The sequence below is a fragment of the Salvia hispanica genome, chromosome 5 (genome assembly GCF_029641045.1).
Source record: "Salvia hispanica isolate PSC_SH4W2 chromosome 5, Shi_PSC_v1, whole genome shotgun sequence".
In the NCBI taxonomy this organism is placed as follows: Eukaryota; Viridiplantae; Streptophyta; class Magnoliopsida; order Lamiales; family Lamiaceae; genus Salvia; species Salvia hispanica.
The window spans coordinates 38,273,450-38,329,586 of NC_142696.1; the positions used below are offsets into that span (position 1 = coordinate 38,273,450).

A 56,137-nucleotide genomic window follows, 5' to 3' on the forward strand; every position below is an offset into this window, starting at 1 on the left:
ATCGTACTGAGAAATATTGCTACTAGTGTATGGTATCAATGATTGGTCTCCTTACCTCGCTGAATCAAAAATATTTTTCTATACCATCTGCATAATGGTATCATACACATGTAAATATGTTATGTAGTCTCTTGATTTTACGACATGTGGCCGTTGCCTTGGGTAAAATGGTGGCTCAAAATGAATATTTCTCATAATTAGTAGTACTAGTGTGTGTATCAATGTCCAACCAGTCTTAAACTTTAAACGTCAAACCAAATCGTTATAAGACAATTTAGAGTTCATTATTATGAACTACTTCCTCCGTCCAACTTAAGATGACACGTTTTCCTTTTTAGTTTGTTCCAACTAAGATGACACATTTCTTTTTTTGGTAATTTTCTCTCTCCAATTAATACACCTAACCACTTTTTCTCACTCCTATTTAAATATTCATCTTTCTTCCTTTCTCTATTTTAATACTTACATCCATTTTTTTCTCTCCAATTAAATACACTAATCAATAACTCCTAAAATCCCGTGCCGACTAAGAAATGTGTCATCTTAGCCGGGACGAAGGGAGTAATAACAAACTTATAATGACTTCAGATTTTTAAATTATGTTAAATGATGTTATTGTTTTTAAATATTTGAATTTTCCTATAATGAACTACAAATAAAGTTATAACAACCCTAAATCCTATACATACTCATGTTGGATACAGTTTTTCGACTATATATCATTTGGTCGTGTATTGGGGTTCGTAGTCAAAAGTGGATAAAGATTATGTCACTCGTCCACAAAGAAAAAGTTCTACAGTGATTTATGGGTTGGGGGCCTATATAAGGTGGATAATTGGATTCCTTCGCTTGTTTCAATTGAGTGGAATTTTGGGAACATCTACTTGGAGAAAATTTAGTCATGTTTTTAAAGTGATAAAGAAAGCAAAGTAAATGAATGAATTAAATTTGTTAGTAGTGCGAGTTCCGGGTCGATTACTTCAACATCCATGAATCTTCTCGAATCCGCTATACAAATGAAATGAATATTAACACGTTTATGTATCATATTCGTTGATGGGAGGTAAGAAAGACATTTCAAGATGATTATCTATATCATGTTTTAATTAATTAAAAAATATTTTCTTGTAGTACAAATTTAATAAGCTTAGTTGTAAGTCCATATAATTAATCGTTGACATGATAAGCATGCAACCTCGCCTAACTAGTACTACCTCCCTAGTTGAGAATAAATACTATCGCTAGGGTTAGGTAAATGGTTTATTCAATTATTCTACTTTTTACTCTCCTTCAATCACTGAATGTGATGAAGGGAATCGTCTAGAGATAGATCTTTAAAAAGAATTTACTGGAAATCAAAGAAACACAAAAGCTTTAAGTTTGAGTTGCGTTCAAAATAGAGAATCAAAGATTTGAGAAAGAAGTCTATAACAAAGGCTAAAAATTGAAGAATACAAAGAAAAGAAAAGTTTGATAATTAACAATCTCCTCTCCTCATTACACACAAATTATAGCAAATTAACAGAATTCACAATAGAAGAAGAAATAACACTAACAACAAACATCTCAAATCAAACAAGAATTCCTTTCTCTTCTTCTCTCTTTCCCTTAGTTGGTCGGATTGCTCCTGAACGACCCCAACGCCTTCACCGCGCCGGCCCTCAACACAAACTGGTGGTAGATCGCCGCCGCCAGCGCTCCCACAAACGGTCCCACCCAGAAAATCCACTGCAACTTCAAAAATTAGCTAAAAACCCTAAACATTTACACCACAAATAATCAACTACTTACGTGGTCATCCCACGACTTCTTGTGCCCGTAGATCACGGCGGCGCCGAAGCTCCTCGCCGGGTTGATTCCAGTTCCGGTGATGGGGATGGTCGCCAAATGCACCATGAACACAGCAAATCCGATTGGAAGCGGAGCCAAAACCTAGAAGTTAGAAAAAGCCCTAAAATTAATTTGAAATTTCACGGCACAAAAATAAAACCAAAACAGTGACGTACCGGGATGTGAGAGTCACGCGCGTTTCTCTTGGGGTCAGTGGCGGAGAAGACGGTGTAAACGAGCACGAAGGTGCCAATGATCTCAGCCCCGAGCGCTGTGCCGGTGTTGTACCCGTCCGCGACGGTGTTGGCGCCGCCGCCGAGGCGGTTGTACGGCCCCTTCATGAACGCCTTCACCAGCCCCACGCCGCAGATTGCGCCCAGGCACTGCGACACGATGTACGAAACAGCCCTAATTAGCGACACCTTCCTCGCCAGGAACAGCCCGAACGTCACCGCAGGGTTAATGTGACCACCTGAAACCAGCAGGTGAGCAAAAACAAAATTGGGGGGAAAATTAGGGGTTTTTTTGGCGAAATGCGAAATAAAACCTGAGATTCCGGCGGTGCAGTAGACGAGGATGAAGATCATGCCGCCGAAGGCCCAGGCGATGCCGAGGAGGCCGACGCCGTCGCATTGGTCGGCGGCGTTGAGCTTCTTGTGGCCGATGACGGTGGCGACGGTGACGTAGAGGAAGAGGAGGGTGGCGATGAACTCGGCGATGAGAGCTCTGTAGAAGGACCAGAGCTTGAGCTCTTCAGCGCCGATGAAGGCGGCAGGAGGGGGGTCCACGTAGTCCTTGCCGTGGGAAGCGGCTTCTTCGCTAACTTCTTTCGTCATATCTCAGCTCTCTCACTCTCTCTCTAGTTTGTTTTTTGTTTGTGCGGCTCAGCTGAGTGTGGTGGTGATGGCATTTAAGGGTGGGAGAAGAAGAGACTTGATCATTAACGGATAAGGTAAGGGTATTTTAGGTATACCATTTTCGGACCTGTCTTTTTTTATTATTACTATAATTACTATTAATTAATATAACTCCCTCTTTCCTCAACTATCTCGTATTATCATTCTTTTTTAATAATTTCTTTTTACATTTTTATATCTCACACTAAATATATTTATCTATACACGAATGGGAAAATATTCATCTTAGGAATAATAGTAGTAGTTATTCAAATTATGATCAATTTTACAAAAATTACAAAGTACTAGTACTTAGTTTAAAACTTTGTTAATTATTCCATATCATATGTGTATGTTAGAATGAATTTGATTAGGTTATTATACTACACATGTACGAGACAATTGATTAAAATTGAAATTTTAATACTTCCTCCATTTCTGAAAATTTGTTACTTATTTTCTTTTTTGTTTGGTATTTTCACTTTTACCATTTTAAAATTGAAATTTTAATACTTCCTCCATTTTTGAAAATTTGTTACTTATTTTCTTTTTTGTCTATCCTAAAAATTTGGTATCTTTCATTTTTACCATTTTTGGTAGTGGACCAAACATTCCTCTAACTCATTCACAACCACATTTTATTATAAAACTAATATATAAAAGTAGGACTAAAATGCCATCAACTTTTTCATCTCACTTTCTATTACAATTATTTAAATCCGTACCGGATTAAATGGTGACGAATTATAAGGGAAGAGAGAGTACTATTATGTTTTCAAGAATAATACTAAAACTTATGAGAATTTTATCATAATTTAAATCGATATTATGACTTAATCTTACTATTATATATCCATGCATACAAAAATATATCATGTTAACTAACATCGCTTTCAGGGACTTTTTTATCCTAAAACTTCTAATTAATTAGTACTATATCATTATTTTCTAATTTTTGTCATCAACTACCCATGCAATCACATGAACTTTGTGATATTCTAGTAAATGGATTCTTGAATAACCAAAATCATACACTCATAACCAAAATCTATCTTTAATTGACCCACGAATAATTTTTAAAAATGCAACACTATTTCGATTGATTCTTGAATTCATGTATACCTTTTTGAAGGATTGAATTCATACATTTTTTACCAAGTGAAATAATTGAGAGAATCAATGAAATAATGATGTGGATTTCCAACTAATTGTCACCTAAGCAAAACGAGCCTGATTCCGATAGCCATGACTTTATTATGAACTCGGTTAAATTTTAGAGCTTAATTTGTTAATATGTTTAACTTAAAATATAGATATAAAATAGTTACATCTAGTATCAGTGCTATTAATTCTTAAATAATACTATCAAACTGCTGGATCGATTTTGCTCGTAGTAATATAAAAAAGATTATAAACGTGCAAGAAAAAAAGTCAACCAAATATTATATCATAAATAATTTACAAAGTAGTACTCCTATTACACTCCATGAAACTAATTATGTATACTATACTATTTATTTATTGCGGACTTTGATAAAAACCGAACGTTGTGACATTTGAATGATGATTTTTAATCACATGAGCTTATTAATCAAGTCCACACCTAACCCGCCTAAATATAAACTAATGTATAAGATAATAAAATAAAACTTGATTAATTTCTTTCTGAACTAAATTAAAGTGTGTTGATTAAATTCTAAACTATACTAATGAAAAGAAGCACTCCCTTGGGGAAACTTCCAGTGGACAAGAGAGTTCCATAGTGTATCTATAAATAGTAAAATTTCACGTCCTGCTGATTAATAAAAAATATCGAAATTCATAAACGTTATCATATAGTAGTTGCATTTATTAAAGCTATGTAATTATACAAATATGGAATGGAGATTGAATTGGTTGGGATTTTGGAGAAGAACTCGTGAATAAACATGTCTGGAATTACAACTTGTCGTCCACAAATTATAAAATTCTAAATAGCAGAGAGTGAGAGAAGATGGGTGTGTAATTGTGTATGTATGTGAGAGAGATAGGAGAGAGGGGGGGTGGGGCCCATAGCAACAGCGAGACCATGTGAGGGCTAATCATCTGTGTCTGTGGTGTGCTGTAGTGCTGTGGGCTTTACTGCTGTGGGTCCCACCTCCTCCCAACGGTCCAACGTCTTTATCCGTTCGCCCCTCACAACTTTGGCCCTTGCTATATCACCCTTCCCAATAAATTAATTTTGTTTTTTCGATTTTAAAATGAGATTATCTCCTCATACTTAATATTACTCCAGAATATTGCCCAACTCTTATTGTCGTTTCACGTTTAGTACTCCTACCTCCTACCTGTTTTGTTAATTGAATATTTCATCTTTCAAAAATAAATTTTTTAAATCTCAAGAATATATATAAATCAAATAAAAAAGTTAAAAATAATAATTCAAATACTATTAGTGCGGAACATATCATTTCAAAATAGAAAACGTCTAATTTTTAAAAACGAATTAAATGAAAACTATAATAATTAACAGAGAAATGGTAGTAATGAAAAAAAATATGATCGTTCACGTCAAGCTCCCTTTGCCTTTGACTATTTTCATTTCGGTCCCTCGTTGAAAACTATGAACTTTTAATTTAGAAAATATTTGATTAATATTTATAATTTATATAATTACTATAATTTAACTAAATATTACTAATAAATTGAATTCGCAATCTATTAATATTATTTTCACTACTTTTTACATGTCCTCTTATTTTAACAATTCTGTATTAAAATGTATGACTAATCAAAAGTTATCTTACTTTTAATTTTGTATTAAAATACTTGTTATGTCAAAAGTTCATATTTATAGAGACTTGAAAGGAATATTAATCATGAAAAATCTATGTATCTGTTGGTGAGAAAATTTTTTGTCATCTACAAATACATACCAAGTTGAAGAGTATATAGATGAAGATCATGACAAAAACTGCAGGTAGACCATTAAGGAATGAAAATAAAGGGTCCGTATATTTCATTGAGTTTAAAGTGTTTCTTTTACATACAAAAATAATTAGCCGATTTATTATATCAGAATTTACAAACAAAATACAATTATCTAGTTTTACATTTACCTGTATTCTGTTACAGCAGAACAAATATGAGCAGCTTAACTGTAAAAAAATATCCGGTGTCACCTTAGAGCATTCCCAATGGAGGTGGCGAATTCTCGGCGATAAATCGCCGGTTATCGCCGAATTATCGCCGGCCATTGTGGCGAAGTCGGCGATAATTCGGCGATAATGTTGCCGTTGCTTCGCCGAGTGGCGTTCTAACGCCGGATTATCGCCGAGCGATCGCCGGCCACTGTGGCGACGCTCGGCGATAATCGGCGATAATTAAGGGAGTTTTTAGGGAGAAATTAGGGAGAAATAAGGGAGAAATAAGGGAGAAACCAATGTAGCACTTGGCTAAAAACTGGGGATAAATTTTGGTGCTGATGTGGCGCTGATGTGGCAGGAGTTAGGGAGAAATAAGGGAGTTTTTAGGGAACTCCATTGGGAGTGCTCTTATCCAAGTGGATGAGATATTTTAACAGCGCAAACTTTTTTACTTTTTCTCAGTTGAAGTGATTGTTTACACGACTTATAGCCATATATCTGTGACTTGTTACCAAGCGCACAGAATATATATGGTGTCAACATTGGATACTATTACTACCACTATTACAAAATTAAAAAAAGTTAATCAAATATTATCACAAATTAATAGGTTTATGTTTAAATGCTAGTAGAAACTTTGACACAATTAAGCTATGATAATTTCATGTCAAGTTTGTGTACTAATACTATTATTATTTTAAGTGAGTATTACTAGTATTTTAATTCTTGATTCATTTGAGTTTTAGTTTTCAAATTTGAAGAACTTGGCATTTGTATAGCTAATATGTCGTGTGATTAGAATTTTGTTGAATTAAGTTTGTCGTGTCAATAATATATTCGTGTTGTGTTTATTGAATTTTAGTTTGAGCTATTATTAGGTAGTATCGTTGTTATATTGTTGACACAACAATAACGAATAGAAATGATTTGTACAGCCTAGTACTCCCTCCGTTCCATAGTAATGAAGGCAAAACTTTTCGGCACGAAGATTAAGAAAAATTGTGTCATGTGAGTTAAGTAAAGAGAAAATAAAGTGGAATGGTAGAGAGATGAACATAGAAAAAAGTAAGAGAGGGTAAAGTAGGTGTGGAAAAATATGTTGACTTTTACTAAAAAGGGAAATGACTCTATTACTATGGAACGGACGGAAATGGAAAAACGCCCCTATTACTATGGAATGGAGGGAGTACTCCATATAAAAGAGTCATTATTCGAATTGAAATTTGCAATATTCGCATATTAAAGAGTCATTATTCGAATTGAAATTTGCAATATTCGCATTTAGTAGCATTTTTTAATACACAAATGATAGATGATAGATCATTCTTTGGTGTTCTGGATCAAGATATATACTCTTTGGTCCTATATGGACAAATTTCATAACGTGTGGATAAATTAAGGCTTTTCTCGATGTAAGTTATGAAATAATGATTCATGGTTATTCTATAATCTTCTTTGAAAATTATTGAATACCAAATGAATAGGGGCTATTACCTAAGTAAAGTAGGTAATAATATGCTTGTATTTTAACCAAAGGTAAGTGAATTCTTCAAGCATGGGCCATAATTAATTACTCCATACTAGCTAATCATTCCTGATCAAAGACTACTACTACATTCTTCAAGCAAGAGCTAATAATTAATGCTCGCTAATTATCAAATTAAAAAATATTAACATACTATTATCAAACATGAGAAATTTCAAATACTTTAATGCATAATATTTAATTTATGTAGAATCTCCATTTTTAATTAAATGAGCGTGGTGGGTGGAACAGAAACCAACATTCGATTATATTAATAATTACTATCATGGAGCTTGTCATGAATATATTTAAATCTTATACTACTACTAGTAGTTTATATTTTTAGGTGGAATAGGAGTCAAATTTGCTGTCACTCCGATCATTTGGCATTACTCCAATCCAACAGTAATTTAATTTTTATAAATTATAAGTACAATACTGAATGATTGATGCTGCCCCATATAAAAACAACACATTGTCACCACCTTTATGCATAATAAACATTTTCAACTATATACTTTTTCTAGTTTCATTCCATGTGCCTCCTAGGCTGTAATATTGTATTTCTGTTTACTTTTTTTTATTTCTTTTGATAAGCAACAGTGAAGTCGTTTTGCATAGGTAAGATGTATCCAAATTGTAAACTGCGTCTCTTTTGTATTTTGTAGAGTAATAAAATAATTTTGTTGTGTTTGCCATTTTCTTTTTTAAAATTTTTATCACTCCTTCGGTCCCACTTTAAGTATGCGATGTCTACACATTATTAAATATAGAAACATCCATATACTTTACCATTTTTCTTATTTTATTTCCATCACTTTACTCATAAAACAATAGAGAATGGAGTACTACTTAAAATTTCATGCTAAATTAGAAATATTTATTCTTATACTTATCATAAAATGGGATGGAGCAGTAAGCCAGTAATTTTTACTAGCCGACCATAGTCAAAAGAATCATACTTTGGGAAGAGAAGACAGTTGAATTTGAGTGGCTCGAGAAATGTACTAGTACTAATTAATCTTGATTCTTCTATGATTTGGGTGTATTTGGCATTGATTTAGGTGGTAACTATTATAAATAATTAGGTGTGCTTAACTTTTTCAGAAGATGACATGTGTTAACCAGGACCACACCACACGTATTAATTCCTAACTTATATTTTACGTTGTGTAATTTATTTATTTACTATTATGTCTCTTGTCATTTTGCGTTAAGTTATTGTCTTATTGATTCGAATTATACACCTAAATACTTGGATAACTAATTATTTAATGATTCTTGTTGTTATTGCATCATAATTATACTAATGTTTATGGTCAAGAACTACATCACCTACTTGAGAAAAGGCCATGAGCTTTTTGATGAAATCACAAGTGGCTAATCTAAAATGTTCGTAGTATATCCTTAGACCAAAATAAATTGATTTTTTTATTTGATAGTAATAAAAAATCATATATATTGTACACATAATTAGTCCCAAGTCCTCATAGGCATTCGAGTCTTGGGCCTATCATACTCTGGCCCATTAGGTTATTCGACCAATCTGGAATCTTTTATGCTTTTTGTTGTATTTAATTTATCTGTACAAAATTTGTGAGGTTGAGATTGAATGAAATTTTGAAAAGTATCACGTGGAAAACAGCTGCCTAGCACTATCATATTTGAGAGAAAAACATAAAATTGATTTGGACCACTTTTTTATTTTTATTTTTATTTTTATAAGAAAAGGTGAAAAACAAAAAGGAAATCCACATCAAAATTATTAATTTTCTCTCTTATAGTATAAGGTGCAGCCAAACGGGCCGCCTCGTATTTTGTATTAATCTGTGTTGTACATACTCTTCCCTATATTCGCTTCTATAGATAAATGTGGCCAAAGTTGTTACTGTCAGATTTGAATCCAATCGATCCATAATTTCATAATAATCTAACCTAAATCGATTGATGTTATCTTAACAAATTCATCTAAATTTGATTCTAATTATATTTGAAAATTGGAATAGAGATTAGTATGACCACTTTATTGTTGTCATAAAATAGATTATGTTAAGAAAAATTTGGATTGAAATGGATACCACAGAGTAGCTGCCACGTCACACCTTTATGGAAGGGACCCACCAAAATAACTAGAGTGTTCCAGAGTTTTCGCTTCTTTAGAGACGTAACGGTCTTATTTGTTTCCGTTAATTTATGGCCGTTAACCGGGCGCCAATCTTAATAACCTAATCACATGTTTTAGAATTTTGTCTTTTAAATTCTATCCATAACTATTACTCCTACTCCATACTCTAGTAGTCCACTGCTTTTGTCCTATTAAAAATTAAATATTCACTAAACTGAAATATTTTTTAAATAAAAATAATAATATTTTTATTTTTTCACCTCTCGTATTTTATTCCTTCTTCATTAACTTACAAAACAACACTATATAAAATTTCGCGATGAAAAACATATTTCATTTCTAATGGACCCGAGAGAGTATTAGGGATGATACTCCCTTTTAGAGCATCCACAATACCGGCTAGCCGATTCGCGTCGCTAGCCGGTCAGCTAGCCGAACTATTGGAATCGGCCAGCACCGAATCGGCGAAAAAATCGGCGTGGGCTAGCCGATTTGAGGGCGCTGGCCGCCATTGTGGCGTGCCGATCGGCCAACGCTAATTTTCGTTTTTTTTAAAATTTTTTTGAAAACCTATATACACGCGATTTTAGTTTCATTTTCATTTGCACCACTTGTTTTAACGAGTTTTCTCTTTCTCTAAATTTCTGTACAAGAGCAACATCGAGCGATGAGTAACGCGGGTGGTAGCAGTGGTGGTAGTGGTGGGGATGCTGAAGAGTATGAACGGCAGATGAACGAGGCTATGGAGGCCTACATGAACCGCAGCTAGAGCGGTACATGCGAAGGGTCGAACAGCAGGTGGTACCTCGCCCTCCACCGGTTGTCCACCGCCGTGCAGTGATTGATCGACGTAGCTGCACATCAGCGGCTATATGACGACTACTTCGCTCTGGACCTGCGGTTTCCAGCAAACATGTTCAGGCGGCGTTTTAGAATGCGCATGGAGTTGTTTATGCGCATCGTTGGGGCATTAGAGCGTCAATATCTGTGTTTCCGCTTCAGGCACGATGCGGCTGGCAGACCCGGCCACACCCCTATTCAAAAGTGCACGGCGGCAATCAGGCAGTTGGCCTACGGAGGCGCGACAGACATGTGGGATGAGTACCTCCACATCGGTGAGACGACTTCTCTGGATTGTCTGAAGTTTTTCTATCAGGGCGTGATTCAAATTTTCGGTGAGCAGTACCTTCGAAGCCCTACCCCCCAATATTGTCAGGATCTGATGCAGATGCACGGGGAGCAGCATGGGTTCCCCGGGATGTTAGGCAGCATAGATTGTATGCATTGAGAGTGGAAGAACTGTCCAACTGCCTGGAAAGGGGCCTACACGACCGGCTACAAGGGAAAGAATCCCACGATGATCCTCAAGGCCGTAGCTGATTACCGGCTGTGGATCTGACATGCGTATTTTGGGGTAGCCGGGTCGAACAATGACCTCAACGTCCTCAACTCGTCGCCCCTCTTCAACGAGAAGTGTCAGGGCATCGGTCCAGCCGTCTCATTTGTGGCCAACGGCAACCGGCATGAATGGGCTACTACTTGGCGGATGAGATATACCCTAGGTGGCCTGTCTTTGTGAAGACGATCAGGCACGCGGCGGATGACAAGAAGGCCTACTTTGCGGAACGGCAGGAGTCGACGCGCAAGGACGTGGAACGCGCATTTGGTGTGCTTCAGTCTCGATGGACGACAATTAAGGGTCCAACACGTTTATGGGATGTCAAATGCGTTGCTGATATAATGTACGCCTGCATTATCATGCACAACATGATCGTCGAAGACGAAGGCGTACAACTGACTAGTTGGGCCAATGACGATGAAGCTGGTCCAAGCCACGGAACGGCCACCCCTAGCGTACGACATAGGGTACCTCACGATGAAGTCGGGCACCTCCAGGAATATGCCGACATGCGCCAAGTGGATCCTCATATTCAACTCCAAAAGGATATAATTGAAGAGTTGTGGGCACGAAAGACTGCACGACGATAGTTTTTTTTTCTTTATTATGTAATTTATTTTTTTAAGTGAATGTACTTTTTTTTAATGCAATTAATGAATTTTCCCGTATATGTCTCGTAAATTTAATTATGTAATTTAATCGTAAATTTAATCCCGTAAATGTAGTTGTTTATGAATTATTTTTATTGCGGCTGGCCTGTGACTGGCCTATTTGAGTAAATGCTGACGTGACAGGTGGATTTTTAGTGCTGCTGACGTGGTAGGGAGAGAGAGTGGCTGGCTTATGGCTGACCTATTTTTATTGTGGATGCTCTTATATAGATATTATATTTAAGAGAGAGAGAAAAAAAAGCTAAAAAATTATGTAATTTATTTATCCCATAATTTTAAAAAATTGGCAATTACTATATCATAATATTTGACAATTTCTTCAATTGTCACATAGCAAAATTTTATGACGCTGCGTTTCTAAATCTATCGATATAATGCATTTATATGAAAATTAAAGATATAATTGGCTAAATATACTAAATAGCATCGTTTAAATAATTGAATATTTTGTCACATCACATTTTCTATTTGCCAAAATCATGCAAGTTTTTCCTCAAGTCATAAACTATGAAATAATAGAAAAAATTGTTAAAGCCATTATATAATCGTTAGTTTTTAAAGTTCTGAAACAAACCATAATCTGACCAAATAATATTTTTGCCTTTTACCATAGAAAAATACTAGCATAAATAATAAGAGAAAGAAAACATGTCCTACCTACAAAGCTCACTAACAAAAAAGACTAAACAATAACACAAGCTACTATTTGATAATTATCAACAAAACACGTCAGCAATCATAAAAAATCAACGTACTTACCCAACAATCAAAATTGCAAAAACAACCTAAATTCAACTACACCTTAATTGCAAACACATTTAAAAGTCTAGAAACAAATTGAAAGGAGTGCAGAGGCAGAAAGAAACACTCGCAAAATTTAATACATGATCAATCAGTCTTTAATTTGATGCAATATTAGGAAAAAAAAATAAATTTGGGGTTACCTGAAGAGTTATAATATCGATTTATTTATTATGGTACTACAATAAAATCATACTAGAAACGACTATATGCATTAATTTTCTAATGTTTTTACATAAAATAGGTAAGTGAACAGTGAGCTGCCCACCGAATTGCGCAACACCATTATCATTTTGGTATTTAGGGCCTCCAATTAATTATTTGACAGCTAGATTTTTGTATTTTATACTAATATTTTTTTAAGATGGAGCGTAAATCAATCTTCCCACTTTTGAGTGTTTTTGTTCTTAATTTGTAGAATTCTATTTTGCTTAAATAAGAATTAAAACTATTGCATATACTGTCATGTCTATTTATAAAAGACAGCTAGATTTTTTACCATTTTTATATAAGTTGGAGCACAAATCAATTATGCATAAAACAAAAAATGATGCAGTTGGTTATAGCCATGTGCAAACCAAATTTCCAGCGCAGCCCACATGCACGACACCAATATATTTGCAACTATTAATCATACTAAAAATATTACGGTATTTGTTAATTAATTAATTTGCCAAATTGCACCATCTTTAGATAATTAAATCGGGTTTATAATATAATTCAGCTTGTTTCAAATTAATTTGGCCGCTATCTGTCGTAGTAGTATTTAATAAAGATGTTGTGCATGTCGATTTATGCAATTTGATACAATCAAAAAGGTTGGCAAATATTGTCACCACACCACGAAAAATCCAATATAATTATGGAGTCGACAAGAAAATCTCTGTATGTCAATTGTTGCATGTGAAGAAAGATTGAAATTTGCAACAAAATAGTACTAACGTAAGTTGTGATATATCTCATTCACAGAGCATAATAAAAACCTAGTTTTTGGAATCATACACAGCTAAAAATGTTTAGGAGCCAGCCAAAGTTAAAATTCTTAAAATATGAGCTGTTAACTAGTCAAATTTGCTACTAGTATTTTAAGTGGTAATTACATTTTAAATTAGTCTAAAAGAATTAAGAGATTGCAATGTAAATTTGAAATAGAGTCATCTGCATGACTGCATGCCAATGTGAGGAGTAATTAAATGACTTGTGTAAATTTAATATCTGCAAAACTTTAAATTTGAATTCCAAATGAACTTCAAAATTGCAGTTCAACATCTTGCGGTCCCCTAACAATTAAAACCTTCAGAAACAGAGAGATATTATAATTCTACTTCTGGATGAAATCAGAAATTAATAGTGAAAAACTTATGACTGATGTTTAATCCCTTATTGTTTTTTTCTAAATACAATAATAATGATTATTTCTGCTAAAATAAATAATTACTTCTGGACTGGCTGGAGAAATCTAAGACTAATATTTGGTGATCATGATGGCTCCTAGCCTCCTACTAATAAATTAAAAACGGGTCACTGAGTAGTTTAATTTGAGAAAATAATTTATGGACAGACTCTGTAAATCTTAAATATTCACTATTAATTCGTAATCATATTAAATGCTAATTAAATTTTATAATTGTAACTAAATTCTGAAATTAGTGACCCAAATTAATTTCAAAGCGTAACATAAAACAAATCTGAAGGATGGGATTGTTAAAAAGCTTAATAAATCATCCCACTGAATCAGGCCCATCTTAGGAAATTCGTCCAGGTCTTGGGCTTCCGCTAATGGTATAATAAATTACAACCCCATAACCATCTTCGTATGTGGTGAAATATGCTGTATATATTGTTTGTTGCTAAGATCAAATTAATACTAATAAACATGATAAACTTAAAGCCTTATTTTGATTTTTGGCTCTATAGGGAACCAAACTTAAGCTAAATTTCAAAACAACGCCATTTTAATATATTTATCTCTAAAGCATTGTGTCATTTAAATTTTGCAATTGAAGTGAACGCCTGGAAATAATATTTGGCACAAATATATTGCCAAACAAAATTAATTTTACAGTCACAGCCACTTTTTAAAAGGTTATATTAAGAAATCAAAATCAGACAAAAGTTAAAAACAATTATTAGACATTACAATTATAACATTAAATTACATATGATTAACTTTCAAATTTAACAACCAACTATTCGACCGATTCCAAATGCAAAAAATTCAATAGTCCAGAAATATGAAAGTGACAAAATGATTCGGTATTATAACATAATAAGACAATCAACTAATTATCATATTCGTGAACATAATTAGCACTAGATTCTTTTCTTTTATATAGTCAAAAGTTCAATCGAAAAACTAATGAGCAAGAAAACCAAAACAACTTAGTCCAGAGTAACAAAAGCTTAAAGTCAACGCAAAACCAACAATCAACTAAACAAAGGCAAACAGACCTCAAAAGAAACACGCAACAAACTTAAACCACAAGCAAGCCCGGCCAACAAAGCACAAAACAACAAGTTGAATGCAAGAATGTCACCTCCTAAATGATCTTTGATTGCATTCATGGTCCTAAGCTTGTAGCCCGACCATCTTAAACCTTGACCAGCTCCTCGTACATTTGCCATGCTAGGAAGGACAATTTTGGACTCCACCCTTTGATCCTTGAACCCAGCCTCCAAAGTAATAAACTTTTCACCATTTCCCAATTCGGGTCCATCTTCTCAAAGATAACTTTGTTCCTAAGCCACCAAATGGACCATTCTATCACGTAGAAGAGAGAGGTCCATAACTTTCTATCAACCTTGAAGAAAGGTGCGCCCATCTAGTTACGAAAGCACAAAATTGGGTTTTTGGGCAGGCTAATGGATAGATTCCAACAACTGCAACCAAAATACCAAAGTTATTAGCCCATTGCTTATGCTCTTATCGTAAAAAGACTTATGCTCTTACTATGCATAGTCCGAGCTATAGTCCACCTCTTTGCTTATGCTCTTACTATCGTAATTTACGACTTTTTATTAGCCCACCCTTCCTATATCGACATAATTGAAAAAGTTAAATAAAATAAAAATGAATTTTGGATGCTATTTTTCATCATTAATATTATTATTCTTAAATCTATAATCAACGAAATTCGTAAAAAACTTTTTGGTGAGGAGAATTAGTTTTGTACTCAAACTTATCTAACTCTTGAAATCTTTAAATCAAAATCTGAATTGCATTGTTTGTTTGAGGAACGAATTAAGGCAATGCTAATTTCAATATATTCCACATTAGTTATTGACAAAAGTATAATAGACGAAAGTCACAAAACAATGTTACTCCACAAAACGTGAGCCTACTTAATTCCCAACTAATATTAGCCTTTTGCCTAACTTATGTGGGCTATATAGGCCCATATGTTATTGAGTTTATCTTCTCAAAATACTTTATAGATTTTAGTTTTAATTTGAGTTAATAGTCAATTAATCAATAAACGACCGCACACCAAATTGGCAATCAAAATTGGACCGAAATTAAAAACTTCGATATTCGGTTAACTAGTTGCTGGCTTAAATGATTTAATTACTGTTTAATCGATGAACTGATACTCACTACAATGTACTATCAGTCGCACACTATAGGTTAGTAGTATTTCATAATCATAATAAGGTAATGCTATAGAAAGACTGTCCTCAAATAATTACAGTCGAGGAATGCTATGGATACCTATGGCAAATACCGTGTTTTTACAAATTTCTTATTTTTCTAATTTATAATTGTTTCTTATAATTTGGAAGTGTATGCTATATTAAATTTATACTATGTGATTTAATTAAAGCTAAGCTTTGAAATTCAAAGTACATAATTATAAAAACAAATAATTAAAAGCCAGAAAATATATAATTCAACTATACAATTAAATAATTAAAAGCGGAAAATTGATATACTTATAGATTGAAGAAGGAAAGTTAATAAATAAATAACTTCGAATGTGAAGTCGTTGTTTGTCAATGTCACCAGTCAGTTAAAAGTAAGATTTTTTTTTTTTGAATTTTTGGCTAAAAATAGTCGAATATTTATCCAGTTGCAACTTTAACATATGAAGCATGTGTGCCCTAAACTTGGTTGTTTCGAGCAAGCAGCGTCGTCTACGCCAATCGCGTTTGTGTTTTTGCACTATACAGTGCGTTACACGATGTGTTCTCCCGTAATCCATTGTGTGTTACACACTCTGTGCTCCATAGTACACGTACATTTATATAAAAAATTGTACCTTGATGCTAATGTCCTAATGACTAAAATAAGAAATGATAACACAATTACAATATTTTCGAATGGTTACGTAAAAGTTTAGATCGTCACCGATCGACGTTTTACTCGAATATTTTTGTTTTTGAAAAAAAAAGCGTGAACTGAACTCACTTCCGAGAAGAGTTCCAAGAAAGATTAATTGTTGTTTTACATCAAAGTCATTCATTAAACTTATGACTTTTATGATTAAAATTACATTGTTAAAAATGATTAGTCTTAAAAATAAAAATTAATGCTTTTAATATTAGAAGTAATTGTACTCCATGTTACAAATAAATTAAAAAGTGACACTTTTTATGACTAAACACGATTATTGCGAAAGTGATTATTGATCATAAAAACTAGTACTGTACTACCAATTACTGTTTTAATGTATAAAAATTAATATTGGAACGTATAATGTTTTAAAAAAGGGATAAGGACCAGGTCGGGCCAGCTTAAACTCGTGCGTACACGAGAGAACGTCCTTTTTATAGAATAATAGGTTCACATATTTAATTTTTTAATTTTTATATATTTCCAAGAAAATCTAGAAACACTAGGGAGTATTATTTAAGTATTTACGGAAAAAGCGTAATATTTTATAAAGTTTTGTGAGTCCTATTTAAAAATTCATTTAACTTTGCGTAATATATAGCGAAAGTAAAGTATCGAAAATAAAAAAATCTGGTCTATTTTTATGAATTTTTCTATAGGTACACACCAATTATTTTTCTTCTCTTCTTTACTCCCTCTGTCCCCAATTAAAAGTCACGCTTTTTCATTTCGGTCTGTTCCCAATTAAAAGGCACACTTCATTTGTACTATAAATAGTAAGTAGGCCTCACATTTCACTAACTCAATTCACTTACATTTTATTATAAAATTAATATAAAAAATGAATTCACATTCCACTAACTTTTCCAATCAACTTTTTTTAACATTTCTTAAAACTAGTGCCCGATCAAAGTGTGACTCTTAATCGGGGACGAAGGGAGTATTTATTTATGGAGGATAAAAATGTGTAAGATCCATATTTAAATAATACTCCTAGTACATGGAACGTGACATAGTAGAAAAAAAGGGCGCGGTCACTAAAGAAAACATAGATTGATTGATTTAATACTGTATATTCACTCTGCTTAGGGTAAAAATATTTTATATTCATTGATTTAGCAGGCAAAAACTCAGTAATCAGAGATGAAATGATTTAAAAGGGAAAAAATTAATGCATATATTTTATGTACTCTGCAGATCACAGAAGTACTAGAAGGGGGAAAAGCAAAACGTCAAGATTTCTACAAATCAAGTTATCGTAGCTTTCTCCATTAGTTAATCAAGAAAGTCACAGAGTGTTGTTTCAAATTTAATTAATTCCCAAATAATGCATGACATTTCAAATATTCGTAGACACAAACTTTGAAACGTCAATTCAGACTCCACTTTCATTGTGTAGTTAATTCAATAAATAAAACAGATTGATGATTTAAAAAAGTAGCTTGCCATAATTCCTTTTCCACATAGATAAAATTCATGGACTATACTTTCTTATATTCCATTTCAAATTTATGCCCAAAAAAAGGCCTTGCTTTGGAGACATTTTGGAGTGGCTCAACAAAGTGGATGAAGAGTAATTTTGGATAAAAATCATAAATTAAGGAAAGGACTCACAACGCAAATCTCAAAACAAAAGACGTAATTTGGTGAATTTCTTTTATAGAGAAATGCATGACAGTTCCACCTTTTTTGTATAATTGTTGCGCAAATAACTCGAGTGTTCAATGAATCACCCCATTTTTATCAAAGAAAGCCATAATGTTTAATTTTCCATATATTGGGTGCCAGCCCAGCAGCTATTTGCATATTTAAAGGTACGAAAATCATCACAAATATTTCGAAAATATAAAGAAAAATGTACGATTTCATAACATGTATGTCACATGTAACTTTCATGCATTTTACCCATACATAGCATTGACTTTCAGTCTGCCAAAGATCGAAAGTTATGGTGTGTTACAAGTTATAAATGAACTTTTCTAATATTTTAAAATTGTGACCGACGTAGTGGAAACGAACCCAAACCTAATAAGTAACTAAACAAAGGGACAAACAAGTGTGACAAATGACAATATACACATCATCGATTGCTCCAAAGTTAGTATTCTCTACAACTAAAACCTAATTTAATAAATAAATCCGATGCACATCATTATGAACAAGATCAAAAACCAAAAACTAATACTTATTTGAATAAAATGAATTAGCTGAAAATGTCAAAGCAGAGCTTCCAAAGTTGCTTTCTTGGCGACATTGCAAACAGGGCAGCAATCGAGAAAGGCATCGCAATCTGTGCATGAGCACAGATGCCTGCACGGCAGCATTATCACGCACGATTTCCTAGAATTGCAGCATCTGCAAACCATCTTCCTCGGTTCCCTCTCTCTCTCGACGCAGCACGACCCCGCCTCCTTCATCCGCGCCCTCAGCGACGCCGCCGTCGCCTCGCCCTCCTGCGCCAATCGCTGCCACGTCACCCTCTCCATCTCCATCCTCCTCACGCACTCCTCCAGCTCCATTTTCCTCCTCCCCGCTCTCGAGATCTCGTCGTCTCTCTGCTTCAGCAGAGACTGAATCTTGGATTCGTAGCTCCTCAGCAGGAGCGCCGTCTGCTCCTGCAGCGCCATTCGCAATCTCTCGTTCTGTTTCGATTGAAGGAAATTGCAATGAGCAATTAGTTTGTCCTTGAATTGAAAGCAAAAAATGGTTGATTTGATTCACCTGTGTGTTGAGGTAGTGATGAATCTCGAATCGTTGAGTCTCGAATTGAGCGGAGACGATGTGAGGGATAGAGAGACGATGATCGTTGTAGCAGCGGAGATTGTTTAATCCGTAAGCATTCTCGTCTTGGCATCCACCAAACACAAATCCTGAGGAGTTGCTTATGTGATGAGCTTGAATCGCCATTGCAGCAGTTGAAGAGAATGAAACAAACCTAATTAGAAAATAAATTGGGGGTAAAAACCGAATGGAGAGTGAAAATAAAAGGGAAAGAATGCAGATTTTGTGAGTAAAGTATCATATGGAGAAGGTTTGGAGGGTTGAAAAGTGTGAATTCGTGTGCGTCAATATATCTTTGTGAATAGTTGTTCAAGAAGAGAAAGTGTGTGTGTGTTGTCAGTTGGGTGATGCTGGAAAACAGGATTCATTAAAATGGTGACACAGATATATTTGGATCTTGTGTTTTCACTAATCAACTTTCGCTCAATACGTCCAAACCTAACCTATTTTCGATTTTTCTTTTTCTTTTTCTTTTTCTTTTTCTCTTTCATATGGTGTAAATTGGCAGCTTTTACTGTCTCAACTTATTACTGCATAAAATTCTCGTTTGATTCTGTACAAACTAAATTATTTTAAGTATTCTGCCCATCCATTTAAAATACTCCTACTAATTACTCCACGTATTTTAGAAGTGAGTGAAGTTCAAAAATGGTCCCTACACTATGGATTTATCTCGAAAATAGTTCATGGACTTTAAAAATATCATCAGTAGTCCCTGGACTAAGGGTTAATATCAAAAACGGTCCTTTTGCATTATTTCGAGATGAAAATGCCCTTTAGAGGGGTTTTGGAGGGTTTGGGCAATTTTGTCTTATTACACTTTTAACATTTTAAATCTGATATTATTTCAAAATTTATCATTCCTATTCTCTTTTGTTATCCTTCAATTTGTTTCTTTATTTCAATATTGATTTAATTTATAAAAGTAAATTTTAAATTTTGATTTTTAAATATCAATTAATTTTTTAAATTAAAACTATTAATTTTTGTTATTTAATATAATATTCAGCTGAATTGAAGAAGTACAGAAAAATAATATTAATCATGATAGAAAAATAAGAGCTATTCTATTTAGCCTTCGTTCGGTTGTTATAATTGCTTGTGATTGAATATTATGAAGTTGACTAAAAATTTTATATAGGAATATTTTTGTTGAAATTTTCTAGTCATTTTGATTGTTTTCAAATTAATAAACGAAAATTATATTAGTCTTACATTAGATGCATATTTATTTCAGAATAAATCGTGTTATATAATCTATTTATAATTAAAGCTATTAAATATTGATTAAAACTAAGGCGTTGTCATATCTTATTGATCAAATATTAGACACTATTAAATATTGATTATGACTATTAATTTTTGTTATTTATTAATTTCTATAATTAAAAAAATTTATTGATATTTAAAAACTTAAATTTAAAATTTAATTTCTTAAAATTAAATCTAATATTGAAATAAAGAAACAAAGTGAAGTATGACAAAAGGGAAGAAGAATGATAATTTTGAAATAATATCAGATTTAGTACATAACTAAAATAATATCAGATTTAAAATGTTAAAAGTGCAAAAAGACCAAATTGCCCAAACCCCCTAAAACCCCTCAAAGGGGCATTTTCGTCTCGAAACAGTGCAAAAGGACCGTTTTTTATATTAATCCTTAGTCCAGTGACTACTGGTGATATTTTTAAAGTCCAAGGACTATTTTCGAGATAAACCTATAGTCCAGAGACCATTTTTGAAGTTCAATCTTTAGGATTTTCTTTTATGGAGCCTGATATTTGGGTCATGCATGGATTTTTTTTGGTTAGCAAGATAAGGGAATCACGGCATGATTACGTTAAGTCAAAATATATATACTCCATCAAATATATACCACCAATCAATATTTGAAAAAGTATTATTTCGCCAAATCTTGTGACTTGTGATTGATTAGCAAATCTTAACTTATTTTTGGTCAATATGCGAAGATTTAGATTATCGATTTAAAATACCACCTTTAATACATATATAAATAAAAGTTTAGATTATGAAAACACAACTTGATTTTGTTATTTTGTGTATATGTGAAGTAAGTCTGTTTATTACGTGAAAAGCATATACGAATAGCAAAGTCGTGAATGGATACCAAAATTAAAGGCAAAAAATGCAGCCCTCTAAAGAAGGACCAGGTTGAGAAAAGTGGAAGTATTCAAACGCATTATATCAAAACAAATGCCATGCATGACAAAAGCAAAGATATGACTTTAGTAATTTAAAGATCTTATGCAACCACCGTTTCTATTTGGCTATAAATATTTGTTGAATAATATATTTCTCATTTAGTTACACACTAAATTCATCATTGGACCGTTGAATATGGCTCTATGTATAAGTTTCATTTTTGAAAGTTTAACAATTTGACAGCCAATTCCTCCAACAACGTATGATCACAAGAGTTTGAAGGCCTTTTTTCCTCTTCTTTTTTCAATGTATTCACTGTTCTATATTGTTCACAAATATTCAAAATAGATGAATAAGATACCTAGTGGTACTAGTATTTTCAAGAAGATGCCAATTCCCTAGAGTGCATGAACCATCACGAGCCTTCTACATCTCATTTTCGATAAAATATGCACATATTTTATTTATAAATATATACATATAGTATCCATCACTCTATCAGCATTATCGGACGTAAAATAAAATTAGTGAACAATGATGCACGCATTGATAAATAATTAAATAGCAATCATGAATTTGTAACTTTCTCCATAAAAGGCGTAAAGTCGGCTTCTTTGAAGCCATCATTAGTTTACACTTGAAAGTTCAAATAGATAGACGTAACAACATAATCATTTTTTTCTTTTAAGTGTTAATCATGAATGCGTAAAAACCGTTTTGTTTTTGTTACTATTATATACGTGAATACGACATTAATTTAGTATTATTCGAATTAAGTGGATCGGTGCCTTTTTTCCATTTCCTCGCTTCTTCTTTGGCGGTGTGACCTTCACTAAAACCCAATTATTTTAAGCTAATCAAGTAATTAATCAATTACGGATTTGATTTATTCAATGATATGACATGTCAGCGTCCAAATCTAATCGCACATTTTTTTTCCCGCAATTGTCGTATGCATATGAAAATTATGAATTTAGTTAATAATCTATTTGAAATTGGTTGCTCGTAGTTGGGTTATTATCTTATATCGATCAGTATTAATTCCCAATTATTCAATGGTGTAAACACGATTTTAATTATCTTTGTATTATAATCTCGAGTAACAACTACTCTAGCTTCGAAAAAAAATTATAAACTATAAAAAGCGCTATGCCATGCACAAAATTTATTTAATTTGCACTGTTAGTTACTTGGTTTGGTTTTCAATCAGTCAGCCATATATCCAGTTGAAACCTGAATTATTTTAAATTGACTATATCTGAAATTTAACATGATTATCTCATTTAAGCAACTAATTTACTTGGTTTGGCTCATATTTTGATCTGACTTTAGATGCCTTACGGGCTCAATTATGATTAATTGAAGATCGATTGATCAAAGTTTTATCACAAAAGCTTTGAAAACTTGAAATTATAGCAATAATACTAATGCATTTGAATCAACTGGATTTTCTAAAATATTAGGCCAAATAATAACTAGTAGTACTACATGTTAGGAATCATTCTTATCAATATCGAAGACCACGTTTTCCTAGCATTAGGATGCTAATTAATAAAGTACTTACTTATTTTCTTCCTATTCGCATAATATACACACGTAGTAACGTACTCCTATACATCATCAAATTAAATGCTAGTTTTCACATTGCATAATTATCCAAAATAATCCCGCTGCATAACTAAAATTTATAATTTTCTAAACAAACACCCTCCTTTGTTAATTACTGGCTTTTAATAATTATATTTATAATTTAAGTATTACAGAATGTGACAATTGGTAATTATTTAAATTCGGCATGTCATATGACTCATATCATTAAAAAATCAGCCACTCGAGAGTAAGGCCATCTGCAACGCTGTCTCTTATCCGTCTCTTAACCGTCTCATCTCGTAACTATTCATGGGCCCCACTGTACTTTTCAGCTCATCTCTTAACTAAGAGACAACACCTGCATCCCTCCATCTCTTAACTATTCATTCAATTTCATTTTTTAATTTTTATTTCCAACAAATTCAATTAATAAAAACACACTTAATTAAATAAAATAAAATCACAATTTAAAGGCCTAAAAAATTATAAAATACATAATTAAAAAATAATATAATTAAATAAAATAAAAATTACAATTTAAAGGCCTAAAAAATTTAAAAATGCATGATTAAAAAATACATAATTAAAAATACATAATTAAATATTAAAATTTACAAAAAAAAATTTCGAATTTTCAATTTTTTTAAAAAAAATAAATTTATGACGTCATAATTCCGACGCCCACTCGCGGGCCGGCGAGTGGGCGTCACGCCATCGCTTAGCGCGCGCCACGTGGCCGCGCGCGTCGTCTCGCCAGCTCGAGGCCGGCCTCTTCCGAACGCGTCGGGCGTCGAGACATCTCGTCTCGTCGAGACGAGACGGGAGCCACAACCATGTCTCGATGCCGTCTCGTCTCGTCGAGACGAGACCGAGGCAGAGTTGCAGATGCTCTAAAATCATTCTATTTACTAAGTTTTTTTTTTTTTAATATAAAATTTTTGATAGTTCAAACTCTTCATATTTAATTCCAGCATCTAACAGCAACATCAATTTTTGGCTCCTTGATGTACTAAGTCAAATTTTGGCAAATTACTCTTGACAATTAAATGTTGATGCGAAATAAGTACTTGTACAAATTTTAAAATAAAAGTACATGTACAAATTATAAAAAGGGGTAACTGCTTTTTTTGTCATCAACTTTTCATTAATTTCGGTTTTTCTCACGAACTTTAAAAAGTTCGTGTAATGTCACGAACTTTATTATCGGTTGCCATTTCCCATGTCAGGTTTTCCGGTCTATTCAAACTATTTGTTTCCTATTAAGACAATGTCCAAATTCTTTTATCTTACTATCGTTATCTTCGTCTTTGAAATAGCTTCGCGTGGGTACCTTGTACGCCTCAATCGGAACTCGGATGAAGAAGTTACGGTCATTATGATAGTACAAGGTCGCACAAAGGTCGCAACCTTCATCAAATGGCCATAACTTCTTCATCCGAGTTCCGATTGAGGCGTACAAGGTACCCACGCGAAGTTATTTCAAAGACGAAGACAACGATTGTAAGATAAAAGAATTTGAACATTGTCTTAATAGGAAACGAACAGTTTGAATTAGACCCGAAAACCTGACATGGAAAAATGGCAACCGACAATAAAGTTTATGACATTACACGAACTTTTTAAAGTTCGTGGGAAAAACCGAAATTTATGAAAAGTTGGTGACTTTAAAAGTAGTTACCCTTGTAAAAATGCAATAATAGTAGTAATAATTAAATGAGGATAATCAGTAAGCACGGACCACGTTTGTTTTATTTGTACATTGTCTTGTCCATCTATATAGATAGATGGACCATACTACCCCTTTCCTATACATTTAATAAGAGGAGCTATTATTTGGCAGAAATTTAATTTTTATGTGATCTCTTATTTCTACCTTGGGTATTTATCATAGACTGCATTTATGTGTGAATTTGACCCTACGCTATGCGATTCAAATCGTATCTTTGTACTCCATTCGTTCTATACTAATAGAGTCATTTTATCATTTTGATATGTTTTATTATAACGTCATTTCATTTTTTTTAATAAAAGTCAACACATTTTTGACTCTACTTTACTCTCTCTTACTTTGTTCTTTCTTCATCTCTCTACCCTTTTTTATTTTTTATTTTACTCTCTCTTTACTTAACTCACTTAACATAATTTTTTTTAAATTTCGTGCTGGAATGAAACGCCTCCATTACTATGAAACGAATGGAGTACATTTTAATTAATTTGTAATTAAATAGAGAGAGAGAGAGTTGTTATATTAGTATATATATTGTGAGAGCACAACTCTTGCTTAGATTATGTTTTATGAGAGAGTTGCCATTAGCTTTATAAGTTTATAAATCAAATAGCGTTAACTAAACTTTAATTTGTTAAGTAATTTACAAAATAAATAATCTTAATACTACTATCAATTTTCACGGTATTAGATTAAACTAATGCATATAATAAAATAAATAGCGTTAAATAAACTGAACAAGAGTGGTGCCCAGGCATGATGCTTACCTATATAGAGTTTAATCATTTCCCTTTTCGAAAAAAACAAAATATTCAATCACTCTTACTTTATTTAATCACCTACTTGACTCTCTCTTTATCATTCCTATTTTATTCATTTCTCCTACTACTTTTCAACACACTTTCTTAATCTCTATGTCTAAAATTTTTGACTCAACTTAGTTAGGACGAAGGGAGTACATGATCTCTGTTTTATATAATTTTTTGTATATTATGACAAAAATAACCCTAGATACCAACATGTGATATTTGGGCCATGAAAGGTATATTTGGAAATTTAAATTAGAACGATATAAAATAAAAATCATAATATTTCTTGATATATATTTAGAATATATTAGTAATGGTATTTCTTTTGATTAGCACACTATTTATGTGATTCTGTATGCGTTGGATCTATGTTCGACTTCTCTGATTTTGAGCCATTATGTATACATAAAACAAAATTGACAATTTTAATCGTTGTATAGATATTTTAAGCTTATAAAGAATTTTTATCGACAAATCTAAGAAATAAATATAAGTATTCCACCGTACAGAGCATTATTTTATATTTTTGGACACAAAAAAAGAACGAGAAACTGAGGATAAGCAGCAATTATGAATATTGACGAAGAGTGACTGGTTTGATCTACTGCACATCTACTGCACCAATAACTTTTATTTTCTGTGGTTGAGTGTATTAATTCCCTACCAAATAAAATGGCCCCAAAATTCAATCTGCTATAAAAATTCTGAATAATAATTACGTGAATTTTGTCGCTTCATTTTTCAAATGATCAAAGAGGTAGTATAATTCATTTTTTATGGAGTAGTATATAATCGGACACAGCTTGTGATAAATTGTTAGTAATATAGTAAGAGCACGGTCAAAATTAAGTGATATCAATATACTTTGTTATTACATTTTTTATACAGAAAAATTTAAAAGTCAGTTTTGGTTGATTGTAAATAATATGTCCATGCCAAATTCCATAAATCTGTTTGGTATTCAAGTCTTACAAAATTTGTTGATTAATTGGTCCCATCGAAATTGCTCTACATACCTGGCACACTTTGCTACACATGAAAAAAATTAATGATTATAATATTATCGTGCTAAAAATCAAACTGGACCCAACGAAATTGATTTGAACCGACGATTTTAATCAAATGTGTATATATGTGACAACTTTGATTGGGGATCGAAGCCATTTTGATCATCACATAAAAAATGATGGTAGATTAATAAAGTGAGAAGCCAATATTTTACTATTTCTACAATGTAATTGTGGAATTGTTAAATGCTTAGTCTATCACATAAATTGGATCTTGTCTTGATATTAATATCTAAGCATAGAAAGGATTCAATCATTCATTTAAAAGTTATAGTGCGTCCATTATGGTCACTTTTGATGGCTCAAATTCATTCTGATAATTTTATGCTACATACTTGCATAATATTATAACACACCCAAATGTCGGTTAGTGCTAGCTAATATTTTAATTAATAGTACTATTACAATTTTGCAGACACATTGTGGGATTTTTAAATTTAAAATCTTATTATAAATCTGCATTGGACTCTTGGAACGAGATAACAAATGGGAATTTAGGCTCTTGGATATTTTAAATCTAACTTTTGAGTGAGAATTCCTTTAAATTTTTATGATGTTTGGTATTATTATCATAGTTTTTCCGTGAGCTATGTTATGACTAATTTAATAAGTAGTACGAAATGGTTAGCTTTGATTATTCAACCTGGGGACTAAATGAAATGTTTTATACTTCATACGAAGAAAAACTACAAAATTTATTTATTTCGCAAATAATGATTAAATTAATAATCAGACAGTTACGAATCAAGTGGTTGTTTATTTATTTATTTTTTTAAGGGGAAAAGTTATGGTGCATTCATTCATTGGTCTCTCAAAACGTGAGTTTTGAAATTGTTTTGATCCTCACAATTTCTATAATTCAAAAGACGAGAAACGAAGACTCAATCCTCATTTTATTTAAAAATAAAATATCAAAAATTAAGATTTTCAATGTACCTTTACATAATAAGATATGGTAAAAAACTAAAAACAAAATATAATGCACGCAAAACGATGTGATTTTATTGTCGATAGTAGTAGTAGTAGTAATATATTCGATTTTTCTTTTACAATTTGGTTGATGAAAAAGCTAACTGAAAACGGTGGCATTTAATATGTATTTGTACAAGAAATTATGAAAAATGGTATCCAAGTTTGACTAAGGAATTTATAAGTTGGAGTCGCCCGTGATTCATCCACAGTCACACTCCACAACCAAAGCTTACACCTCATTCGCCTTCACATTTGACCCTATTATTATTAAATATTTTTCATAAATCTTATTATGACAATACCGATATGAAATTTAAGTACTCCTCGTTAAAAGGTGTTTGTATACTTGTATATCACTCTGGATGATCAAGTGCTAGTAGTTTAATTTACAATAAAGAAAGATTTGCATACAAAAATAGTTACTCAAATTTAACGAATCCTACTCTTATAAGTGGGTTTGATTCAAAAAACGACTATTTTACATATAACTTTTGGAGTATAACTCTCGTAGTTTACGTGTGAATAAAAACATTCGGTCTATATCCAATTAGTTTGAGCTCATGTTTGATAAGCAATATTATATCCACGACTTAATATAAGATTGAATCAATGATGAATAGTCACGGGATATTCCATCAAAGCCTAAGCCCTGAAGATACATAATCGCTTCTTATTTTAGAAAGACTAATGGAATATTCACAGAAGTTGGAACATAATTCAGATCCAAACTTATGTTAGAGTAGTAATATTTATGTTCATACTTTTATTCCAAACCTTTTGCACGTCTTAAGTTGGATAATTTCCAAACAATTTAATGGTTTGTCCATAACTTAATATAATTATTGCTGGCCCAAGATATAGCTTTTCCAGCTGATGGGCTATATCTATTTATTTGCATAGTTGGGCCCATTGCGGATGAGATAAGGTCGATCGATTCGATGTATGTATTATTTTATATTTTTATTTATCAAACAATAAATAAGTAGAGTAATAACCGTACTTAGAAACTAAAACATAAATTTAATTAAAATCTGCAAAGGTATATGATTAATTGATATACAATATTTCGCTGTTTATTTGTTTAGAATGATTGATTAACTGAACTTGTTTTAGCCTAAAAAATAAACTTATTTAATTTTTACTTTTTTAAAGAAAATCAATTTATCATGTCAGTTAAGACAATGAAACGAGAATAATATTGTTAATTTCGCCAGGTATATGTATATCTACTTGGTTAATTTTATTATGATTAATACTAATGAAATTAATATAATATTAACTGAATCATCCTATAATATAATATTCCATAATGTATATATGTATGTATAGGTTGAGTGCGTTGAATATAAGTATATTGTTTTATTTGGAGTAGGTTGTAAAGCTACGTAATTGCATGTTGACGGTTGTTAAACCGAGTCATGTGTGTTCCTTCACATACATCATCATTCATATTAATAGTCCCAATAAGACATTTTAAATAGTATTATGAAAATGACATTTATATATCCCTTTTATTTTAATATTTGAAATGTTACTAGCATGCGGATTATACGACAAATTCGGTGACTTGCATAGCAAATTCCAAGTACTTTAATAAGACGAGTCTTGAATTTTCAAACAAACTCGAATTAAGACTGGCAACGACTTAACAACCATATTATTCATTGCCTTGAGATAATAGAATAATAATTAATTTTGGATATTTTGTTTTTTCTTTATGACGTACACATATACTATAATATTGTAAGCCTGTAAGGTGCAATAGTGAGTGGCGTCGGTACAATGCATATGACCTTTTTAATTACATTTATAGGCACATGGTATGTACGTGCGAGAGATATGATTAAATTATCTATCCCTTAATTGATGTAACTAAACAAACTAGAACTATCATAGTATCATTATAAATAATTGAGTACCAATTATGCGTGTGCTTTATTTTGGCTAATGAATTTTAGTGCAAAAATGCATGTTAATTAATGTATAATTGGAACACGAATCTAAATTTTTATACTAAAAGCACCAATTATATATGAATTTTCTAGTGTTATTATAATACATCTTATTGCAATATGGTTTTGAATATCCAAACTAATGGAGTACATGTATAAACAATCATGATTCAAAATTTTAAACTCAATAAAATTATACATTTAAAAAATAATCTAATAATCTATAAAGTAGTCAATCTTATGCTACTAAATAATCAAGACCTCATTGAAATCAATAAAAACAACTAATCATAAAGGTGGTTTCGCCGACCAAGCTTTAACATTAAAAGGTGATGGGCCACTCTAAAATAATAACTTCTGTATCATGGGCTTTAATCATTTCCCTATTCCGAAAAGTAAATGAATAAAATCAAAACCCATATCAACACGGCTAAGAAACGAACTTTGAATTTAATATTGAAACTAGTATTGTATATTTTGGTATTTCATTTTTTGAATATTAGTGTCTCAATACATGCAATATCATAAAAATAAGGTGGACCATGTCACGCAAACGCCTGACCATATCTCTTTCGATTGTGATATGACTTTCATTTCGTTTTCACTCATAAATTCATATTGAGATAAACCGAACTATGCAAATCTTAAGGCAAATCTCCACGATGTTTCCCAATTGCCTATGCTTTCAATAAAATGACTAATAAGTAATAAAATTGTAAAAAGATTCAAATAGCTCAAATTATCAAACACAAAAATAAACATTAGTTACCAAGCTACATGCAAAAAATGGATATATAGTAAGCTCGTAGCCATAAACCATGAAAAATTGTGTGATGACTTGAATTTTGGTGATAACTTAATCAAGAAAAGGTTATATAATACGGAGTATTCTGTATCCCTAATTTTATTATATTTCACACAATGTCAAAAATAATACTCCATCCATCCTAAGTTAGTAAAGAGATCATTCCAAAATAGCTGCATCAGTATATTTTTTTAGCAAATAATTTTATTTTTTCCCACTTTAATATGTTGTCTTTCTTACGTTATCCTTTATTTGATTTTATTGCCTACCCACTTTAGCCTCTAAACATTAATTTATTAAATTTCATATAAAAAAATATCTTTAACTATCTTGGAATGAAAGGAGGGAGTAGTATATTTTCAACCTCGACCCGTTAAAAATTATGGACATTTTTTTATAAACTTATTAAACTGAAAGTTTGGATATGAACAACAAAATAATTATCCTTTTATTAAAACTAAAAAAGGAAATAATATGCTGGATCGTAATCCAAAGTCGCAAAAGCTCTAGTAAATTGCGGTTTTCCATGATTCCGAATTGGCGAATTTTGAAGAACAGCAAGATCCGGGTCGGTGCGGTGCGGTGCGCGGATATCAAAACGGACCCAATGCCAAACCAACACGTGGCGGCCATCGGCGGAACCAACATCCAACGGCCAAGATTTGACCAAAATCGCTGAGCTGTATATATTTCGCTATAAAAATTCAGCTCTACCAAACAAGCTAAATAACAACACAGCAGTCCACTTCCCTTCTGTCAAAGCTTTCACACAAAGCAAAAGGAAATCACTCCAATTCTTCACTAAATAACAACACACGCACTTTGTGTGCAGGTTGCTGTAAAGTGAAATAGCGCGAATTTTTCGAGATCTTAATTTGCACGAACAAAATGGGGGCTTTGGATCATCTCTCCAACATGTTCGATTGCTCCAGCGGCCACTCCAAGCATAAGAAACGCAAGCAGCTTCAGGTCTGTGTGTGTGTTTTTTTTTTAATTTTAAATTTAATTAATGAAATATAAAATTCATGAGTTTGCCTGTGCAAAATGTAACTTGAATTAGTTTTTGATTTCCTTGAAGTATTTTTCCTGTTTGTTAGCTGAGTGAGTGATTATGATTTAGTCAAATGTTGCTTATAAATTAAAATTAATAAATAAATAGAAATTCAGGAATTTACCCGTGCATTTGTAAATTGAATTAGTTTTTTTTTTTAATTTATTTTTTTGCAGGTATTTTTCTGTTTGTTAAGTGATTGTCACCTAAGTGATTATGTTTAACTGAGATACTTATGGATAGTAGTATTTAATTAGTTGTTTGTGAAGGAGATCTAGGATGGATTTTGGGTGGAATAAAGAAGATGCAGGCTTTTTTCGAAATTAGTTGCTATGTTTAATTTATTGATGGAATGCATTTCTGGAGATTAGATTGCCTTGAAATAATTGAGACGACCGACTTTACATTAAAAAAATTGACTTCATATTTTACAATGACCAGTACTAGCTCAACACTTGCTTTTATGAGATTCAATCGGCTATCATAGATTAAAGTAAACAAGTATATTTCCTTCATCTAAACTAGTACTACTACTTAATTTTGTAGAGTTGGGAGTATATTATTTCACACTTAGGTTAATTTACCTTAAATAATGCATAAAATAATCAAATCTCATGTATTTCACTTGATGTTGGTAACTGGTTAGACAGAAAATCTTATCTCAGTAAGAATTCTAGACATATCTTTTACAACTCACCGCAAATTTTGGGATTACTTATTCTGTACTTCTAGCCAAATATGAATATTTTCTTGGTAATATATTTTGAGTAGCTATAATACTTTAGATATTTTAATTTTGGTAATTTGTGATATATTTTCACCATATGTAAAATTATTTATCCGTTAATTGGATGTATAATTTAGGATGGAGCATGTCCACTATTTGCTGCATGTTTGAAGCACATTATTGATGTTGACACATTTAGGAATTTCTTTCCCCATGAAAGTGAACCTTAGTAGAAAATTAAATTTTTTTCTAAATTATTGACTATTTGTTAATGTGAATGTTTGAATGGAAAATAATGGTCCCAATTATTTTGTCCGCATATTATAGTTGTGTCCAATTTACAAAACTTATGGCAGTTATAGGAATTATATAGTGTTAGCTGATTTTATTGGGATTTTGTTGAATGTTTAGACAGTCGAGATCAAGATCAAAATAGACTGCGAAGGGTGTGAGAGGAAGGTACGAAGATCGGTTGAAGGAATGAAAGGGGTGAGCTCTATTGAAGTAAACCCCAAGCAACACAAGCTGACTGTAGTCGGGTATGTGGACCCAGAGAAGGTTGTGGCCCGTGTGGCCCATCGCACAGGCAAGAAGGCTGAGTTATGGCCTTATGTCCCGTACGATGTGGTCGAGCATCCTTATGCGGCCGGTGTATATGACAAGAAGGCTCCAGCTGGCTATGTTAGGAATGCGATGGACCCTCATGTCTCACAGCTTGCACGTGCAAGCTCGACCGAGGTTCGGTACACAACTGCTTTCAGTGACGAAAATCCTTCGGCATGTGTGGTCATGTGATCTTGTTGGATATAGAATAATAAGTAGAAAGCTATGTTTGGCGCAGCTAAGGATTTTGTTTGGGTTACATGTGGTTTGTGTAATCTTTTATGCAAATTGAAGTAATGTTTTAGGTGTGTTGGTTGTGTAATGAAATCTTGTGTGATGTTGGATTTGTAGACCTGTTCTTGTTTATAAGATTTGCAAATGTTATTGCATTCAGATATAGTGGGTGGAACAAGCGAACAAGGGATATAGTTTTACTTTTTACTTTTTACAATTTTTGGCCAATTAGGCCATTTGATAGGAGGATCTTTTAAACTCATTAAACTATTTTTTATACAATATTTATTACATTTTCGGATTCTATATTTATGGTTGTAAAAAATTCATGTATCGAAAAAATTTATGCGTTTGCAACTTGCGGCGGATCCAGGAGTTATTATGAGTAGTACTCTGTTTTTGCTTATTTTAATTTTTTAAAATTGTTGTACTGTACTATACTACTATCAATATTACAATTAAAAAAAACTCGAATTTAGAATTTAAATTGTGTACGATCTTTATCAAGGTTATTTTTTCTGCATCGATCTGCCCTTGAACAAAACGATCATAACTTTTTTTTTTTGTAGCGTAGTTAATGACATTTGAACAGATTTGTGTGATGAGTAAAGATAGATATCATTTCATTTGAGACTATTATAGATAAAGCTGGATTTAGTGGAAATATTGGTAGGAAGCACAAGTTTCGTGATTGATTGGCAATTGTTTTGTTGCGTTGGATTTTTCTGGAATAATTAGTTGGGTTCTGGTTAACCTTAGAGCACTCCCAATGGGGGTGGCGAAAATCCGGCGAAAAATCGCCGAACATCGCCGGATTATCGCCGGCCGTTATGGTTATTAAACAAAAATTAGGATTCTTAAACAATAAATTAGTGATGGTTTTCAAGTAAAGAGAAATTATTGTGGAATATTCTTCAAGCACATGCTACAAAATCCATGCACTATTAGAAGGAGTGGGTGATTGGGAGCAATCATGATTTTTGACTGTAGATGCTTGAAGGAAAAAGAAACTTTTATAAAAGCAATTCTTCAATTATTCAATATCTTATATGCAGGTAATAAATCCCCTAATTAATAAGTTTGTGACAAATTAGAGGAGCACATATTTGTTGTGGTTTTGCGAGAAGATGTGATTGATAAAACAAATACTAACTTATTAAATTAAATGAAGTTACATAATATTATTATTAAAATCACATCAATTGAGTCACGGGTGAATAGTGAATACTGTATTGATGAAGGTGGATTCATAATTCATTTAGGGCGGTCACTAATTTTGATACATGTACAGCAATAGAAGATAATAATAATTTCAGTTTGAGCACGCATTCTGCAGTTACCAATTGGGTGTACTTTGCTATTAATAAGGAAGTTCAAAGGTTTAAGACGAAACTTGAATTTCGCTCTATTTATCCATTCCCGGATCTTAACAAGTTAGTATCATCAAATTCACTAGCGTTCAACTCTCCTTTGGTTTTTTATCAATAAACTTTTTATTTATTTTTTGACTACTTTTGATAATGAATTTCTATTAATTTTATTTTAATCACATTTTATTATAAAATTAATAGTATTATAATGTAACAGTAAGACCCACTTTCCACCGACTTTTTAACACACTTTCTGATAATTTTTTGAAACTCGCATCCAGTTAAATACGATGGACGGAAGGAGTATAATTTTTGAGATACACGTATATTAAATATTGAGAAATAGAAATATCTTAGACATGTATTGTGATATGTGTGACGGCCTTAAGGGTGTCCACTATAGGCGAGCCGCGGCCGGGCCACGGGAGAGCCGCGAGCCGCGGCTCCCTATAGTGTGTGTGTGGGGGGGGGGGGGGGGGGGTGGACGTGGGCGCGCCACGATCGTGGCCTGGCCGCGGCGCTTGGGCGCGAGCCGCGACCCTCCTATAGCACTGGCCACGAGCCGCGGCTCCCCTTTTCCGATTTTTTTTTTTTTTATTAAATTACTTCTACAAATATACCCATTTTTCCCCAATTTTTTACACCATTCCAATCTCCACTCTTTTCAATTTATCACCAATTCTACTTTTGAAAAATGAGTTCCGACGATGAGTTCCAACAATTGGTGGATGGGGAGTTCGATGAACTCGTTCAAGAGGTGCAACGGGAAGCAGAAGAGGAGGAGGCGGCGGCGGTGGCGGTGGCGGCGTTCGTTCGCCCGTTCTATCATCGGCAGACCAACTGGCGTGACCATGTCGGGGCACACCAGCGGTTGATAGAAGACTACTTTGGCGATAACCCCCGTTACCCAGCAGAGATTTTCTGTCGCCGCTTCAGAATGTCGCAACGACTATTCATCCATATAGCGACTACATTGGCGCAGCAGTACAGGTGCTTCACATTGCGCAATGATGCTAGCGGCCGACCCGGGTTGTCGACATATCAGAAGTGTACCGCTGCAATTAGGCAGCTTGCCTATGCCGGACCTGTTGATATGTTCGACGAATACCTACAGTTGGGTGAAACAACTGCTCTGACGGCGCTGAGGCAGTTTTGTAATTGTATCTAGGCCATCTTCGGTCCGGAGTATCTACGGAAGCCAAATGCCGATGAGTGTCAGAGATTGATAGATATGCACGGGCGAGTGCATAATTTTCCGGGGATGATGGGCAGCATCGATTGCATGCACTGGGAGTGGAGGAACTGCCCGGTTGCTTGGAAGGGGTAGTTCACATCTGGATTCAAAGAAAGACACCCAACAATGATACTGGAAGCTGTTGCTGACTACCGAATGCGAATCTGGCATGCCTATTTTGGTGTCGCAGGGTCGAACAACGACATCAACGTACTGGATTCGTCCCATCTCTTCAATGATGAGTGTCAGGGTGAGGGTCCAACGGTCAGATTCATGGCCAACGGGACATACTACTTAGCTGATGGGATATACCCTCGTTGGTCGTGTTTGTCAAGACGATCCGGCAGCCGGTTGGGCCGAAACAAACCTATTTTGCGGCCAAACAAGAGAGTGCTAGGAAGGACGTTGAGCGTGCTTTTGGTGTCCTCCAATCGCGATGGGCCATTCTTCGGTGCCCGGTTCGACAATGGCACGAAAATGATGTCGCCTCCATCATGTATGCATGTATCATATTGCACAATATGATAATAGAGGACGAAGGATATTCTGCAGAGAACTGGGCACCGAAAGAGGGTGCAAGTACGAGTCACGGTGTTGCAACCGCCCCACTGCAGATGGGTGTACCGCGTAGTGATGCATACTTGATCCAACGATTCACCGATATGCGGAGGGAAACATCACATACGACGCTGCAGGCTGATATGGTAGAAGAGGTTTGGAATCGTAGGGGAGGAGGGCGTAGAGCGTGATATGCGTTGGGAAAGTAGTTTATTAGAAGTCGAAAATTTTCGTTGTATAATTTTACCCCTTTGTATAATACAACGAAGATTTTGTTTTAATTTTAGTTCGTATGCATTTTTTCAATTATTATTGTAGTAGAATTAAAATATAAACAAAATGGAAAAAATAAAATTTTTGGTGGCTTGGCCATGTCCACTATAGTGGGAAACATGGGCATTGGTGGCCCGGCCACGATTTTGTGGCCTGGCCACACTTTGTGGCTTGGCCCGGCCAACTATAGTAGACACCCTAAGAGCATCCACAATAGCGGCTAGCCGATTCGCGTCGCTAGCCGATCGGCTAGCCGAACCATTGCAACCGGCAAGCCGAGAAAATCGGCGTGGGCTAGCCGATTCGGGTGCGCTGGCCGCCATTGTGGCGTGTCGATCGGCCAGCGCCTATTTTTCGTTTTTATTTTTTATTTTTTGAAAACCTATATATACGCGATTTTAGTTTCATTTTCATTTGCACCACTTGTTTTAACGAGTTTTCTCTCTCTCTAAATTTCTGTACAAGAGCAACATCGAGCGATGGACAACAACAACGAGTCCAGTAAGGCGACGAGCGGCTCTCATACTCCCACGGTACCCGTGGGATCTGGATGGGGTCAGATGGACGGGCAGATGGACCCAGGGTTTAACGTCCCTTGGCAACAGTTGATGGGGATGATGGCTGGAGCGCCGGGGGGGATACAGGGGGGGAACCAAGGGGGGTGCCGTGGGGGATGCCCGACGGGGTGCAGGCGAGCGGCGGGCAGTCAGCACCGGGGTGGGGAGGTATGCCCCAGATGCAGCAGCAGATGATGCAGCAGATGATGGGGATGATGTGGCAGGGAGGGATATGCCCGGTATGCATCCCGGGATGCAGGGGCCACTGGGGGGGACACGGTCTATCGTCTCTCTCTTGATTTTTTGACGGCTTCGTCTCACACGTTGACCCCAGTGGAGACACAATTCACTGGCGATGACCTTTTGTCATTGCATGAGATGGGGATCGATCTCGGGGATCCGGACACTCCCGTTCCAGCGGGTCGGGCCACGTCGAAGAAGAAGAAGGGCAAGGGGAATGGCAAGGTGGTCGGCGAGTCGTCGCAGCCCGCTGATCACGACACTCCCACGCGGAGGAAGTGGACGGAGGATGAGTACGCCGGCGTGGCCAAGGCGTGGTTGTCGGTCTACAGGAAGAACTGCCCGCATGGGAAGGACTACAGCGGGGAGGAGTGCCGGAAGGGGTGGGAACGGATCAGGGCCGCGGTCGGCCGATTTTCGGGGTTGTACGCCAACGCCCTTCGCCAGCTGACTAGTGGGCAGAATGGGGAGGACGCCCGGAGGATAGCGGAGAGTTAGTTCCCCTTGCCGGGGAAGTATAAGGAGTTCCTCTTCTGGGAATGCTATCTGTTGCTGAAGGACTCCGAGAAGTTCCGGGCGGAGTGCGACGCTGGGTGGCCGAAGAAGCAGAGGTTGAACTATTCTGGCGACTACAGCGGCAGCAGCGGCGGATCCCACGACCTCCCCCCGGATGCTGAGGAGTTTCCGTCCCCTCCATCCTCTACTCGTCGTCCTCGTCCGGTTGGCCAAAAGCGGGCGCAACGGACAGCGAGGGGAGGATCCCCCTTATCGCTCCAGGAGGTCATCTCGGCACCCGCCCCCCTACGCGCGTACACATTATTCTCGCGTGTAAAAACGGAGGAATGAATGTTCGCGGTCTTTCAAGAGTGGAAGGCCGCAACCGACCCCACGGAGAAGAGGTTCCTCTACTCGATGCTCGAGAACATGCGGGTGGATTTGGATGCCTCGAGGGCACTGGTGGGGGGTTCAGACGCGGGCTCAGATACCCCGGGCGGCGGCGGCGAGGACGGAGGTAGCGAGGATGGCGGCGACGACGACGAGGAGTAGAGAGTGGCGGGGCTCATGTGTGGAAGCCCTTTTTTAAAATAAAAAATCATGTATTTTTTTTATCTATGTACCTTTTTTTTAATGAAATGAATGAATTTTCTCGTATATGTTTAATAAATTTAATTCCGTAATTTAATCGTAAGTTTTATTCCGTAAAATGTAGTTGTTTTTGAATTATTTTTATTGCGGCTGGCCTATAACTGGTCTATGCTGAAGTGGCAGGTGGATTTTTAGTGCTGATGACGTGGCAGGGAGAGAGAGTGGCTGACCTATTTCTACTGTGGATGCTCTAAAAAGGGAGTATATGTATCAGATTCATAACTATAATGAAACAGAGGAAATATCTTTAACAAAAAACGGTTTATTAGAAATCACATTTACCAATTAATTATATTTTCTTTATATATCCTTTATAAAAAAATAATAAAAATATATATTATCATAAATTTAGCTAGTCAATTGCATTCAACATATACTAAGAGCCTCCTCAATGCTACCGGATGTGCCATAGCCTTCCCGATGGACTTTCCAAAAACACCTCCTGCCATGTCATAAGGACATCCCATAGCCTTCCCAGCACTGCCACGTCATACGGACTTCCCACTGCACAGTGGCGGACATCCCATAGCCTTCCCCCGCGGAGTTCCCGCAATAAAAAAAAATCACAAATTCACCAAATTAAAATTTTCACAAAATTAAAATAAACAATGTACGGAATTAAAATTTTGTAACGCATACGGAATCAAACAAAGTGCAAATTAATTTCATTAGATTAAGAAAAACGACAACAAAAAGAACTACATCACTTAACACGCCCGAACATATCAACGACCACCCCGAAGCAACCATAGCTCTTCAATTATATCGTTCTGGAGTCGAATACGAGCTTGTCGTTGGCGCATGTCGGCAAACGCACGGACCCGGTCGAGCCCTTCCTGGGGTACCCCCAAACATGCACTGGAGGTGGCCACACCGTGGCTTGGACCGACACCATCATCATCGGCCCACTCAGTCAATGCTGGACCTTCATCTTCGACAATCATGTTGTGCATGATAATACACGCGTACATGACATCAGCGATGGTCTCCATATCCCACAACCATGATGGACCCCTCAATATCGCCCATCGACTTTGGAGCACACCAAATGCCCGCTCCACATCCTTGCGCGCTACTTCCTGACGACCCGCAAAGAATTTCTTCTTATCTTCTGTTGCGCATCTGATCGTTTTCACGAAGACGGGCCACATAGGATAGATCCCATCCGCCAAATAGTAGCCCATGTTGTGCTGGTTGCCGTTGGCGACGAAACTGACAGCCGGACCAACACCGAGTTCTTGGTCGTTGAAAAGGGGAGACGATTGTAGGACATTGATGTCGTTGTTCGAACCGACTACTTCAAAATATGCATGCCAAATCCACAACCGGTAGTCAGCTACCACCTCAAGGACTATCGTGGGATGTTTGCTTTTGTAACCGGTTGTGAACAACCATTTCCAGGCGGAGGGGCAGTTCTTCCATTCTCAATGCATACAGTCTATGTTGCCCAACATTCCTGGAAATCCGTGCTGGCTCCCGTGCATAGCCATCAGATCCTGACAGTCTTGGGGGGTAGGCTTCCGAAGACAGGTATCCCGAATATCTCCCTAATGCCTTGACAAAAAAAAAACTCCATACATTCGCGGGCAGTCGTCTCGCCGATGTGGAGGTACTCGTCGAACATGTCGGCCGTACCTCCGTAAGCCAGCTGCCTGATCGCTGAAGTGCACTTCTGAATGGGCGTGTGGCCCGGTCTACCAACCGCATCCTCTCTCATCCTGAAATATAAGTATCGACGCTCTAAAGCACCAACGATACGGAGAAACAGTTCACGACACATCCTAAAACATCAGCGGAATAAGTTGTCTCCAAACCGCGACTGTGGAGCAAAGTAGTCCGCGTACAACCGATGGTGTGCTGCGATGTGGTCACGAGGTATATAAGTGCGACGATGGACGGGTCGAGGTACCGCCGGCTGTTGCTGCTGCTGCATGGCCGCTTGTAATGCCCGATTTATCTCCCTAGACGTAACGGCACGCAGCTCATCCCTAACAATTTGGCGCCAATCGCTAGCACCGCTACCACCCGCACCACTACCACTACCACTGCCACTTCTACTACCACTACCACTTGCCATTATATTAAATAATAAAAGAAACATTGAGAGAGAGACTTGCTATTAACACAAGTGGTGCGAGTGAAATGAAGTTCAACGAGCCGTATATATAGATTAAAAAAAAAATAGAATTATCGAACGTCCGTCCGCATGCCACAGCGGCGGACGTCGTGAGATACCCGCCGAACTCTCGTGTCCGCACGGGATGTCCGTCCGCCCCTCTTCCTCGCACAATGGCGGACGTCCGCCTGCGGACGGCGGTCCGACACCCGGCGGAAGTCCGGCGTTATGATGCTCTAATTTAAACAATCGAAACTAATACTATTAAATTACCTACTAATGTAAACAATCGAAACTAATATTATTAAATTGCCTCTGTCACTTATAAAGTTTGGTTAGTCACTTCCAACTTCCAACCATAATTTCTATCGTTGCTCAACGTTTTTTTTTTATCATCAATGTAATTATTTTCGTTGCTCAACCATAATTTCTTCCTAAATATAAATATGGTATTTTGCACGTCACTTTAATGAAAAATAAAACCAAATACACCAAATAAAAAAGTAAAAATAACAATTTGTTTAGATAAATCAAAACTGAAAAAGTCAACATTTATCCTAATCCATTACGCCTTTCGGCATGAAATCCAATGCCTTCTCATCCCTATCGTTCCAAATTATCAAACTCTAATTAAATTCACGCTTATCCCATTTCTCAATCTAATATACATAAGCGAAAATATTGCCCAAGTTATAGTTTTGAATAAATACTTTTAAAATTAGCTATTAAATATTGCCCAAGTTATAGTTTTGCATAAATACTTTTAATATTAGCTATTAAATATTGCCCAAGTTATAGTTTTGCATAATACTTTTATAACCATTGATTTGTTCTGAACTAATTAAGATTCTAGTGATGACATAATTTAGAAATAGATATTGGACTGCGTTTCATGTATTTAATACAATTTGCCAAAATAATATTTAAGGAAGCAATATATATTTATGAAAATGCCCTTGAAAAATGTCACACCATCCATCCCCATATATATAAATGCTCTATCCTATTCTCTTCAATTTCATACCACCAAAGAGAAAAAATGTCTTCCGAAATTGCCCCCATCAACCAAAAACGCCTCAACCTCCGGCGCCACTCCTCCACCTCCTTCCAGTGGAGCTTCCACCACAGGCGGCAACGACTCCCCATTGTTCGCCTAGGCGCAAAGAAGCCTCGCCACGGGTTTTTGGTATCAAGGCTATGCAAGCTCAAGTGGGTAAAGCTCAAGCATTTGAGTATGATGAAAATGTTAAAGAATTACTATACCAAATTGGTGAATGACATAATAGAAGGGAGCAGGACAATTGAGTCACATCAGCAGCGCATGCTTGTAGATAATTCTTTTGGTAGGAGTTTCATGTATGGGTAGCCAATATTGGTGAATGAGAAAACGATACAGTTTGAACCTCAAATATTTATTATAAGAATGCGATTGTAATTATGTTTCAAAAATAAAATGAAAGCAAGTGCAAGAGCAATGAATCCAATGATATTGCTCGCTAATTGCCGAGTGCCTTCAATGATAGTATTGTTATCGAGCACACACAATTGAGTTATAAGGTTTAAAAAATTGGTGATTGGTAATCCTCGAAATGATTTGTGGGAGAAATTCGCAAACTCCATTTTGCATCAAGAATTGAATACATCAGCTTGGATTGTTTTATGAGTATTTAACTACTAGAATTGAATACATCAGCTTGGATCACAACTACATTGTTTATCGTTTTTGAAAAATAAGATCAAAATCACACTATTTTCTACACGGTTAATTCATCAATTTGAAACAATCATTTTGTTTGTTTTGCACAACTTAATTTATTAAAATTAGACATGCCACCTTGAAAAAATCATTGAACTAAAATTAAACAAAGTAATTCAATCATTCAGTATCCTAGACATTTCCTGTCCTATCTCATCCACCAAACTACACATTTAAGTAGTGATTAAAAATGGGTTAATCGATTAATTTGGAAAGGTGAATATATCTATGAATACTCACTTTAAATGAACAAATATTAGCATAAATTATTTTCCAACGGTGCATATCGAATCAAAACTTGATTTTTTGTAATTGGATCTTGGGTAACATTTAAGGCCCAATGGGCCCGGCCTATTATCATGTCATCCCCCGCGATTTATTCGTTGTATGCTCTGAGCACAATTGGCGGGAAAATAAACCCTACTAAATCAGTAATCTAAAGCTTCTTCCCTCAGTTCTCAGCTGTGTCCTTGTGTGTGTGGAGAGAGAGTGAGACAAGAATGGCAGAGGAGGCGATGGTGGAGGAGGAGTTTTCGGTGTGGAAGAAGAACACGCCGTTGCTGTATGACCTCGTTGTATGCCACTCCCTCGAATGGCCGTCACTCACCGTCCAGTGGCTGCCCACGCCGCCTTCATCTGACTCCGGCGATCTCGCCGCGCACAAATTGATCCTCGGGACGCATACATCCGATGATTGCCCCAATTTCCTCATGCTCGCCGACGCCTTCCTCCCACGCGACCCCACCTCCGCCATCGATGTCGACCCCGAGAACTCAATCGTCCCTAGGGTTTGTACTGAGAACAGTTTTATGTCCATTTCTATTTCATATCCGGTTCTGTAGGCTACATTTTGCATTTTTGTGGATGAGCTGCACCTGTTTGATTAAATTACCCACCGAAATGTTGTATTGATATTTGGGGGAAATTGTCTTGTATAATTCTGAATGAACAATTATCCGTTTGTTTGATGTATTCACTATTATGTGTTTATTAATAGTCGGAGGATGTTATTGATTCCTTGATTGTGGTTATTATACACAGGTGGACATAGTTCAAAAAATTCGAGTTGATGGAGAAGTGAATAGGTCGCGGTGTATGTTGCAGAACCCGGCTTTGATCGCTGCAAAGACCAATATTCCTGAAATATTCGTGTTCGACACTACTAAGCAGCTGGAGGATGCCAATGTTGATTGTTGCAATCCGGACTTGAGACTTCGGGGACATGATAAAGAAGGATATGGTTTGTCGTGGAGCTCCTTCAGAGAAGGATATCTATTGAGTGGTTCGAATGATTGCAAAATTTGTCTGTGGGATGTGTCTGCAACGCCTCAAGAGAAAGTGCTTGATGCAAAGTTTACTTATGAGGTAACTCATTGTCTCTGTCCCTCTTGTAATGGTTCCTTGTGCTAGAACTAATAATCTTGCACATATTAAGGGGTTGCTAGCATGACATTTTATTTTTGATCATAAAACACAAACTTTTGAACTAGCTGAATTTTGTGAATGTTGCTGTAGGGCCATGAGAATGTGGTTGAGGATGTATCGTGGCATTTAAAGAATGAGAACTTGTTCGGCTCTGTGGGGGATGACGGCAAACTAGTGATTTGGGACTTGCGCACGAACAAGTTCCAGCACTCTGTTGTTGTACATGAGAAAGAGGTGAATGGCTTATCTGCTGCATTTCTCGATATCAGCTTTCCACGTGCCTTGTTTCCTTCAGTAATGCTTTAATTGTGGAGTGGCCTAACTATTTTTACATAAAATTCCAACTAACCACAAGACGTCTGCCCATGTATTTATATTTTCTTCTTTGATATGGTTAGCAAGAATGATAGGAATTATTATGAAGACAAAAAAATGTGCAGAGAATGTATTATGCTTGACAGAGTGTTCCAGCCTGGAAAACCTCGTTGTTTATATATTTGAGGTGAATTGGTACTTTTGCTCTTTCAAACTCATTATGTATTTAGTTGGAGCTCATTTTCTGTAACATGGACTTAGTTACCCAATTGTGAATGCCATTAAACTGGTCACATAACTTTTGCTTGATCCCTCTCCTTTGCTCTGGACTGTAATCTACTTTTTTTCCTGCTTTAATATAACTTGAACACACTTACTAACACCTTAATGCTTTCAATATCAGGTGAATTATTTATCTTTCAATCCATTTAATGAGTGGGTTTTGGCAACTGCGTCCTCTGATTCTACAGTTGGTCTATTTGATATGCGGAACTTGAATGCTCCTCTGCATGCTCTAAGCAGTCATGAGTAAGTCCTCTTACTACTATTATTCAACCTCTTGAATAGTATAGTACTGAACTAGTTCATGAGACACAGCTCCTTCTTGGTCTGGAAATAAAACTACTCCGTTTTTATGAATTCCTGTGCTGAAAAAACCTGACTGTTGCCATGATACCTATACAATTGCGACAAAGTAGTGCACCCTGCTCATACGCATTATTTCCATTGATCAGTATCTAGTAGGAAGAGTGCTTTCTTTCGACTTGGCATTTGAATGCTGTTAAAGATTAATCTAGATTATTTATGTCACAAGAAAGTTTCAAACTGGGTGCTTCCAGCACCAATTTTGAAATGATTTTTGCTCAAATTTAATTTGTGTCGGCTAGCTATTCCAAATTTGTAATTGCTAACTAGTACTCCATAAACCACTTTCTAATGCTATAATACCTTTTATTTGCAGGAAAGAGGTATTCCAGGTTGAATGGGATCCTAACCACGAAACGATTCTTGCATCTGCTGCTGATGACAGAAGGTTGATGGTTTGGGACCTTAACAGGTATGGTAACTTGATTATTTTTGACTCTGCATTCATTACACTCCATGCTGCTCGTGCCCATATTCATTACATTATACTCCACATTCATACATTAATCTATTGACATGAATATGACTGCTGATGAGGTCTGTACAACTTCTGGTCATGCTTTCAGGATTGGAGACGAGCAACTAGAAGGAGAAGCTGAAGATGGTCCTCCTGAGCTCCTCTTCTCCCATGGTGGTCATAAAGCAAAGATTTCAGACTTTTCATGGAACAAGAATCAACCATGGGTCATCTCGAGCGTAGCAGAGGACAACACACTGCAGGTCTGGCAAATGGCAGAAAGCATCTACCGTGACGATGATTTTCCGTAGTTACCCGAGTGCTTAAAGATCAATTGTTTTGTAGGGCTACAACACTGAGTTCGAATTCAGCTTGTTATGCAAGGAATCTTAGATATCAGAACATATTTTGAACTCAATATTCGCCACAAATCAATGTACGCTCGCAGTAGTTTCTGCGATTCTAAATTTCTAATCTTATCTTTAGCCAATTCGTTTACTGATACAAAAAAGGTCTTGTGTAAGATCGTTGATTGACCTTTGTTTTGTGATGTCTATATCTAGATTGAAGTCCAATGTTTTATTGTTATTTTTATGTGATCGGGTTCCATATGTTTTATTATACGCCTAATAGAGATTTATTTTTATACTATATGGTTCTAATTCAATAATGAATCTTGACCCCCGATAATGCTATGGAGCAATATTCCCTTTGTATATTTTATAGATAGTAGTGAACAATTTCAACGCCTCGAGTCATCATTATTTGGTGCCAACATGTTAAGGGTGTTTCCCTTAACAAGCACTGGCGGCGAGTTTTGCTCGGTGGTGGAGATAAATTTCCGGCGGCCAACAGGGCTTGGCGGACGATGGCGGAGTTTCTGTGCGCGGGAGTCGCTCCCGTCGGGCAGATAACTCGGTGGCTGATAGAATCCTCCGGCATCTAATTAAGATCGGCGGAGGGAATCCAAAATTATGATTGGAAAACACACGTTATCTTTGATGGAGAAAATATTTCATTGATTGGTTGAATGTACGAATACAATATTTCATATTTATAATACTAAAATACTACTACCCTAATTTATTGAATAATAAAATAAAAATATGGAAAAGATATGGTGAAAAAGATAACTAAATAATTGAGATTTCCTAATATATGGGATTGTATCCCAACATCATATCTGTGAAAGGCTCAATGAATAATATTTCAGGGTCTCCATATTCTTTATGTAGGAATTCACCGGATATATCTTTGAATAAGAGCTTATATTTGATTCAACTTATATCAAATAATGTGGTTAGTTATGAGTCTCGTGTTTAAAAATGAAATATAGTTAGATTCAAACTTTATTGCGTTATTTTTTGTTAGCCGAGTAACCGGTCGGTTTAGAAGGCTAAATGGTGTGTTGCAATTAGCAATTTGGGCCAACTAAATGAACCGACCAATTAACTATACCACAAAAAATTGAGAAAATGGGTCTAAATTTTAAAAAAGGTGTAAATTCGAGGGCCCGATTTTAATAAAGGGAATAAATTTGTACCTAATCGTTTGAATCTGTCTATTTCATAGAATTGGATTACATCATATGCTAATCATTAAAATAAAGAGAATGTTAAATTCAAATTAGTTCTCTTTTTTTGTACTCAACATGCTTCTTGACCATTTCCATATCCAATTTTTTTCAAAACATAATAATGACATATCTTAGTTTGTTTTGATCATCAATTGGCTTCTCCTTCCATTCATCACATTCACTTTTTATGCAAGAAAAGTCTGTTTTTGATTATTCAACTTTATTCAGTTTTGATCCTTTTGTTGCCACTTAGAAAAAAATATTAGTGATATTCAGAGTTGGAGGCGCTGTGACACTGAAGTTGGGAACAATACTAACAATTTGGTTTCTTCTTTTCCTCTTAAAATTTTGATCATTCAATGGGGACCTTTCTTTTTGTAGAAAATCTGATCTCCCTGTTCTGGAAAACAATGAATTACTATATTATATTTCATTTTATTTTTACAATGTTTAGTAAATAAATCTCATAGTATTTTACTCCATTCCGTGAATGTATCCCAAATTTCCTTTTCGATTCGTCCAATATTATATTTCATTTTATTTTTACAATGTTTAGTAAATAAATCTCATATTTTACTAAGTTATTTCTCCCACGTTTTTATTATAACAACATAACTCATAGTTTTATACATAAAAGCTGCAGTAGCATCATTTAAGATGTTGCATACTAGTATTTCGACAACATTATTGACTTTAACTTTTAGTAAATTCCAACTGATGTTATGAAGGTCATGCTTTTAGTAATCACTTGGTCACTCTATTAAATGGAGTAACATTTTCTGTATGAAATAACAAGTAATATACTTATTCAATACATTTTTCCTTTGAAAACACTGCATAAAATGTAATGTCAAATAAGAAATATATCTATTCACACTTTACTCAATACATTTTTCTTTTTAAAACACTGCATCAAATGTAATGTCAAGCAAGAAATATATCCCACCTACTATTAAAGTGGAACGAGGGGAGCATCATTCTTTTTCCATCTCTGATTTTTTTTAAAAAGATCCACAATGAATAAAATGCTATACATAGTATCAAAAGCATGAGAGGTGGAGAGCAAATGCAGGAAAGTCCAAGATAAAATTGTGTATGACCAGTGAAAATGGGGGACTAAAAGCAAACTACACATCCAATCCCAATATTGACCAAATGGAAGCAACATCCAAATGCAACTCTCTCTCTCTCTGGCTTGACATTTACTAGTTTGTCCACAAGTCCCAAATACTAATCTATACAATGTGGCATCTACGCACACAAAGAGTGTCGCCTGTAAAAAACAAATACGAACAAAAATTGAAAACGAAACAAGAGCTCCGGAAAATCTGCAAGCTTACACCTTTCTTGCCGGATCATGGCAAACAATAACATTTGCTCATGGCATAACATTATAAATAGAATTCCACATAGCACGATACTTCGCGTTTCCAAATTCAAGAAACAACATTCCAAAAAAGGGAAGAAAAATACAGTCGAGAACGCATCAAAGACGGAATTAAACAAGTTCTGCTGCTTTTTGATACCTGGAGGCTGACATGGGTAAAACTAAGAAAGCTTAAAAACTGAAAGATTAGTCCTCTCCCTCGAGTTCTGCTAGCTATGCTACGACCCTTCCGCTTTACAAAGAGTAGAACATGGAAACTAATGTACACGAAACCCACAGATTTAAGCATGCCCAACTCTAGCTTATTAGAGGGAGGTGATGATGGGGCTGGCCGCTGATCTCAAAATTGAGGATGGAAATGAGCGGGAGTGCTCGTTCTCGACATTGAGATTGCCTCCGTCTGACCAGCTCTTCAGCTAAGCATTGCAGCACGCGAACCTGATGACAAGACGTGCAAAAGCAACATCGTGTTTAGAAAGACAATGGAATGCAAATTTCAAAGCCCAATGCCAAATCTTACTGTGATTAACTAGGAACCATATAAACGTGTAAAGAGATCAGCTAGCATCTAAATCAGACATCTAACATGATGAACAATCTTGATCATATTATAGAATGGGGACCATATTGCACAAGCAGGCGAGCGATAGCACACTACAAAATTAAGAAACACACATTAGGCCAAAATTCAAACCGTTTGATTGAACATTTCACCAAAACCTTTACTACCAAGATCAACAACATAAGCTATCTACAACATAAGCAAAAACAGATATGCATGTCAGATGGATGGCATTACTACTATTTCCAGCTAAATGACTACTAAGATAAGAAAATAAAATAACCTAAGGAAAATGTTAGAGAAGACAAATGATACAACGGAGAGGCATATAATGGTTTACCTTTTCTTTTACTTCCGGTGGAAGTATTGGCATTAGAGACAACGTTAACATTGCCGAGTCCACAATCAGGGAATTCCTCCAGATCAGAATTTTGATTTCCCAAACACTGAAGACTGTCAAACCCACAATCCCCAAGGCCTTGTCCACTCAATGCAGCTTCTGGTCCAGGGTTAATGCAGTAGAGCGGATCATTGCGCTGCATATTACATGAATTGACCACGTATCTTCCAGTATTATTAGGATTCGCCATGTTTTGATAGACGTCTCCACTCTTGTTTGGCTTCTGGTAAGGGAAAGAACCAATTTCTCCCTCTATCCTCCCTCTGATGTCCACGAGCAAGCACTTAAGCCTAGCAACCTCAGCCTCCAACAACGCCTGACCCTGGAGCCTCTTCATTAGCTGCTGATTCAAAGCCCTCAACCTGATAACCTCATCCTCCAACGATGCAGCCCTAGCTTTCTTCTTCTCCCTGTACTTACGCACAGCTTCACGGTTGCCCAGCGGCCTCTTTTTAGATTTCTTGTCCACAGACTCAGCAGTGTCATCGCTGGGATCCTGACCTTCACTAGGAGAGGGCATAATTTGGGTATGAACATGAATACACGTGTGCGTATGGGATTGATCAGGGCCTGAAGGGTTGCAAGCATGAGCATGGGTGCAGGCCTGTGTTCGACCAAGACCATCGGTGTAAGCCTCTGTTCGACCAAGAGCATCATTGCAAGACTGCGTCCGACTAAGAAACTCATCAATGTCGAACGAGCAACTGCTCTGTGCATTAGTTATATCCAAGCATGACAACATTGGGTCATTTGGGAAATCAAGCTCTCCATCATCCATTTTTCAACTGATACACACTGATAACCCAAATCTTGCAGAATTATGTCACAATTAACCCCTTGTGTCCACCACTTTATACCAATAGTAAATAACAAAACCCTAGCAAAAGAAGGAAAAAAAATCACAAATTGACTAATTTGGAAGCTAAACAGTTTATACAATCATGAACCAACCGTAATATACCAAGGATTGTAAAGCAAATTCCACCACAAAAAATCAAAATTTTAGGTAAAATCAAAACCGGGCACTTCAATTTAAACTAAAACTGACCCATATCGAGCAAAAGAGGGTGAAATTCAGCAAATAGAAGTCCAATTATGACCAAAAACTAACGCAAATCCGAGATTTTACCAAAAGCAAATCGGAAGAAAAACAAAATGACTTACAAACAAGTGACGAATTCCACAAAAATTGAATCTTTGCGCAAGAGGAAGCGGAGATTGGGGTGATTGGGGAATATATGTTAGGGTGAAAAGGAAGGGCTACGAAAAGGGCTAAAAAGAGCTTTAACGAAGATACAAATGGCGATAATTTAATGGGGGCGATTTACAGGAGCCATAGATCAGATTCCTCAAAATTTCGCTGATTGCGAAACGCTAGGCTTTGATGCCTACCATTTAATTACTCCATTTTACAAGAAAATATATCTGTTAATTTTTTTTATTACTCCATATGTATTGACTTACTAATTTAGTATATATAATTAATTTATAACATGATGGATGAAGGGGTGACGCGTGGAAAGAGTAATCTGTTTAAATGTGCAATATTCATGCCAATTTCTGATTTTACAGAATAATGTAATAGTGGAATTTTAATTTTCAAGTGAACATCAAAATCTTGATCTCGCAATCTACATGACATATTCGACATAGTACGATACAAGGCATTTTGAACTATATTCTTTATCTTGCGAACAAAAAAAAGTTACTTTTCCAGCCTAGTTTAACCTTTAGATATGGCATAATAACACCATGATCTGAGGTCTAAATTGGTTCGTATGGGTAAATATCATTTATTATCAATGTATCATCACCCATCTTTGTATTTCTATGAAAGCGACTGACTACCAATGATAAAGAATAAGAGGGTGTAATTATGTCAAAGTTCAATTAACAAAAAATTATTAGGATAGTAGGATTCAACTATCACATCACATCTACTAATAGGACTACTAATCTTTGCCTAGGCCAAATTTTTGTCTCTACTCTGAAAATTGCCCAAGCCCAAATCTATCAACTCAATCACCCAATAAATTCTCACAGCCCAATAATGGGTCGTGTTGATGTTATTCACTTTTGAGAGGCATGCCCAATTCAATCCCAACTTAAAAACAACAAGTTTAGTGAAAATAGGAAACACTGGAAAATTTAGATGCCTACATCTCTTGATTCTCTTCCATGTAAAATTGTCCGTAAAATTACTCTTTTTTTAATAGATTACACATACATACACATGTACTACAAAGCATAAGCCATCAATAAAAGGATCCAACTTTTTATTGATATGGAGTGGTTTATATTGATGTTAACAATTGTATAATACAATGCACTTTCTAATATTCAAGCACAATCATTTTCAACACCCTACAATCGAGGGATTTTTTTTCCTTTCTCTAACAAATTATCACCAAAAAAGAAAAAAAAATCATGTTGAGTGCAACTGGAAACCAACCCACCTCATTATTTTTTGGGTGCATGCCTCCTCTCCCCCCCCCCCCCCCCCCCCCCCCAAAAAAAAAAACACAACAACAAATCTTTGCAAAAACTAATCCATACTGGATGATCTACTCCATCTCTTCTTCAAATACTCCTCAACAGAGAGAGGGCTGCTTTGATCAGTGCTGCTGAATGATGTTGAGTTTTCCTTTATATCAAGAAATGCAAGGCTCATATGTGACTCTGCTCTTGAATCTGGATATACTTCATCGTCGTTCTCGTCCTCATTTTCTTCATCACCATCACCACATTTTGGCCTAACTTCAACCAAATACTCCTCCCCTCTTAGTATGCTAAGTATCTACATTCACAAACAGATGCTGAATTAGTACAGCAGAAAAAACGAAGCGGATCAGGATCACATCAAGTTCGTGTCCAAACCCATTTTCGTTACCTGGTGCATTTTGGGGCGAAGGCGTGATGATTGAGTCAGGCATAGAGATGCAGCAAGAGCCATCCTCTGCATCTGATCCTCATCGATGTTTTCCAAATTTTGATCCAATATACTCTTCCAGTCCTTGCTCTCTAGCTTAGGTTTTGCCTTAACACAAACAAAGTTTCAAAAATTAGTACTACAAAACTACAAGTAAACATGAATTTGGTTCACATGCTTATGTTTTGTTAGTTTTTTCAACTGATCATATAAAAAACTACAATGAAACATGAGTGTTTTAGTTCAAAATCAATTATTCTTACCCACATGACCAAGCTTTCTTGACTCTTTGTAGTCTCCAAACCAATAGGTTTCCTCCCGGAGAGCAGTTCAAGCAGAACAACACCGAAAGCAAACACATCAATCTTGTCACTAACTTTGCCATACATGAAGTACTCGGGAGCTAGGTACCCAAACGTTCCAACTACATCGCTGTCCATCAAATAGGATGACATTGTGGGCCCCCAAGTCGCCAAGCCAAAGTCGGATAACTGACAAGGAAACAACAGAAACTGAGTCAGTAACCACGGATCGATGATTTTGAGAAGATGATCTAGTTGCACTGTGACTGTTAGGCCAGTTTTGAACCTAATGAAACTACCTGCGGTTCTAACTCATCAGTTAGGAGAATATTTGAAGATTTGATATCTCTATGAATGACGGGCCTAGGGCATTCGTTGTGCAAGTAGTTTAAAGCTTCAGCAATCCCAATAGCTATCCGGTATCTCGTTTCCCATGTCAACAACACTGATTTTTCCTTAATGCTACCTGCTTCAAGAAACAACTCAATCTGAGGTGATGCAGTGACAGTTTGCCATGAAGTTTAAAATTCAAGAATTTGTGAAAATACTCACCGTGTAGATTTTCTTCAAGGTTTCCTCGGGGCATCAGGTCATAAACGGAGATCAAAGCATCATCTTCCACGCAGACCCCAAGTAGAGGTGCAATTTTTGTGTGCTTCAACGTGGTCATTATGTCGACTTCATGAATAAAATCCTTCCACGCTTCTTTGGAAGACTCCATGATCTTCACAGCTACTGCTTTGCCCTGAGGAAAAACTCCCTTGAACACCGAGTTGCAGCCTCCTCTCCCGATAAGATTTCCTATTCCATTCCGTGTTATTTAGGGGGATGCTTATAAAAGGATTGCAAGTTATACAGCTAAACAAAAACAATACTACATGTTTGAGAGAGTTACCAGAGGAGAAATCAGAAGTCGACATCTTCAGATAATCGAGGCTGAGAACTGTGCAGCCTACCGAATTTCTCATCAGTATGAGTTCCAAATCCTTAGGAAGCTCGAGCAGACTGGCTTCCTTGCAGAAACTAGTCACCTGAGCCGCCTTATAACTCTCTCCTTCAATAGAATCATCGGTCTGGCAGCTCATAGGTGAGCTGGACTGAGATGAGGCATCAGAGAGTGGCCGGTTTGGCAGGGTCATCACCCATTGAACAACCGACATCTTTCTTGCTTCCACGCCAAGTTGAGTCACCAAACTAGCTGTCTGAAGTAGAGGCCAACCGGGCCTCTGCTTTGTAAAATCTTCTGCAGGGAGAGAAATCGAGCTTAAGGAGCCTCGTTTCAGCCTCCCAATAGGGCTCACAGCACCATCTCCTGAGTTTGCTGTCTGAAGTAGAGGCCAACCTGGCCTCTGCTTGGTGAAATCCTCTGCAGGGAGAGAAATCGAGCTTAAGGAGCCTCGTTTAAGCCTCCCAATAGGACTCACAGCATCATCTCTTGAGTTTTCTGCCTGAAGTAGAGGCCAACCCGGACTCTGCTTGGAGAACTCTTCAGCGTGGAAAAAAATGGAGCTTATAGAGCCTCGTTGAAGCCTCCCAATAGGGCTCATGGCATCATCTCGCAAGCTCATGTTTCCATCTCTTGCATCAATGCTTGATATCTCAGACTCTCCAAACTCCGAAAAAGTGTCTTTAGTCGACATGCTGTCATTGCCATATGCACTCGCCTTTGAGTCTAAACCCACGCCTGCAATCACAAGAGATCAACACTTAGCCATCTAGACATGCATATATTTCTTTTATTTTTTTGCAGAAATAACACCACACCTTTTAATAAAAGTTTCGAGCACCTGCTGAAGACAACCTTGCCATTGTGAATCGCTATAACCTCAGTAGTGGGAGGCAGTTTCCTTGCACAATACCTAGCGATTGAAGCCCATCCCCTAAAATACAGATGCTATCGATACATTAAAAAAACCAACATAAATTTCCAAATACAGAGAAACTGAAGGACCTCAATAGTCTTACCCCAACGCGCTAAGCCTCGTTAATCCCACAATAACAGTCGATGCACCATGAGTCTTCGCCTCTCTCACTAGAGCTTTTCTGGTTGAGTTCCCTTTCAAGACTTGAGCACTAAGAGAAACCTGAAACACCCCACCAATCACCACAACCAAACATGAAAATGGAAACAAGCAATAAAATCCAAACAATATTAAAGCACTCTGCCATTCAGCATTATCATCACAACTCAACAGATGTAGTTAAGGTGGAGCTAACCTGGTTTTTGTTGCATACACCTTCATAGTCTTCCAAGTAACTATCCAACAACACTTTCTCCTTCGGAATGCAACCTGCAGCCAATCAATCTCAACTCATCACAAACCAAACATAAAAAAAACTCAAGATTTTCACATTGTACAAACAGCTGAAGAATTCAAAACATTAGTAACGCAGCACCTGAATTCCTGCAAACATGAATCGCCACAACCGAGTCGCCGGGACCGGCTACTTTAACCACAGCCCAATCAAGCAACTCTTTAGCATAACCATCTAATCTTATCCCCACAATCACTTTCTTCCTCCCCAAATCCGACCTCTCAACTTTCATTTCGATAATCTCAATGCAATCAAAGCCTAAAACAGCGCCCCATATGCATTTAATCTAAAAATTGCGTGTTTCTGCAGAAACCTGGTCTCTCCTAAATCTACGCCAGAAACATTGAACACTTAATTGAGTGCAAATTGCAGTAGCTTCAACCGCCGCAGCAAATATGTATTGCTTCCGAAGAAAAGGCGCTGCCAATTCCTTGAATTCCAAAATTCTATATCACCATTTCCGATTCAGATAAAACAAATCACAAAATCCAACCTCCAGTTCAAAAGCAGGCACCTCAATTAATCAAATCCCCTGCTTCCACCACATGATATAATAATTAAAATATTCATCATGGCGTACTAATCAGCAAAAAATTCCAAAAATTGCACGTTGAAACAATAAGAAAATTATGCGAAAATGGAAGCCTACCTAAATTTTTTGAATATTCCCTTCCGTTGAAAGCCATCCAACATTTTAAATCAACAAAATAGCGCCACCGGTGATCCTGTGCTTACCTACTCTCAGCTAACATACAATATTTTAAAATTCAAACCTAGGGCTGCTTTAATTGAATCGTAAACGATCAATTTTACTGCAATGGATTTGGCTTCATCCGAATTTCAATTTTTTACTGGAGAAACAAAAACAAAGGCTGCATGGAAGAATTGTCCAAGTCCCACTAAAATTAGAAATGTGTAAGTGTTTAATTACGGCAAGTCGTTAATTTTCGCACATTATTTTGTTTTTCTGTTATTGAAACTTTTGTTAAAAAAGGGAAACCAATAATTCGCGGGAAACCCACAATATCCGGTCATCGGATAACGGCGGGGGGCTCACAACCGGCTATTGCGGGTTGACGGTTGCTTCAACGGTACACTAACGGGGAATGGGGTTGGGTTTGTCCGCTTCGATCGGAAAAGACGGAACTGCCCCTTTCTTAATTGTGCATTCACTATACAGTCCCCACGGTCAACTTCGTGTGTATTACGCTGGTTGGGCTGGGGCCCATATTTGATGGTCTCAAAATAAACGCCGCGAAGTCCAACTTAATGTAGTTTTATTAACGTGGGCCCGCCATTTAAATAAAGTTATGTCTATATTATAGGAGTATCATTAAAGTAAAGAGAAAAAAGTGTGTTATATTATTCAAATTGGAGGAGGACTAATTTTT

The 56,137-nt window shown here is 35.9% G+C and overlaps 6 protein-coding genes and 1 pseudogene across 7 annotated transcripts; 2 read left to right on the forward strand and 5 right to left on the reverse strand.

Moving 5' to 3' along the window:
* Positions 1-1,452: 1,452 nt before the first annotated feature.
* Positions 1,453-2,688, reverse strand: PIP2;8 (plasma membrane intrinsic protein 2;8). Its single transcript, XM_048084815.2, has 4 exons — positions 2,378-2,688; positions 2,007-2,302; positions 1,792-1,932; positions 1,453-1,728 (listed from the first exon to the last, which is right to left on the reverse strand). The coding sequence occupies exons 1-4, from the start codon at positions 2,664-2,666 to the stop codon at positions 1,609-1,611; spliced, it is 846 nt and encodes a 281-aa protein (XP_047940772.1). The 5' UTR covers positions 2,667-2,688; the 3' UTR covers positions 1,453-1,608.
* Positions 2,689-18,665: 15,977 nt separating this feature from the next.
* LOC125187695 (uncharacterized) lies at positions 18,666-19,848 on the reverse strand. The gene is made up of 2 exons (XM_048084325.2): positions 19,424-19,848; positions 18,666-19,344 (listed from the first exon to the last, which is right to left on the reverse strand). Exons 1-2 carry the CDS (start codon positions 19,607-19,609, stop codon positions 18,919-18,921), a joined length of 612 nt encoding a protein of 203 aa, XP_047940282.1. The 5' UTR covers positions 19,610-19,848; the 3' UTR covers positions 18,666-18,918.
* Positions 19,849-31,277: 11,429 nt separating this feature from the next.
* LOC125188757 (heavy metal-associated isoprenylated plant protein 26-like) lies at positions 31,278-33,341 on the forward strand. Its single transcript, XM_048085805.2, has 2 exons — positions 31,278-31,536; positions 32,757-33,341. Exons 1-2 carry the CDS (start codon positions 31,456-31,458, stop codon positions 33,138-33,140), a joined length of 465 nt encoding a protein of 154 aa, XP_047941762.1. The 5' UTR covers positions 31,278-31,455; the 3' UTR covers positions 33,141-33,341.
* Positions 33,342-40,049: 6,708 nt separating this feature from the next.
* Positions 40,050-40,637, reverse strand: LOC125189386 (uncharacterized; annotated as a pseudogene).
* Positions 40,638-42,845: 2,208 nt separating this feature from the next.
* Positions 42,846-45,748, forward strand: MSI2 (Transducin family protein / WD-40 repeat family protein). Its single transcript, XM_048082547.2, has 6 exons — positions 42,846-43,220; positions 43,474-43,797; positions 43,948-44,091; positions 44,576-44,700; positions 45,134-45,229; positions 45,384-45,748. The coding sequence occupies exons 1-6, from the start codon at positions 42,933-42,935 to the stop codon at positions 45,583-45,585; spliced, it is 1,179 nt and encodes a 392-aa protein (XP_047938504.1). The 5' UTR covers positions 42,846-42,932; the 3' UTR covers positions 45,586-45,748.
* A 2,445-nt stretch (positions 45,749-48,193) lies between these two features.
* Positions 48,194-50,614, reverse strand: LOC125190098 (basic leucine zipper 19-like). The gene is made up of 3 exons (XM_048087293.2): positions 50,364-50,614; positions 49,140-50,076; positions 48,194-48,675 (listed from the first exon to the last, which is right to left on the reverse strand). The coding sequence occupies exons 2-3, from the start codon at positions 49,975-49,977 to the stop codon at positions 48,650-48,652; spliced, it is 864 nt and encodes a 287-aa protein (XP_047943250.1). The 5' UTR covers positions 49,978-50,076; positions 50,364-50,614; the 3' UTR covers positions 48,194-48,649.
* A 1,092-nt stretch (positions 50,615-51,706) lies between these two features.
* LOC125186591 (kinase with adenine nucleotide alpha hydrolases-like domain-containing protein) lies at positions 51,707-55,685 on the reverse strand. Of its 2 annotated transcripts, none has more exons than XM_048082984.2 (11): positions 55,396-55,685; positions 54,828-55,278; positions 54,648-54,721; positions 54,396-54,514; positions 54,195-54,310; positions 53,326-54,114; positions 52,983-53,231; positions 52,730-52,896; positions 52,392-52,619; positions 52,090-52,236; positions 51,707-51,996 (listed from the first exon to the last, which is right to left on the reverse strand). In XM_048082984.2, exons 2-11 carry the CDS (start codon positions 54,976-54,978, stop codon positions 51,745-51,747), a joined length of 2,292 nt encoding a protein of 763 aa, XP_047938941.1. In that variant the 5' UTR covers positions 54,979-55,278; positions 55,396-55,685; the 3' UTR covers positions 51,707-51,744. The 2 variants fall into 2 exon arrangements, with proteins under 2 accessions (XP_047938941.1, XP_047938940.1); XM_048082983.2 differs by having other exon boundaries at positions 52,730-52,899.
* Between the last annotated feature and the right edge of the window lie 452 nt (positions 55,686-56,137).

Bases quoted from the DNA above. Each gene is read 5' to 3' on its own strand.
- LOC125187695 (XM_048084325.2), bottom strand. From the start codon at position 19,609: ATGGCGATTCAAGCTCATCACATAAGCAACTCCTCAGGATTTGTGTTT. The intron at 19,345-19,423 runs GTGAATCAAATC...CAATCGAAACAG, and splicing joins ATCACTACCTCAACACACAG to AACGAGAGATTGCGAATGGC.
- LOC125190098 (XM_048087293.2), bottom strand. From the start codon at position 49,977: ATGGATGATGGAGAGCTTGATTTCCCAAATGACCCAATGTTGTCATGC. The intron at 48,676-49,139 runs GTAAACCATTAT...TCTTGTCATCAG, and splicing joins CACCGGAAGTAAAAGAAAAG to GTTCGCGTGCTGCAATGCTT.
- MSI2 (XM_048082547.2), top strand. From the start codon at position 42,933: ATGGCAGAGGAGGCGATGGTGGAGGAGGAGTTTTCGGTGTGGAAGAAG. The intron at 43,221-43,473 runs GTTTGTACTGAG...TATTATACACAG, and splicing joins AGAACTCAATCGTCCCTAGG to GTGGACATAGTTCAAAAAAT. The intron at 43,798-43,947 runs GTAACTCATTGT...ATGTTGCTGTAG, and splicing joins ATGCAAAGTTTACTTATGAG to GGCCATGAGAATGTGGTTGA.
- LOC125188757 (XM_048085805.2), top strand. From the start codon at position 31,456: ATGGGGGCTTTGGATCATCTCTCCAACATGTTCGATTGCTCCAGCGGC. The intron at 31,537-32,756 runs GTCTGTGTGTGT...TTGAATGTTTAG, and splicing joins AGAAACGCAAGCAGCTTCAG to ACAGTCGAGATCAAGATCAA.
- LOC125186591 (XM_048082983.2), bottom strand. From the start codon at position 54,978: ATGAAAGTTGAGAGGTCGGATTTGGGGAGGAAGAAAGTGATTGTGGGG. The intron at 54,722-54,827 runs GTGCTGCGTTAC...GATTGGCTGCAG, and splicing joins TCATGTTTGCAGGAATTCAG to GTTGCATTCCGAAGGAGAAA. The intron at 53,232-53,325 runs GTAACTCTCTCA...GGAATGGAATAG, and splicing joins GACTTCTGATTTCTCCTCTG to GAAATCTTATCGGGAGAGGA.